The sequence below is a fragment of the Candoia aspera genome, chromosome 1 (assembly GCF_035149785.1).
Source record: "Candoia aspera isolate rCanAsp1 chromosome 1, rCanAsp1.hap2, whole genome shotgun sequence".
In the NCBI taxonomy this organism is placed as follows: Eukaryota; Metazoa; Chordata; class Lepidosauria; order Squamata; family Boidae; genus Candoia; species Candoia aspera.
Window position 1 is genome coordinate 242,255,468 of NC_086153.1, and position 72,089 is coordinate 242,327,556.

At 41.4% G+C, this 72,089-nt stretch overlaps 1 protein-coding gene across 1 annotated transcript; it reads right to left on the reverse strand.

The window, feature by feature from the left end:
- Positions 1–10,781: 10,781 nt before the first annotated feature.
- Positions 10,782–40,577, reverse strand: TH (tyrosine hydroxylase). The gene is made up of 13 exons (XM_063289343.1): positions 40,474–40,577; positions 28,861–29,076; positions 24,780–24,954; positions 23,741–23,829; positions 22,315–22,382; positions 19,725–19,775; positions 19,019–19,164; positions 16,875–17,010; positions 16,717–16,786; positions 14,908–14,964; positions 14,352–14,447; positions 14,062–14,195; positions 10,782–11,324 (listed from the first exon to the last, which is right to left on the reverse strand). The coding sequence occupies exons 1-13, from the start codon at positions 40,561–40,563 to the stop codon at positions 11,165–11,167; spliced, it is 1,488 nt and encodes a 495-aa protein (XP_063145413.1). The 5' UTR covers positions 40,564–40,577; the 3' UTR covers positions 10,782–11,164.
- Positions 40,578–72,089: the final 31,512 nt, after the last annotated feature.

Consider the following 72,089-nt stretch of genomic DNA (forward strand, 5'->3'; position numbering starts at 1 on the left):
GGGAGCAGAACACTGATGATGGATAAATCCATTGAGGCGCTCACACCTTTTTTCTCTCTCTCTCTCCAGCTTGTAACTCCCTCTGACTGATGCACATTCAACCTTTAGGAGGCCCTGAATAGCCCTGCAGCTTTAGGGGTTTGTTCTACAAAAGTTAAACATGATCTCTACGGGGCTGTGCTGTTGGGTCGCATAATTGCATGCAGGTTTCAAAATATCCCTCAGAGGCATTCTGCTGAGCCGATTGTAACACATGCAGATGTTTATTGCTTACAGCTTTGACTCTGCAGTCCCTTAAACTCGAGCCTTGCCATCTGAGCTCTCTAATCCCCTTTTAAGCAATAAGACGGGGCTGCAAAATCTCTTCACCTATGAATCTAAGTGTGTGTGCTTAATCTTTCCTGTTTTCTTGATCTCTTATAAAAATAGCAATTTCCCAACAACTGACACTTCTACTTCTTGCACCCAGAGAAACTGATTTAACAGCTGGCCCATTTAAAGAAAAGATTAGGAAGTACAATGCTAATTCAACCCCTCCTCCCAGAAACCCAATCAACCTCTCCCCCCAAAAAACCAATCAACCCAAAACCAATCAATCCCTCCCCCCTCAAAAACCAAAAAACCAATCATGGGGAATCTGTGTTAATTTATTTTCAAAGATAAACTTGGTTGGGAATAAGTTCTGGATGAAGGTTTGGGTCAATTCACAAAAGTCTATGTACTGCACACGTGTATTGTATGTGACAAGAGGGAGCAGGAGGGGAAACTCCTTTCTCTGGGTGGTTTTTTCCCACCTGACTGGACTGAAAGATCTATCTGGAACACATATTACAACAGAAAATCATACGTTTGAACCCTTCTTTAACCAACATTTGCCTGCATGCTAAAGTACTGTATATTTGAATGCCTGTGATCCAGCAATACCTGTATTCTCCTTCATGCCTCCTGTCCCAGGCACTAAGCCTACTGCAGGCTCGTTACACTTCCTTTAGAGCTGCTAGTGAAGCCCAAATAAGTTTTGGGGTACACTAATAGCTCTAAATGAAATGTAATGAAAACACGCTGGAAAACAAGGGCCACCAATCTTCCTGGGTCTTATTTAGTTCTAGGCTGAATATTTTTACTGCCTGTTTTCAACTATTCACCATTCACTTGACCATTTTCCTACTCGTTACTAAAGATTCATCCTTACGTTCTCCCTAACCAGAGCATGTACATGCATCATTTTTCATGCTATTGTAATTGTCTCATTTCCAGCCCACATCTAAGACAGCTTAAAGTCATCTAGCTGTTCCTATTTTAAAACAGTGTTTTCCATCTTCTCCTGATACAGTTTTGGCCATGGGTATGATCTAGTGTGCTTCTTTAGCAATATGATTACTAAAATGGAAGATCAGGGAAGGGATCTTATTGGCATCTTTAGGCTTCTATAGACATATCCTTTCTCCTCTGGCATTTGATCTACATAATGCCCATATAATGCCTTTCTGGTACTTTCTGCAGTTTTTTTCAAGCATTACGTAGGCATTCCAGATAGACATATTTAATGCTCTTTTGAAAGAACACCAAATCTATGTTTAAAAATGGGTTTAAACACAGATCAATGTAGCACTGAAGGTTGATTTAAACTAGGAAAGAGAGTCAGATTCTGCCAGCCATGCATTCCTGGTTCTATCATCAGTGAATTACAAATTTTCTGCCTCCTGTGCCAACAAAGGGTTTTTAACCCTATTTTTAAACCATTTTACTACTTTGATGGGGTGGTGGTACTGTTTTGACTATTTCATGGGCTACTCCGAGGTACTGCCAGCCGTAATCACTCACTGAGAGCACAATTATTCCTTCGCAGCCCTGTGGAGCTTGCTTGTTACCAGCTGCTCTCTCCTGCTTCATCCTATATCCTTCTTCCACACCTGTATCATGCTGGCAAGGCCATTTTGGGACACAGGGTGAATACTCTTACAGAAGAGCGCTAGACCTGTGTTCAGAAATAGGCTGACAAGTCACAGGTACAGAGCACATCTGTAAACCAGGCAGTTTGACAGGTAGCTAAACATACTGGTACAAGCACCCACTTACATTTACCATCCCACCCCATGTTAGGGAGGTTGATTGGTGGTTGTTTTCACACTAACAAATGATGCTTGTGCTGGGGAGTGGGGACAAAGCCAGACGAATCCAACAAGTCCCACATTAGAACAGAAGGGGAACACTAGTTATCAGCCTTGTTAGGTAAAGGTAAAGGTTTCCCTTGACATAAAGTCCAGTCGTGTCCGACTCTAGGGGGCGGTGCTCATCTCCGTTTCTAAGCCTTGGAGCCGGCGTTGTCCATAAGGACCCGTCCGTGGTCATGTGGCCGGCATGACTGCACGGAACGCCGTTACCTTCCCGCCGAAGCGGTACCAATTAATCTACTCACATTTGCATGTTTTCGAACTGCTTGGTGTGCAGGAGCTGGGACTAGCAACGGGAGCTCACCCCGCTGCGCGGATTCGAACCACCAACCTTTCGATCGGCAAGCTCAGCAGCTCAGCGGTTTAACCCGCAGCGCCACCGCGTCCCTTGTATCAGCCTTGTTACTGGGGCAGAATTAGGCTTGCATTTGGGCAACACATTTCATGCTTGCATTCTTTTCTGACAGCTCAAAAATTAGTGTCTGTGTGAGGGGGGCACTTTAATGCAGCCATAGGGCTGTTCCCATATGTCCTGTGGCATCATCCATCCATTTCGTGGCAATATAACTAGTGTTCCCCTTCCTGTTCTAACAGTAATGAGAACAGGCTTTTTATTGCTTCAGCCATAGTTGGGTGATGCTTGAATTTGCCCTGAGTCCAGATTTTTTCAAAAAAAAAATTAACCTGAAATAGTCCTGCCTCTTTCACAAAAAATAGGGTAGTACTACAGAGTGTGTCACATGTTGCCATCTTTCACTTAGAAAAAGTCCACTAAGAAGGAAATATTTTCATTGATTCCAGCAGGGCTGAAGCGTGAGAACATTTTCATAACAGTGATTGATTAGAGTTAACAGTGATTGATAGAGTCATCCAGCCGTTGTAGTGGTGGTATACCATCTATCTCATTAGTGCTATATGGCCATGGCTGGATGATGCTATTAACTGTTAATGCAAAAATGCTCTAACATAGGCAGGATCCCCACTAGTAACTTATGGACATCTTTTAGAGCTGTCCAACCACTCTTGTGCTGACATTATAGTAATAAGAACAAGTTTCATATTGCCTCAATGATGGCCAGATGACATTAGAAATTGCTATAATTGGGGAACTAGGAAAAAAAATGTCCATTAAATTCCCATACAGTGAAGGGTATTATTCTAGCAGATTTTGTTTTTGCTTTTTTGTTTTTTGTTTTCAGTTAGTTATAAGGTAGTCAAGAAGTATATTTACATGTCCTTTATTATCGTTTCCACTGCCATCCTCCTGGTTTCTCATGCCATAGTCACATCTTCAAGGGAAAGTAACATCAGAGAATTCCTGTCATAGAGGTTTTTCAGATTGTAAATTACAAACCTCCAGGGACACTGCAGAATGATGACACTTCCTTGCTATGCTCTATTTTACTCCCCAATTCTTCAGAAGCCATTTAAATAGTTATAGTTATCTTCATTGTTGCTAATCTTGAATGCTAATTAAAGCAGACCCAACCTGTGACCCAACCACTGCCCTGATCAACTGGAGCTGGTCAGTTGGAGAATATAAAAATAGCATTTCATCAGTGCCCATCCCTTTCACTCCACATTTTTATTTCATATTGAGTTGCTAGAAAGAGGGCTGGGAAGCAGCGAAGGCACTATCCTATGGATGCATTTCAAACTCACGTGAAATAATACTTGGGAAAATGCTCTGATGGCTGAGCCTACACAGGGAAGGCTGGGTTGAGTCCAGGAATGAAGAAATAAGGTGATAGGAGAGTTCCTGCCAGTGCGAACTCAGCCAACCCACAGGCTCTCCAGAGCTTCAATGTTGTGAAAAGGAAATGGCTTCAGCCATGGTTTATGATGCACTACGGCTGAGCTCCCCATAAATCCCCAAGGGATGAGCAGAGATTATAGCAGGGGATCACAAAGGGTGGTACCAGGTGGGGAGTGGTGCAAAAACTATGCATTGAAGTACCCAGTGCCACAACAGCAACAGCAAATTACCAGTGCACTCTACCACCTTGCAATGAAAACTCAAAAATGCCACCCAAAGAACGTCTCAAATACTCTGAGAATGTGATAGAAAAACAAAAGCTGCTTTCCCTGAGGGCAAAATTAGAAGGCAGATGTTGGCAAATCATATTTTCCTAATTTGCTTAGTATTTCTAATATCTCTTTTCTGTACTTCTTTGTAACAATGCTTCTCAGTACTAGCAAATTACAGTGGTGATGAACCCTTGGCACAGTATCACCCCTATTCTCAAAGATGTGTGCACAGAATTGCTGCCTGACACACTGATAGAGCAGAGATCTGTGATCAGAATGACTACATCTTCTAATGTCTCTTCAAAGCAGCCACTGAAGATGGGGTGGAAAAGTTGAACCGGTTCAGATGCCAGGGAAACAAGGGCTGACTCTTTCCCCGGTGCTATTGTCTGGTATAGCATCCCTGCAAAGCTATTGTATGTGCAAGCAGGGAAAATATCCAGATTTTACTTTTGATTTGGAATGTTTGGAAACTTAATCACAGCTAAACTTTCTAGGACTCTTCCATGCCACCTCTTTCCTTACACTCTGCATTGGTTTCACTGCACAAGGGTCCTCACTGCTGCTTCCTGGGGCTGCAGAGGATGAGAAAAAGAACGGATATAAAAGCCATCTAGCTGGCCAATTGGGGAAGCATAAAAATTGAAGGCCATTTCAACTGCTCCCCACCTGATCCAGATCTGTGCAAGCCTTGCATGTAGGCAGGCTCCAGAGTCACAGTTCCTTTGCCTCCCACCTGTTCTGCCTTTCCTTACCCCAGCTCAGGCCACATGCTCCAGGAGCTGATGATGTCAGCATGTACAGGGTTGAGTGTGCGTTATGCTGCTCATTCCATGTACACCTGATAGGCACTTCCAGGAGACTTACGGAAGCAGCCTGAACTCTACGGCTTTTGCAAATATCTGTAACACCAAGACCTTGTGTTCACAAACAGCTCACAGGAAGTGTGTTAAAATGCCAAGAGTGACCAACGCTGAGGCACTTAAACAGCTGAAAAGCTTTTAGACAGATCAGCCATATGGTAAGGCTCATCAGTACAACTATCATTATCATTACTTTTGTTACTATTTGGTGAATCCTTGGTTATTGTTACGCAAGAGGAGTAGCTTGTACAGCTGATAATTAATGAATTCATGAAAATAATCTTTTGCTCAGGAAACCTCTGAACTCTACCTCTGAGGCCTGATCTTCTGAATCAGGGTCTCAGGGTTGTCTAGTACCATGTAGCCTCCACCTAGCCCAGCAACTTAAGTAGGTTTTATTTTGCAGAGTGAGAGATGGAAAAAACAATCTCAGCATCTTCACAGATGACCACTTAGAGGAAGAGTCAGAAAAGGCCAAGAGCCCTCAACTGCTGAAGGCTGAGGTTATGTACAGGCCAAAGGAAATAGAAACATGCACAGACCAGGATAAAGTTATTGGTTTGTAGTCTTTTTTTTCCTCTCTTTCTCTCACCTTGCTTGTGTTTTATCAACTTTGTGGGATATTCCTGTTACAGGTTGATATGGATAAATGGTAATCAGCTCCTGTACATCCCTCCTTTGATTAATCACTGTTTTCGTACCATTGCTAATGTTAATGGACGGGATTTTGGTTATGTGGTGCCCAACTAGTTAGTAATTCAGTTTTGAAGTTCTCCAGCTTTGGACCAACTTTTTTTCCCCACCCACACAGGGAATGAACTTGTCTTTGCTCAAAAAAACTTCTGCTTCACTCAATCCACCAAGCACTGTCACATCTTGTAGAACAGGGAATTGAGACATGAATCAAAGTGCCACATGACCATTCAGACTTTTTGGCACTTTCCCATGAAATAGCAAGCATAGATCAATATCCTTTGTGAGACTCTCTTTTACCATTTAGCCCTACTGCTGAGGAAGTAATACAACTGATGATTCATCCAGTTGTGATAATAGTGGGAATACAAGTAATTGTACTAGGAGTTACTGTTTGGAGTGTGTTGGGGGAATAGACCTTGGCCAATAAAACAATCCAGAAGAATGTATTGCTGCTGTTACTATGAATATGCAGGAAAGAGAGAAATGCTGGTCTCATAATAGTGATGTGGGGAGTGTTTGACTAGACTACAATATTGTACGCAACATGTAAAGTATATAGGTCACTAATCAGCACTTATGTTCCAGGTTTCACTGGAACATAAATTAGTGTGCAATATCACAGTTGTGTTTGACAACTGGGTACCCAGAGGGGAGGGGGTGGGGGGACTGTTGGAAGGCAGCTTTGCATATACACAAACCAAGGGCTAGCTGAACTGGATAGGCTCCATCTTTGAATTGAATGGAATGTAACTTCTCTGAAAGTTGCCCAGCAAATGAACTTTTTTAGGGATCACGTTGGATATGGAGCTTAATAAGCTGTATGACGAATGTAGTCTACTGCAGTCTATACAGTCGATCTGAATGCACAGGTCCATGGTCCCCTTCAAACAGTGGATAGTTGTCCAAAGTAATGAGCTAATGGCTACTGCTCAAGAGAAACTGAAGTCAGGCTACTGTGATGCATGAAACTTTAAGCAGTCATAAACTGCTTGGTTTTATGAGATACTTTGTTGTTTGGGTGCTTCTCTGCATACAGCTGTAACAGAAACAGCCCTTCTGAAATCAGAACGTTAAAAAGAAGGCAGTCAGGGCAGGTGAGATCAGGAAGATAGACTGAAGGTGCAAGCTCAGAAATATTATTTTATTCATTGCAAATCAGCAGCAGCTGCATGAGAAACAAGTATATCCATTATGGAGCAAGAGAGACAGATTCACTTTACACAGCAGCAGCGGCAGCAGCAATAGTATTGGCTTCTGTTCTTTCAAGCTGGATGGCAGACACATATAAACGTACCAATCGAAGCAAATATTTGTAGCTCAGGGTTGAACTATGGAGTCCTTGGTGCTCTCTGAGCCTTGTTGTTTTCTGGCAGACATTTCATTGCCAGACTAGGCAACATCTTCAGTGTGAAGAGGGAGTAGGCTTTGCTCTCTGTTTATAGACTGTGGTTTGTCCAGCTTGTGTTGGTAGGGGTGTTGTTCTCTTCTTGGGAGTTCTTTGATTGGGCTGCTGTTTGCTGCTTGGTTGATTGACTGAGTTAATAGTTCCTTGATTAGGATGTATTGTGCTGTTTGATTTTTCATCTGGTGTTAATCCTAGTGCTGATTTTCGCATCTCTGGGTGTTGATTGCTAGCAAGGGAGTGTACTGGTCTTTTGGCTTTTCAATTGTCTCTTTTGAATGGTATGTAAATGTTGTTCACCTCTAGGTATCTGTTGATGGCTGCTTTGTCTGAGTGCCAGGCTTCCAGGAATTCTCTAGCATTTCTGGATTTGGCTTGGTTTTGGATGCTCAGTTTCCCAGTTGAAACTATGGTTAAGTCTGTCCATGTTTGTGAGATTAAGGAGTTCTCATCATGTCTCCTGACTGCCAGTTGGTGTTCATGGATGCTCTCTGCTAGTCTTCTGCCTGACTGTCCTACATAGTGGCTGCTACAGTCCTTACACTGTATGTTGTAGATAACTCCTGTTTTTTCTTCTTGGGCTACTGGGTCTTTTGGGTTACTTAGGATGTTTTGAAGAGTTTTAGTTGGTTTGTGTGCTACAGTGATGCTGTGTAGTTGTAACAGTCTGTTGGTAGTTTCTGAGATGTTTCTGATGTATGGCAGAGTTATCCTTTTCATAGCTTCTGTTGGTTGGGTTGTAGTGGGTTGAGAAAAGGAAGCTTCTCTTTATTGTCCTTTTGAGTCTCACTCTCAACAGGAAGAATTTCAACCAGTGACCTTCCTCAGCAGGAAGAACATTAACTACTTTTGCCATCTCGTCAGGACATTTCAAGACATCCTTGTTCCACATAGCTCCATAGAATATAGAGACAATATTCAGACATGATGCTAGTCAAGGGGGCTTGGCAATATCATCCCTCCTTGTTTCTATTTCATCTGACATATGCACACGCATCAAAGTTTTTCCATGAAGGATACCTTCTTCCATTATAGAAGGATGCCTAATTCAAAAGACCTGTAATCCTCTAAAAAGCTCAGAAAAGGTGACAATCCACTTAACACATCTATCTGAGATAAGATGGATCAGTTTTCAATAACCTGGGGCTCCTGAAATTTGTGGACACTTCCTATCATTATCAGTCACTATTGCAATTGTTAGCTTGAGATGATGGGAATTATCCAAAAATCTGGAGTGCTTGAGTTGGAAAAAACTGGAATAGGTAGCAAGACCTTTGTCACATACACATTACTAGCTGTTATCATAAGCAAATAACAACATCATTCTAGGATTTATTGAAATCGTAACATGCATTCAATCAATACAGCACTGCAAATGCCATAGAACATTTATGAGACCTGAACTATCATGGAAGTACCATGATACATTCAAGTTCTTTGCAGGTTATGAAGACTTCAACTGACCTGGATAGTTAGTCACTGAGAATTTTTTAAACGAAGTGTATGCATCTCTAATAAGGTTGCTAGAAATGCATTCCCTGATCCTGTTGAAGGGACATGTTCATAAATTTTCGTGTCTGCAAAATGAAAACAAAAAACCTACAAGCTACATGGTCAAACTTCCTTTCCTTTTCAAAAATATAAAGTCTATTTAGTTTCTCAAGTGAGCCATCTTCCTTTTTCTTCCACTCTAATGGACAGAACTTTAGAATAGGAAGTGTCTTAGAATGAAGACTTTTATGTCCTGATGGTGCTAAGACATATCCAGGCATTTGTTGCTCCCGGAGCAGAGTGCTATCAGGAGACCTCAGCACTGTTGAAGTCTGTGTAGGATGACAGAGACTGATAAAGTACTGAAACAATATAGTAGGTACAGTAATGCTGAGATGCCCTTTCAGGCCCAAGGCTGGAAACTGGCCAGCCATGCTGCAGTACTCACAATTGAGCAATAGTTTCAATGAAGCATGTGCAAGTTTTTGAATTTTTCAGGTTCTTTTTGTTGATGTTGTTGTTCAGGCAAGAGGGCACAAAAGGCAAGTGGAAGAAGTGGAAATGTCCTAAAATTAGGCTAGGCATTATAGCCCTGTAGTCAGTGGTCTAAGAGTCAAGCAGAACAGGGGAACTGCAAACTGAATATGTTAGTCATCACACCATCATGGTGATCTTTGGTTCTTCTCTCACTTTAGGTAGGCCTGCTGAGGTCAGAACTAGGAGCCATTTGGGACCTCTAAACCATTCAAGCAAACAAGTGCTGTTCTTTAGACAGAAGCGTCTGAGGCAAGCCATATTGGCAGAAAGAATGACAAAATGTGCATCATGACATCTCAATCCAACCTCCTGATGCAAGTACATAAGTCAAAGTCCTTGTGCCAAGACATCATGCCACACATTTCATCACTTACCCCCATCCCCAGAGGAGGCAAAGATATTACAAATATTAAGCCTCACTAATTAAAGATGCTTCAGCAGAGCAAGATCAACACTTTTAACATGAAGAGTTATTAGCCATTAGCCATTTCCTGCTACTCATTCTACCCAGCACTCTAGGTTGGTGGACAGATAGTTGCTGCCAAGGGTCTAGCTGCTCAGAAGATTTCATCCTTGATCCTGTGGATTCTTCTGCCTTTAGCAGCAATCATTCATCTCAAATAGGCTTCCCAAGGGGGTCCTTCTTACTGGAGGTGGCACTAGTAGTGCTTTGAATGGGAGTAGGCCTGAACCTGGGCTTGTGGATCCTGAGCACACTGCCTATCTGCCAAGCTTTGGGTAGTACCTGTCCGGTAATACAACACAATGGGCAGGTGGGTGAAAGGTGTTGCTGAGACATGGTAGCATCAGCAGCACTGCAGATGTGGCTCTGCTTCTACCATGATCTGGGTCAGCTCAGTTTGTTGATAGGTGTGGAGCCTCATTTTGATCTGAGAAGCTAGTGCTTCCCTTTATAACACACTTGGCAAGAGATTCCACTGAGTTTCATGGGGCCACCAAACAAGCCTACGGAGGACTGCAGCCAATGTGCATTAGTTAAAAGTTTGCTCATCCTGGAAGAATTTTTCCCAGATGGAAAGATTAGAGTTGATGAAAAAGATGTTCCAGTCAGATGAGAAAAGCTCATTGGGCCTTTTTCTGAGTCATCCCTTGGAATTCTTTGGAGCTCCTCTTACCAGTAGAATCTTAGTGTGGGGCTTAGTACAAGCCTCCTGAGGCTTGTACCTGTCTGAAATCATTTAAGCAAAAGGGCTGGGAGGATTCTGGCCATAACAGAGAGTTACTAAAGGAATGTTTGGTCTTTCTGGGAAAAAAAAAGTCATAGAAGATATTGCAAAATTATAGGAGGGAAAAAAAGAAAAAGAAAAAAATATGGAGAACATAATAAACAGTAAATTGTCCAACATATTTAATGGAAGCCTTCCTCAGAGACACAAAAATTCAAACCTCTCCCTCTTTTTCTCTTTTGATCTGGGTGTTGTTCTTCTAGTTTCCAGGGGGGCAGAACTGAGCAAGATTCAGGAGTGGGGAGTTAAACTGGTTTGAACCTGGTAGTGTAAAAACTTACTTGGATTGTTCTGTGCTTATCTCTAATATTTTAAATAATTTAAAAAATAGAACTTTGGGGGAATACCTGATGTTTTGGGAACACATGGCGTTTCTTTTTCTTTAAAGGGGCATTTATAGTGTATTGTGCAATTATTTGTTATAGTATTTTCCCTTGCTACTAGTAAAAAACACTTAAGGGACTCAGGATTAAGCTCTTAAACTTCATTTCCTTCCCTTTCTTCAACCAAGCTTGTCACTAAAATGCCTCCACACCATGGCATGTGGGGCACAATTCAAACCATAGTTATTGTTGTGGCAAGAGGCAGCAACACAAAGCCCTAAAGGAAATCATAGTGAAGTTGTTGGTCCAACAGTGCAGTGAAGAGTAGCCATGGCAGGAAACCAATTTTGCAGTTACAGAAAAAGACACTGGCTTGGAGAAACAGGGTCATCTAAATCTTGTGTTAGCTGATAATACTGAGTGCATCAATTAATGAGTGGAGCTCGTCACGCACATTTGCCAGGGAGTGACAGATCTTCTGTGGGTTGTCCAAGAGCTCAATACTGTATGTGTAAGGATCATATTTCACAGAAAAAGGTCGCTTGATATGTGCTGCATAAACCCTGAAAGGGAGACGACAAGCATCAAAGACGGTAACATAGGTGGGCTACTGCAGTATTAAGAGATAAGGAAGCAGTGAAAGGCATATGGTGTAAACCAGCTTTCCTTAGACCGTGGAGAATATGGCTATTGACTGTCTAGGATTATGGCAGCTCTGTATAATGCTGGCAAGGATTATGGGAATTAATCTGGGAACAAAGGGTAAATATTGTCCGAAAGATATATAAGGTTCAACTAAATTCAATTTTTAGTCTAAAAATATACAAGATTCAACTAAACCCATCCCTGTGCTTTGCCTAAATATAAATACATTCTAAGCAAGCTGATATCTCCTCCATACTGTATATAAAATAGAAACTGTCCATTTTTCTTTCAATAAATTGCATTACACGTGTTTTTATTCCTGTCTACCTCTTTTGATTATAGCACAGTTGTTGTTTTTTTAATCCACATTATGCTTTGGTAATTTAAACAGGCAACAGGTCCCTTGTTTGCTGAAGGTCAACCAGTATCATCTCTGACTGTAATATATTTGAATAGAGCCAAAAGCTACAGTCAAAAGTAGCTGGCCGTTATGTGACCAGGGATGGAAGCCACTGAACTGATGAAGGGTATGAAACTAAGTGTAAATAGCAAAAAGGCTATGAGCTGGAAGCTAAGCAGGTGCAGACTTTTAAATCACACACACCCAAGTTAAAAATTAAGTGACCATGCTAAGCTGGAAAACTTTCTCTGCCAATTGCCCACATACATATAGTTGCAATCGCCCTTATTGTGAAAAAACATGTTTTAGTTGAGATGATATGATATACCCTTTCCCCCTTCCCCCTTATCAGGTGGAGCTTTATCTATCACTGTTAAGAGTTGTAGCCCACAGAACCTAATGAGGCAAGAAGGAATCTCTAGAGGAATCTAGTCATTCCATATTATTTATGTTATGGCTCCATCTAGTGGCCTTTACTGGGAAATCACATTAAGTTGCCCAAAATGCCCAGGCGAATGCTAATCCCTTCTCTTCTGTTACTACAGCATGTGAATGCCTTTGAGCACTAGTTCCTACTGATATTTAGATTTATCTTTGGATGCTATGTGCAAATATTCCCTTGAGAAGAAACAATGGGAATAGTTTGTGAAAATCTGGCTCCAGTTATGGTGACCCTTCACCAGTTAAAATTAAGGAAGAGAGAGGCTATAAGGCACATACTACATCTTACAGGCTAGCGTGTGCAATTATAGCCCATTTGAGTTCCCTCATGCCCATATATTTCACTTATATACACTTCTCACCCCCAACTTTTAAAAATATGGGTGGAAATGAGAATATATGGAATATCACTTTCCACATATCACTTTCCACACTCCACATATCACATTTCTTCCCTAACATAAACTTCCTTGGACCTTTAATGAGATTCAATGTATAATTTGCAATAGCAACCTACTTAACAGCAAGTTCCACTGAACCTTTTGAGAAAAGTGTTTTATTTGGACAGATGCAATCCCATAGAAACCCTGGTCAGTGGGGATACCAGAATGAGGATTGAAGAAGAAGAAAAAAGATGTTAACTAGATGGCAACGAAGAGTTTTCTGTAACTCTTTGCTGTAATCCAGTGATCATTCACATTATTGCAGTCCAGTTCTGTGACCGCATTATAATGTAACCAGCAACCATCCCTGATGAATGACCATTTGCTGATAGTGATAACTGTATTGTAAAAGTTTGAATATCTAGAAGATCATATCATTACAGTGATCCATAATACAGTTGCCTAATTTCAATGATTTCTTAAACACCTATTTTGCCATCAGGGCCATTCAAGTCTTCACTCACTGGTCAGATATTTCTAGGGTCCTCTCATCAGCTGTCTCTACTGTAAGTGGACCCAGAAGTTATTTCAGCCCAATTGGAAAGAACATTTCTCTTTGGGGAAGTGATTAATTACAATCTTATGCAAGCATACCTGTAAGTGCTACTGAATGGAACAAACATGTGATGGATACCATTGTTGCAAATATTTTAAGGTCTTTTTAATGTTTATGCATATACAGTATTTACTTTATGTTTTAAGGTTCTAGTTCAGGGTTTCTCAGCCAGGGTTCCATGGAAACCTAGGGTTTCACAAGAGGTCACTAGGGGTTCCCTGGGAGATCATGTTTTATTTAAAAAAAATATTTCAAATTCAGGCAACTTCACATTAAACAGGTAAGTTTCATTCTTTATTTTCAGTTTAAGAACACTGTTAATGCAAATATACAGGCCTAGCCATGAAACAAATAGAATAACTTTGTAACCTCTGGCCTATATTTGAGCCTGAATGTGCAGGGGTTCCCCGAGGCCTGACAAATATTTCAAGGGTTCCTCCAGGGTCAAAAAGTTGAGAAAGGTGTTCTAGTTCATTTATATTTGTTTGATTGTATTGTTCGATGGAAAAGTGAGTGGCAGTAAAAATAAATTAACAAGGAACTAAACTAACCAATCATTCCTAAATGCATGTATATGTGGCAGATTAAATTCTATTTACTCCATGTTTAGTGATGCTGTAATTTAGATTTCATTTTAACAAGCAACACTAAAAACATCCTTTTAAAGATTTTTGTCGGGAGGAAAGTCTTCATCTAATTATTTGGTTAAGAAGGAAATCATTCATAAATTATCTGCAGCAACCAGAACTCAACACTGGTGAAACTAGACAGATGGATCCCCACTCTCTAGTGATATGGCCAATCACGAACCTTACCTGAGTTTAGCCTTGGCATCATTAAAGCTCTCTGATATGAAATACACAGGCTGATAGGTCTGATCCTGATAGGGCTGCACAGCGGTAGCATCTGGGTCAAAGTCCCGTAGTTCAGGTTCATCTGACAAAGAGTGCTAAATGAAAGAGGGAAGGAAGAGAAAGCAGGAGAACCCTGGAATGTGATTACTGCAGCCAGAGTAACTGATCAGCAGAATAGGATCACCCAAGCTCAGAAGAGGCACTGTACTCTTTAATTTAGCTGGACAGAGGTGGATGAGGGCCTCACTTACTATTAGCTCTCCATAGGAAGAGAGGAGGCCAGCTCCATAGGCTTTAATGGTTCCATTTTGCTTGCAGAGCCCAAACTCCACCGTGAACCAATAAAGCTGCAGAGAAAAGTGAGATTGAAAAGAAAACCAGTGATTCAAAATGGTTAGGATATTCTCATCTAAATTAGACAGATACGTTTGGAATTTTTATGGCATCTGTTCTTTTTTGCATTGCATTTGGGAAGTTAACTAGAGGCTTTTCTGGGGAAAATGCATTTTTCTTTGTTCCTAGAAGTCAGTCTTTGTTTTCTATTTGTCATGTTTATGTTGGAGTTTTAGAATGTTCTACTAATAATACTAACTTCTGGTATCTGCCAGTCCTTATAATGAAAACCTATATCAGATTTTTCTTTTCCAATCTGGGCCCTCCCAGCTGTATTGGCTACAATGACCAGAATTCCTGACTAGCGTAGCCAAAGGCATTTAATATCAGCACTTAAAATCAAGACATATATGTTGAGCAGAATCTAACAAGCAATTATATCTCTATCTGTGTATTCTAGAACTAAGGACTTACTGTTGCAAGTTTTTCAATCTCCTCATCAGTTGCCCCCAAAGATGCAAGTCCAATGTCCTAGGAGCAAAAGGAAAACTATCATGAGTTATTATGTGTTTTTTCCCCTGACCATTATATGTTTTGTGGGCCCAGCTCAAATTTTATGGATCACACAATGGGTACCAGAAGATCAGGTCAAAACTCTGCATATTATAACTTTCCAACCTCATCCTCTCCAAAGATATAGTAAAAGTCCCATAAATCACAGCCAGACTGGCAAATGGCTTCTAATTATAGGGAGGCAGTCTTCCTGTACCCTGGCTAGGAAATTATGACCATGGCTGGTCAGGAAACAGCTGGCTGTGCTACAACCTAATTGATGAGTTCTTGTTTAAACCATATTTGTAAAAGCCCATCATCTATTGATATTAACTCATGGAAAGTCTATAAATTGATGTAATCTAAATGCAGACAGGATTCCATACCTGATTGGCCTGCTTCCAAACTTGAAATAGGTTATTTAGAGGTATTCTACTGCATATATGCCAAACTGTATTCATTTTTACAATTCCTGTAATTGTTATCTCTATTTTGACATTTAGGAATCTCTTTGGAGTGCTAAGATTCTATTTGGGTTGCTCTGGTTGCATTCATGTGGCTTTAATATGGGCACCACATTTTTTAAAAATACAAATTGGAGTCCATCCAATGAAGGGAACACTTGCAGCAGATAGAGCAGATTCATTTTCTGTTGTTGGATGAAAACAAATGGGTAGAAATGGTAAGAAAGGAGATTTTGACTAAGCATGAAGAAAAAAACCTACTCAGGGGATGTTTAGGAAAGAAGTAGGTAACATTTGAGGGCACAGCTCTGCCTTCCGAGCTTCCAGAAATCCCATGAGGCCATTGGTGATGTAGTGATATCCCCTACAACAGGAGGGGGGGACTATTAGCACTCTTCTCTGGGGTAGAGTGGGTGCTTAGTAGAAATGGGAATGGAGTGCCATCTCCACTCTCAATCTTGTCCATGCCCCAAATCATTATTTTCAAAGTTGATGTTGCACCATTTTTTGGCACAGGAGTTATGGAGGTGGATGGGAGCAGCTTACTTCCTAGAGACGTTTTATCCCCTCCCCCATCCTTAAAATCCCGAAAAACAGCTCCCTTTCACCTGAAATCAGCTGGAAAATCAGCTATTTGGAACCATTTGAGTGGCTATAATACTAAAATTCTGGTGGGGGAAGAACTTGAAAACCATAACAAAATTTGCTCATTTTGACACTGACATTCAACAATAAGTTGGCAGGCATGAGGGGGGGCACACATTAGGTGCCAGGAGATACATGTGGCCTATGGGTTGCCCAGTCTTGCCACAGGAGGCGATAGCTTATCCATTTGGGTAGGCATTTAAATGAACAACCATTTCTCAAGAATACTGTCATTGAAAAGGAGTTGATGGGCAATCAGAGGCCCAAAGTGCCTTTTTTAAAAATAGCCTTTCAGTATGAGAAATGAAAGGTAGTAGGTGCATTAAACCTCACCTAGGCTTAACCCACTAGTTAAGAGTAAAAAACAAAATCCCCTGAAACCAACCTCACCATGGAAAAAACAATCTGAAAATCCTTCTTTGACAATGCTGTGTCCCTTATGTATTTTGGCTGCTGAAAAAGTCATTTTATAGAAGGGCGCTCCTTTGGTCTGGGAGTGCTTCTGGTTGAGTTGTTTTTCAACTTCCATCACCCCAGCCAGCATGACCAATGGCTGCTGTAGTGGTTTTCCAGCAAAGAAGAGGGTGTACCTTCAGTACAAGGTGATCCACCTTTTGCTCACCTGAGAGAACTGTGCAAATGTCTTGTCGGCCAACATTGGTACATGTCCCAGAAGTTCATGGCAGCAGTCCCTTTGGAAAGAAAAACAGCCAGTTCTCCTCTGACTCTGAAGCAGCAAGCCAGGCACTAAAGAAGCCAGTTCTATGAGGCAGTACTCACGGCTCTGGAGAGTGCATGGGAGAAGAAGCATGGCGGATGTACTGCGTGCACTGAAACACCCTGAAGGCTAAACTGGCTAAGAAGTCCCGGGCTGAGAGAAGGCCAGCTACTGGTCGGAGTTGGAACCCAGTTCTTTCTGAAACAATCCAAACCATCTTTCATTTTCGGCTGTATCATTTAAGAAAGGATGAATATTAAGAGCTGTACTGGGTCTTATCAAAACAGAGCTGTTCATGCTTCAGACATGATTTGGGAGAAGTGCTCTGGATCTTGCGCAAGGTCTAAAAAAAAGTTGTGGCTGCTTTAAAGGTCGCATTAACTTTAATGATTTGATTCTTTAAAAAAGCCACAATTTTTTTCAAGGGGGGCGGGCAGGCTCTCAAAGAAGCCTGAAAATAGTCAAGCTGCTTTAGGGGATACCAGAGGGTAATGGGTGTTGAAACATTTCTTCTTAATCATTTTCAAAGCATGAAGGGCCCTACTATTTAGTACTGTGCTCTGTGTGTCACGCTGTGGCTGCTCAGGTACATCCAGAGCTGAGTTTTATGAAGCTGTGCAACTGGCCCCAGCTTTAAAACAAAACAACCAACTATTCATAAGTACTTTCAGGATGAACTTATTGAATATCTCAACCTACACAGAAATGAACAAGCATAAGCCCTGGCTTGTCCATTTTTTAAAATATGGAACAGATCATACAATTTGATATCATGTCTGTAATCAATGCACTTATGAATACATTCTCATGTATTTTATATAATTCTCTTTTTTTAATGTAGAATTATTATTGTTTCATTTTACAAAAGAATACTTGCATCTACCATGCAAATTTCCTGTGAGTCTGTTTTTAAGTTATTTCTGTAAAATGGTCTGAATATTTGCTGTCTTTGCAAGTGATCCAAGTTATGTTGTTAAGTGCAGGTTTCTGATTTTTGAACAATCGTTTCTAGGAAAATGTAGACCTTTCTGTAATAATCTCTTCAGCCCAGCAAGCTCTTGAAATCTTTAGGATCTGCAGGAGCCACTGATCTCCTGCAGGTATCATCTTTGAAATGAGATCGGTTTGGTTACTATCTAGAAGATCTCTTGACTGGGGATGGCCAGATTAGTCTTTTTCTAGTCTACATTAATCTTGCACATATTATTTTAGAAGTCTATTCATTCCATATCTATATTATTATTGGAAAGTGTATTTCTAAGAATGGAATCCTGTAATGTCTGCTTGGACTTATGGTGATTTGGGTCACCACAAAAGTATTAAGGATTATAGCCTTAATGTTTATCTTTTAAAGAACAGATTTCTACATTTCCTTCTAAAGTACAGTTTTAATCACCTATTTAGGTAGGACTTCTTGAGCAAAATCTGCATTACAAAAATTTGCAGAAATGCTAAATTCCAGTGTATAATTGTTTTGATCCATACATTAGTCCAGAAGAGGCAGAGTAGATTAATTCTTCTCAGAATGTACAAATAATGGATTCCTCAAGCATCCTTTTCCTTTGCATGGACAATAGCCTCATGGATGCTCTCCTCTATTCAGCATCTTCTGCAGAGCACCTTGGAGGCTTCCTATTGAACTCCCTCTTGCAGAGACCATAATTATCTTTTGATGTTTTTATAAACAGTGAACTTTGCCAAACCTTGGCAAACTGTTTTCTCTACCTGGCCAAGGAGGTGATGTAGAACATTCTAGGGCAATTTATTCTGAGTGCAAGACTTAAATTTAATGCTTATTTTGTGTAACGAATAAAATATAAAGAATGTGATGATGATTTAAAGAACAGTGTTTTATATTGTCTTATAGATTTTGTCCTGATAAAAAGTTGAAGTCAAAATGTATATAGATATTTTTATCTGCAAAAATTTCCCAGGTTTTGCCATGTTGTTCTCCAGTCACCCCTCTCTGGATCCAGGGGACAGGGCTTCTGAGTTTTAAATGTGGTCCTATATGTCTAGATCAGGGATCGGCCCTTTCTGACTTGCAGACAACAAGGCCCCTTCAACCTTTTGGAAGCCCCCTAGAGGCCCTAGAAGTACTGTTGACATTGGGCAGCAAATCTTCTAAACCACAGAGATGCAAAGCTTCAATCAGGGTTAACATCATAAAAATGCACTAGTTCTCTGAATGTGACCACATACTTACCTTTCAGGAAGTGGGAGACATCCTCCAGTTGTGGGATGTTGTTTTCACTGTAGCCGCTATACCTTTCCAGTAAAAGGAATGCATCCAGGTGTTCTTTGCAGGCATGAGTAGGATAAAGACTCTTCAGTGTACTATATACTTCCCTCCTTCAAAAGAATAGGTAACATTGATACCGTTTCAGAGTATTTGCATGGAGAAAGATAGTTACCTTAGAATCCTAGCAATTTCTTTAGGATTAAGTTGGTCAGAACATTTGTGTGTGTGTGTGTGTGTGTGTGTGTGTGCCTTTGAGTCAGTCTTGACTCCTGGAGACTGCCTGGACACACCCCTGTGATTTTCTTGGTGAGATTTCAGAAGTAGTTTGCCATTGCCTCTTTCCTAGGGCTGAGATAGAGTGTCTGGCCCAAGGTCACCCATCTGGCTTTGTGCCTAAGGTGGGACTAGAACTCACAGTCTCCCAGTTTCTAGCCTGGTGCCTTAACCACTACACCAAACTAGAACAATATGTGATGTTTAAAAACATGTGTAAAATACAAGTGCAGATGCCTGGGGGAAAAGTCTTATTCTGACCCAGAGTGACTATGAGTCAACTGATACCTTAAGAATTCAGATGGAAATGGTGGGGCAGATACCCTACTAGAAAATGTAATTTGACTTTTCTGGAAGGATCTAAGAAAAGGTCTAGGAAATGTTCCTTCACACTTACCAAGTGGTAATCTCCTCTGCTGTGTATTCAACTCGAGGAATTGGGTCTCCACTATTAAAGGAATACAAGGAGCAGCTAAACAAAAACAACAATATAGCAAATAGAACAGACCAACCTTGCAATGTTTAACTAAGTCTGATCCTTACCCAGTCATGCCTGAAATGTGGCACAGAGTTACCATAATCTAAATGACAAAACTTGATTTAAACATAAGAGATATATGATAGCTAGAAACACAAAACTAATCAATGAATAAAAAATACTTAGCTCAGATCTAATATGAGTGACCATACATCCTTTATTATAAAGGACAGTCCTTTATTTCAGAAAGCTGCCCTTTAGATTTATTTAACTATTTGTTTTCTTGGTTTTCCTCTTGAATTTTCCTTTGTAAAGCGAAGTTATAAACATAAACTTTTTTTATCATTATGAACCTCTTTCAGATTTGCCCTTTTTTCAGATTTGTCCTTTATTTTTTCTGAGAAAATATGGTTACTGTAAATATGAGTACTCATTTACATGGTAGACCAAGCTTTATCTGTTCAATCCTCAGTGTTTTGGGCCAATGGACCCACTTGGGATTTTGAGATCATGGCAATCATTGTGGACATGGCTGTTTCCAAGCCACTCACAATTCAGAAGGAAAACACCAGGCTGCAGTTACCTATTTTTTTCTTTTTCTAAGAATGCCCCTAGGGTGAAGGTATTCAGTATTTGGATCCAAATGAAAGAGCTACTTCAGAACCAGCATGGGTGTGCCTGCTGTATCTGTCAATAGTTCATTAAAGAAGCTGCACCTTTTCTTGTGCTTTCTTGGTAGATGTATTGTCCCAAAAAATACACATTTGACACCCCCACCCCAAATATTGTGGATCACAATATTTTGTGATCCAAATCTCTGTTAAAGTTCCTCAAATATGCACTTTCTTGGCACTGCAAAGCTGCAACAAATATACAGCTTTTCCGAAGCACCCACTAAGGGCTATCACAAGTGCACCCATAGCAGATCCAAAGCATCTTTCTCACTTTGGATCTGAATGCTGCACACCTCTTTAAGTGGAGCCCAGAGGCACTGATGAAACACAAGGTTTGCTTGAGGCTGGTGCTTTATTTTACAATCTGCTAGCTACCCCTTCTTCTTTTTTAATTAAAAGAACATTAAAAATAAAATAAAATAAAACTAGGTAGAATAGGGAGGTTGGCAGCCACCAAAAGAGGTATTGGCAGGCAAATCCTAGGAGCTGCGCTGGGAACCCAGGTCTTAGACAGATGGGACACCCTTTGAAACTTATTTTTAAAAGGATGGTTTGAATCATCATGACTGTGAACGTAAGTTTAGAAGCATAAACATTGTGTGTATGAATATATAAAAATAAAAACTAATAACAGTGCAAAAAACATACAGGATTTTTAAACCCACATCAAACAGACTAACCTACATCATTCAGATAGTAGGAACATCTAGGTTAACCAAATATAACTGTACTAAGCCTTGATGCATTCAGACCAAAGTGCTGGTTGATTTATTATCACTAAGATTCTAAATCAATGATATTGACTTTAGCAGAATCTTATGCTTATCATGATTTCAAATGTAATGCTGAAGATACAGACTATGTTCCAAAGAACCATGCAATGAAATCTATTACATGTTATGGGTCTTTTGATTCATTCTGGGTTATACCTGAATCATTGTTCATGAATCTACAACACTACAGAACTTCAAACATGGCGTGCAGTGAAGAATGAAGAGATGCTCCCAGAAGAATTGCCGGGGAGGGGGATGATAAGGTACAGAACTGACTTATGTGTGCCTATAAGAACTCTTTGGAATATGGCCTATCTTATTACCAGTTGCCCAGTTCTAAAACTCATCTACCTACACCATTGCACATAATTAAACCAAATCACATCACTGAAGAACCTTAGTCCCCTGCTTAGACTCTAATGTGATCTCTGGATTTGTTGCAATAAATCCAGCTTTTATAAAGATTTCCCCAATGTGATGCTTTTGTGAAATGTGTTCCCCAACAACTCCTATTACCATAACTGCTGTTGGTAATGCTGACTAAGAATTACGGAAGACTTACAGAAGGCTCATGGTTTGGAAAGGTTGGTAGATCAGTAGATGACTGGATAAATACTCAATTAAAACGCTGGGAAAATAATTGTTCAGAAGACATATTGAACAAAAAGCAAAAGTGAATGTAAAAAACACATCTCAGTTTAAAATTACAAATGCAATCTATGACCAGATTATTCTTACACATTTATTGAATTTTCAGAAAGAAGTTGATTTATTTCATTCCAGGTAAATTTAGCTACAAATCTGAATTTTTTTCAGCTGGGAAGAAAGTAACTAACACTCTTAATTCAAATTTGCAGGATTAGTTGCAGTAATTTGATTCAAGTTTGAATGTGTGAATTGATTGACAGAAATAGTGTCACAGAGCTGGGAAACATGGAACACTGGAAGCAGGATGGAAGAGTGTAAAAGAGAAGAAGTGATGTAGCTGGAGAGGGGGGGGGGAAAGTAAAACTATGTTTAGAGGTGTCCATAGGTAAGAGTAGGCAATGTGGCAAATCTTACTGCTTATAGTGGAAAGCAATTTCAGCAATCATTTTCCTTCGCTCACGATATGCTTGGTCAGAGAATCCCTTGGAGAAAAGAAAAAGATTATCTCAGTTTTGCACTGAACAGTATTACTGATGACAATGCCCACTTCTTATTAAAGGTTGTTCAAGATGAAGAACCAAGAGTTCAGCCCTGTGGGGTTTGTGTTCTTGTCTGTTCTTGCAAGAGTGTATTTCACGTGCTTTGTATTAAAGCACATTTATTTTTAGAACTGATCCAGTGTCCTTCGTGAGAAATACTTTAATGTATGGCACATACAATACATTAATGCATGGGCCCTGAAAGAATGAATATGGATTATTCATCTAGGCTTTCAATCTGTTGTCTTGAGTTCAAGACCACAGCCATTAAAAGAAGGTAAGCAGTATGTTAAACAAAAAGAAATAAAATCAATATTTTAGCTAGAAATACGATAAACATAAAAATATAAAAATAAACCTGCTGATCAAGCCAATGCCCATTTTAGCCCAAAATTTTGTTTCTCATTGTGGCCAACCAGGTACCTCTGAAGTGCTTGCAAGCAGGAAAATGAAACAGATCCCTCTTTCACCACTGTTCCCCTGCATTTAGAGTCATTATGTTCCTAAGTTGGAGATAACACTAAATCTTTAGGAACAAGAGACTATGATGTCGTCCATGAATTTGTCGAACTACCTTTTAAAGCCACCCAAGTTAGTGGCTATCATCATGTCTTGTGATATTGAATTCCATGGGCTAATTATGCACTGCTTGCTTTTGTCTGTTATAAATCTCCTTCCAATCAAGTACACTAAGTTCCCCCAATAACTTGAAAACCCCTTGTTTTGAAAAAGGGGGAAAAACACCTATCTAATTTCTCCATCTCATGCATGATTTTATGTATCTCAATTATGTTCTGCTTAGTTGCCAGTTTTCAAAGCAAAATGTCCAAAATATTCTAGACTTTTCTCATAGGGAAGGTGTCAAAGTTTACCGATCACTTTGGTTTACCTCTTTTGTACTTTTTCAACTGTGCCTACTAGAATTGACACAAGGGAATCCAGGGACGAGGTGCCATCTATGTAAAGACATTACAATACTGGCAGTTTTATTTTCAGTCCCTTTGCTATTGCTCCCTAGCATAGAATTTGCCTTTTTACATTTGTCACAAACATGTCATGACCTCAAGGGAGACAGTTCAGATCCCATCAGTGTATATGTGAAATTAGGATTTTTCCCCAATTTGAATCACTTTACACTTACTTAAACTGGATTGTTGAGATCAATAAGAATGACAATTTCTTATCTCATAAAATAGAACATTTAGATTATCCTCCCAAAGAAATAATTAAAATAGGCTCAGACAGTGAACTAAAGCATGTTTCAAGGAAGAAGATGCATGAAAGCAAAGTTGTTTACTTACTGGGTGATCCAGATCCAAATCAGGGTCAAATTTGGTGACTAAATGGTGACATAGATCTAACTCCGAAATTTTTCTTGGAAACCAATGAACTGAAATTCAAAGAGGAAGTAAGGTGAAATTTCAGAAGAGACTGGTTAATGCAAAGGCCACAGAATGATCTTAGCAGGATAAGATGGGACTGGTGGTGGGGGAGTTTTGAATGTTATCTAAGAAGAGCAAGAGCAGAAACACAAAATAGTTGCTTCTGTTAATATCAGTATTCCATTTTACTGGATTTATCTGCTATTAGTGGTAATATCTCCTTTAGCATAACATAATAACTATATGTAATTCTATAATCCTCTTTTATCCCCATTCCTTTACTGGAATGTAGATCAGAGACAGATCTCTAGGTGAAAGGACCAAAGTTTTTATTGATTAAAATGAAGAAACTCCAGTGGAATAAGCCTAGGATAAGTATGGGCACCCTTAGACACAATAGAACTGGGAAATCAGATCACACAGAAGCTCTGATTTGGGCTTTTGTCATCTGCCAACCAGAAAGCAGACTGGAAATGGTGGGCTTTGACCACTCCAATCCATCAGCACAGGTCAGTATTGGATGATCTAGTTTTATTGTAAACCGCCCAGAGTGAGACGGGCAGTGATGAAATCTGAAATATAAAGAAATAAATAAAAATAGCCCTCCCCAACTTGGGGCTATCCATATGCCTTTGACTTCAAATCTCATAATCCCAGCCAGCACAGCCATGGCCATGCAGTTTTGGGAGTTAACAGAGTTACCATCATTCAGGATGTTCTGTGAGATCAGGGATGCAGTCCTTTGAATCTCCGTGGAATTAACAAGATTTACCAGTTAAATTCACATGCCCAGAAATGTATGTGGAAAATTAGGCAACCCTTGAAGAAAATAGATGTATATATTTCTTAAAGTTTTGCTAAATAATCAGAAGATTACAATAAGGCAAACACCTGAAAAGTGATCTATGAAACATCCCCTGCTCCCAATGCACTATCTAAGCTACAAAGTCCTTCTTACACTTAGCTTCTTTTGTGCTCTTTACATCTTCTGACACCCTTTTAAGGGAACTGATGAGAGTGCTCAGCGCAGAGCAATGGAGTTCACATCTCACGAAGTATTCCAGGTCAGAAGAACCCTCTTGCACTTTCTTACAGGGCCTTGTTTCCAAATGATGAATTTTGGCTTCAAAGGTCTTTAGAGACAGAGAGAAGGAAAACAGTAACTGAGAAGAAAATAAGGGGATTTCCTCCCAGATAAAACAAGGAATGAACATTGCATTAAAAACAAAAGCAAAAAAACTTTCAGTAAACTGGCTATTTCCATAGATGGATGGATGGATGGATGGATGGATGGATGGATGGATGGATTCCCCTTTATTATCCACTGATCATTAAGGCATGCAGACATTTGCCCAGTGCTTCCTTATAATGGCCATAAACATAATGGGCCATAACATTTAACAAAACTCCAAAAGCTCAAAGAGGCCTGCATGGAAATCTCCCTTGATTTTATCCTGTAGCAGCAACATTTTGAGGTAGGCTGGCTGAAAGAGATTGGCCCAAAGCCACCCAGTGATTTTGCATGAGTCCCCCAAATCCTTTCAGCTTAGTTTGGAGAAGAAAAGATCGAAGAGAGACAGAGCAACTGCCTTCAAAAAGTCACTGGGAGACTTGCTGGGAGTTGAGTGGCTTATTATTATTCTGAAATCTGTCCCATAGAAGATGAAGCAGACACACCTGTTCTTAATCTATAAAACAGGGCTACATCCAATGGGTGGGAATATCAAAGAAGTGTATTTTGGCTAAATATTTAGAGAAATTTCAAAATGATAGAGCTGCTGTACAGTGGAGCAGACAATTGTAGGAAGTGGTGGCTCTCCTTCATTACAGGTAGTCCTTGCTTACCAACTGCTCGTTCAGTGACAATTCCAAGTTACAATGGCACTGGAAAAGGAGATTTATGACCGATCCTTGAAGTTATGGCTGTTGCAGCATCCCTGCAGTCATGTGATCATGATTTGGGCTCTTGGCAACTGGTGCACATTTATGACAGTCACGGCCTCCCAGGTCACGTGATCGCCATTTGAGAGCTTCACAGCCAGCTTCTGACAAGCAAAGTCAATGGGGAAGCCGGCAGGAACCACAAGTCATGGTCACATGACATCGTGCTTAACGATTGCATGGGATTGAACTACAACTGCAGCTGGAACTGATATCATAAATTGGGCACGGTCATGTGACATTTCACTTTACAACCGCATCACATAGCAATGGAGTTGTCTGTCACAACTGCAGTCAGTAAGCAAGGACTACCTGTACACACACATAAATAAATCCTGGCCAGTCATCTGCCTGAAATACTGTACTTAGACTCAATCAGACCACTTTTGAGGAATGTTCCAATTCTTAATATACTATGGTTCTATCACACTCTTCTGCAGAAGGAGAAAATAGCAGGAAAGTGCTTTCAGTCAACAGATTCATCATTTGTGCAACCTATTGTTTCATGACAACTAGAAGCTATATGCTAGAAAGGTCCAGTTTAAAGTGCAGTTCTGCCATGAAACACCCTCAGTAGCTTTAGCCCACCACTACCCTAGTTGTGCTATAAGACAATACAGACGTGCTAGGCAAAGGATTCTTGTAACGTTGGTGACGGAGCTTGAGAATAGCCAAAGCTATTGAATGGTTATGAATGATACTTACTGTTACATCACATAGTGCAATGATACTAGTTTTATTAATACACTATTAATTCAATTATATCACATCATTACAAACATGTCAAGATGAATTAAAGTCTGGATATTTTCAAGACAGCTGCAACATTTTCCCTACAGTTTTTGAATAGCCTCAGCACTATGCTCTGGCCAAGGTGCTGAATGCAAAATGTCAAGAGAAGTGCTTTGACTTCAGAGACAAATTTCTTCTGGAACTTCTGATTTGAACCCCTCAGCTGTGTAAGTATCACTCCTGTATAAGCATCATTTTCCAGGAGAAGCACACTGGAAGGAAGGAAAAAGGTTAAATAGCCCCACAACCAGATCTACAATCTTCTCATCCAAAAATCTTCATTAAGACTAAGATTAACCTCTGGGTAAAATGGATAAGGAAATAAGTAAGCTTTCTTATTTCCTGTTTTTCACTCCTGAAAGTCTATAGATCAGAATAGACAGAGCATGATTTATTGATAGTTCTTTGGTTAGAATGGTAATTCTAACTTCCAATTATCTAACATTCACACACACACACCCCCGCAAAGTAATCCCCAGGCTGTTGACAAAAGATACCTAGGGTGAAATCAGGCTTGACTTGTGTGAAAAGATTTATGAACTTGGTTCTCTTTATTGATTACAAATGCCTGGATTGAGTATAGCTCACCAAATTCCTTAATTCTTAACATATCCCTTCCTACATGAGCCTCTGTCCTGAATTCAGCTCTAACTGGTGTATCAGAATATGAAGTCTGCCTGCTTCTGCCACAGATATTACATTTCAGTGATGCCAAATGTTCTCATTCATGCAAAATTCCTGCTTGTACTCCCATATCTAATAACAGGGCTTTTGCTTCTTCAAGACTTAAATTATCTCCTCCTTGGAGATTCAGTAGGGGAAAGGCTGCCATTTTTACTTAATCAGAGATAGACCAAGGGAACAGAAAGCAATGTCACGAATTAATTCAATTTAGCTCCATGTTTTGTAGATACATCGTTTGAACATGGGATGTAGAACGATCAATACCTCAGCATTAATCTGACAGATCTGATTGCATTACCGTTGCTCTAGCTGTATGTAATGTAAAACAGCAGAGGGAAACCAGCCTGCCCACTGCCTTTTTCATCAACAGGCAAATGTCATTACACCCGTCTGTTTTCATATCTTGTACCTGCAGTGCCAGAGGGATCGGAGAAATGAATCTTTCACTGTGGAAGTCTGGTGTGCATTGGTTTTTACTTTCCTTATGCACCTCTTCATGATCAACCAAGAGAGCTTTTCAGCTCTGAAAACCTCTCTTGAAGGATCTCAATGCCCTTTAGAGAAATGTTCTTTAGTCTCACAAACTGTTACAAAATCAAATCTCTTTTGGAGGGTTATTATTAATCTTAGTCAAGTGACTCTGAAATAATCTTCATGCACATCTGTGTATGCACACACACACACAGATACACAAACACAGTTCAATTATACAAATACATACTGAGAGACAGGAATCTTCCATAACAAATTACCTTTTGGCCATATCAAATGTACTTTCTGCAACATTTCTGATCTTTTCATAGGAATTATGGAAACAGCAACTATATTCTCTCCGTTTCTGGATTAGTTATGTTTTCCTTAAAGATATTGAGCTCACATTTTAGTACTTCAATTTTCTTTTCAGTTTGGTTAAACAGTTTCCCACTTAAACCTGTGCTCTATAATTATTTTTGCATTTGGAATGCCTGTTACAAAAAAAATAGACAATGGTAATTTCTGAGCTACTGGCATTATTATTATTATTATTATTATTATTATTATTATTATTCATGATCTTCCTATAATGGAAGTGATTATTTGTTGGCTTCTGACCTGACCAATATTAGAAAGAATCTGTTCGGAAACCCAGTGCTGGCTGAACAGGAAAGCATGTGAATACTGCAAAACGCAACCAACAAATCCTGTTAAGGAATTAGTACCCCTGAATATTTCCAGTCAGAAGTCTAATCAAAGAAATGTTGACAAATTCTACCAGAGCTGTGGCAGGCTACTTAAAATAGGATGTGCAGTTTAGGAACTGGATGCTCCATAAATTGTTTCTGATTTTAAATCTTATCTTAAAAGTCATTCTCAGAATCTTAAGCTGGAATAACATCTCTCTCTCTCTCTCTCTCTCTCTCTCACACACACACACACACACACACACACACACACACACAAAAGCATTATTGCTTTAGTTGCCAGCACTTGGTGGGGGAAATGTCTTTGTCCATCAAGTTATAGCCATACCTCTCCCCACTTCTGTATCTTCAAAGTGTTCCGTATGGACGCTTGTTCCTCCCAACTCATCACAAACAGTTGTCTGCCCCAATTGAGCACAAAAGTCAAAATCACCTCCTCACCTCAAAGACTTTGAGTGCACGAGATGGGAGTGAAGTCTTCCCTCCTTTGAGTGTGAACAGAAGATTCAACAAGGCTATCCCATCCTTTTCATCAAAGACAATAGTCTCAGTCAATTCAGCAGCTTCTGATGCAGCAGCTGCAGCAGCTGCAGCAGCTTCTCTCTCCTTTCTGGCATCTTCAATAAGACTCTGTCGTCTACCAATGAATTGTGGAGACTGGGCAAAGAACACAAGAGAAGGAAATTCAACACAACCATGGAAAATGGTTCTCATCTCTACCCACAATAAGAATAATCAACCAAGTCCTGCTTCATCTAGCCCAAATATAATTATTTAATTAGCCTTCTGATATCCCTCTGGATAATATGCTAGGTCGGGAGTTGGGCACTGTGTTTCAGCAATTTCATTCCTATATACATGATGTTTCAGTCACTGATGTGGGGTAGAAGATATGAACCCTTGTCAGTCATACCCTCATCCCTACTTTTTAATATCTACATGAAGCCACTGGGCAATGTCATGAGACAGCTTGAGGTAGAGAATTATCAACATGCTGATGATACGCAGGTAAGCATCACTACCTGCAGTTGGCCCAGAGAGGCTGTTGATGTCTTGACTCAGTGTCTGGAGACAGTAAGAGACTGGGGATGGGGGAACAAGTTGAAATTAAATCCTGGCAAGACAGAGATGCTGTTTATCAGGAAGCCATCAGATTCTTGATTGACTGCAGTTATCACTCTGGATGGGATAGTATTCCCTCTGAAGGAGCAATTTCATATCTTAGGGGTCATTCTAGGCTCCTAAGATGGACAAGTGGAGGCCACTGCTGGGGAGGGATTGTTGTCCAGCTTTGGTTAGTGTGCCAGTTGCCACCCTATCTGGAGCAGGAGGCCCTGGAAACTATCCCCAGACTTTCATCACCCCCAGCCAAAACCACTGTTCTATGTAGGTCTGCCTTTGGAGACTACCAAGAAGTTGCAGTTGACTCAGAGTCCAGAATCCCACATTCTAGCTGATTCATAACATTGGTGTTGCAGGTACTTTCTTGGTAGCCAATGGGCTTCCAAGTACAATTCAAATACTGGTCATCACCTATAAAGTCCAATATGTATATAAATATACATTGGCACCTAGGAACCTACAGGACTGTCTGCTTTGAGTTATGCCAACCCACCTAGTGTGTGCCTCCTCATGAAGGATACTGAGGGTCCCCCCCCCCCCACATATGATATTCAGGGATGGGGAGCAAAAAACTGTTTTCAATATATGCTCCATTACAGTGGAGAAGACCACTTTTTTTATTTGGATGGCACCTTCTCTCCTGCTTTCTAGGAAGGCAGTGAAGACTGAATTGTTTTAAAGAGGATTTAGTTCTTAATATTGCTGAGTTAGATGCTGGGGGGAGGTTATATAATTTTTATCACAGCTTTAATATATTTGTGAGAGCCAGTCTGATGTAGTGGTTAAGGCATCAGCTAGAAATTGGGAGACCATGAGTTCTAGTCCTGCCTTAGGCACAAAGCTAGCTGGAGGACCTTGGGCCAGTCACTTTTTCTCAGCCCTAGCAAGGAGGCAAGGGCAAAACACTTCTGAAAACCCTTACCAAGAAACCTGCAGGGACTTGTCCAGGCAGTCTCTGAGAATCAGACATGATTGAACAGAGTATGTATGTATGTATGTGGGTATATGTATGTATGTATATGTGTGTATCAATATTTTTTATGTTTTTTAAATTATTGTGAATTTATGTGAACTGCCAAAAGCCTATATTGAGTTGGCAGGATACAAATGTTATAATAGATAAATAATCCCTGTAATAAACCATGCATTGGAAACATTTCTGAAATATACAGAACATTAAATTTTTTCAGGTTGTAAAATCTACATTGGCAATCAAATTCTTTAACATGTTGCTGTCGAAAGCAGTAAACAGCTTAGGATTAATGAATCTCTAACAATAGCAGTTAGAAAAGGGGAAAACTTTTTGGTGGTGGTGGCGGTGTTTACTTTGTAATGCACACTCCCATAATTTGCACTTCTCAGACCAAGGGACAAGTGTTGTCCTGCACTTTTCCATATTTTTAAGCACTCCATTTTCAAAATGTATTAAAATGCTTTATATTAGGTGGAATTACTTGCGCCACCGCCACCAAAAAGTTTCCCCCTTTCCTAACTGCTACTATTTGAGATTCATGTAGAAAGAAAAGTATATCTTGATGCAATGAAAAAATGAAACTAATATGTAAAATGCTTTATATTAGGTGGAACTACTTGCAATAAATGATTGACTGCCTACATATATTAGGAAGAATAAGCATGAAAATGTATATGAAGCTAAACTAAGCAGAACAGAAATGATCAAATTAGCCCATCTCCGTTTATCTAAATCTACCTGATGCTGATTGCTGAGGACTTAACAGTACTCTGGATTTTCTTGCTGTTAAATATACAGCGTAGGAAATAGGCTTCTTTTCTTCTGTGTCACATAGATTTGAAATACTATCTTTTAAGATGCTCACCTAGCCACACCTCTGTTTAGTTTTTTTGCTTTATACATAAACAACGTACGCAAGGCATTTGCAGATTCTGAGGTCGTCTTTTGCATCCTCAGACAAGGAAAGTTCTGGATGGTGCCGCTTGGATTAGGAAGAAAATAATGTATTCCCTTAGAAACAGAAGGTAATTATTTTTTTCATTAAGCAGAGTACGGGTCAGTACATCCAACCTTTAATAGGAGATACTGCCTTAAATACACTTTTTAAAACAATATATTACTCTGTGTTTCTTAGAAATACCCTGGGTGTTGTGTTTTAGATGGAGATTTCACACATATTTACTAGAAAGTTTTAAAAAATGTAAAAAGGGGTATGTACGCAGTTGTTTGTATTTTTCTTTTAAAACAGGAGTGGAAGTACAGCTGAAAGAGTTTTGCCCGGATTACTCCCATTGGCAGTATAAGGGGAAGGCTTTAAAAAAAAAAAAAAAAAAAGCTGAACGCCCCCTCTTTTCTCGGCTCCCAATACTTCTGCTTGGATTGGGGTATCGGAGAAATAATTGTTCGTTCACCCCAGCTTTTTACATACGTAGCTCCAGTCTCCTTTTGTACGTTTCTATCCGCCGTTATTTTCCTAAGCGCATTCAACGTTTTTGCTAAGCGTTAACAAGTTTGTGGCAGCAGCTTTGTAAGAGTTTGCCCCAAATGGCGAGGTGGGCATCAATAAAAGGAACGTTTTCTTCTGACACAGCAGCTCCTTTCGTAGTCCCTGGATTGCACTGATTCAGGGAGGCACAAGGAGCAAAAACCTCCATCTCAAACACAATCAGCCGCCGCCGCCAGCAAGCAGCTTGCCGAGAAAGAGCCGCTTGTTGCAAGAAAGGGCTACCCATCAATGCCGCCCAGAAGGCTGCCTTTGGAAAGAGGCGCTTTGTCTTGGTCTTTTCACGGTGGACAATGGCCCGTAAGGCTCCCACTGGTAAGTTGAGACTTTCTTGGTTTATGTCTTCGCTTTTGGGAGTTGCGTGGAAGAAAGGACAGAGCGGGATTTGGAGATAGTTGCCTCTACGCTTGCTCAGTTGTTTTCTCCCCCGTCTCTCAACATCATCCAAAATTTTAAAGCACTAGAAAGAATTTCTGCACATCAGGGAGCAGCAATGATATTGGAAGGAGAGCATAAATGCATAAAGAGCAGCTTTACCTGTTCAAAACCACATTCAATCCATGGCTGTTGGTTTTCCAGCAAAACACCTTTGCCAGGCTTACTGCTAATATGATGTTATTTACTTGTCATCTATTCATTGTGTTAACTTTCAGAATGGAAAAGCACATTTTGTGCAAGTTCAATGTTCTGTAAAGAAGCAAATAAACAGCTAACCCTAACATCCACTTTCAAGCTAGGTTTTGTACTTGGCTGTGGGGTTCAGTTCAATCCTACCCCCATTTGCATTTGCTACATCGACTTGCAATCATGGTTTCATGCTGCCTCTTTGTAAAGATTTTCTCTAGCATGGAATGTTTTTAAGAACTTCCACACAGTCAGCATTCAGCAGAACAGTACCCAAAGCCAGCTATATTTTTAGCCAGAAGTTTTTGATAGCTCCTTATTCTCAAGCCAGCTGTTTGCAATAGGCATTCTAGGAAGAAACGTAGTGTTACTCAAGAAGCATGGATGAATTGTCTATGCACCATTCCCATTTCCAAAGCCACACATGCAGAAGGGAATTTATGATTTATAAAAGTATACTCTTGTTAGGCTCATCACTGTGTGAGGAATTGTTGTTAACATGCTGGACTCAAAACTGGGGCTGAAAGAAGGAAGGCTGTTAGGTGTGGTTGAATAACAATGCCCAACAGCATGAGCCCACATGGTAATTAGAAAAGACTCCTCTGTTGGCCAAGGGATTTCTGCAGCCAACTCATACTGGGCTATGGACATTATAGTTGGATTGCCATTTCTCCTTTCTTTCCTTCTCTGCAGCCCTATGAAAGGGTTTGTTTGCAGGCTGCATTTAAGCTGCCAGTAGAATCAAACCTATGTCTGAAGTTACCAGGTGTAGGTGTCACTTGCTTCCCTTGTAAATGGTAAAGCACCATGGGCTGTACATGCAAGTGTCCAGCATTCTATGAAGTCATATGATATCCTAGCCTTTGCCATGCCATGATCGATGGCTCCCTTGCAAGGATATTGAGGGGGCATCCCCAGTGTCCAAAAACCATTAGAGCTGATACATCCTAGTGGAGTTGCCAAGAATGGTATGGATGTGACTGTTGAGGCTGATGTGTTCATTTCTGTATTTATTTCAATTTACATGGCTGCCTTCAAAATGATGACTCTGGCCAGCTAATGCCACCATAAAAAGCACCATCAACAACAGCATAATAAATACATAACTAATAGCTGAGATAAAACCTAAAAAACATCAAATCACAATTAATGGACCAATTTCATGGGTTCTGCCATATATTCCAGCCCCCATGCACAGTGGCTGTGATTTTGTCAGTACTGTTTTGCCTTTCACTTAGCTGTTGGGACTCCCATGCAGCATCCATACAGCAGCTGTCCACTTATGCATGTGTGAAGAAGCAGGCATAGGTCCACTAATCATGGATGTGATTCTACTAGCCATATTTTTATTCAGTGTGTGAAGGGGCCATGGATGCATATATACAGTATATTTATCACTACCTTTAGGCCAAGCTTCCTGGTTTTAGACTAATAAAACTAAAACATTTCACATACAATTATTAATACCAATCCTCAGTATTGTGCATTTCTGCTTTCTTTAGCATTTGCAGAAATCAGAATGTAAAGGATGTCACAAAATACTTTTTTTTTCCCTACCCTGATCTGAGCTCTAATCTAGACAAAAAAAAATCTCATGTAAACCTAAGCAGCATCTGTTAGAAGATTCATAAGAAAAATGGCTGGCTTCATATGTACTCTTGATTTGCAAACTGGAGGTGTTAATTAGAAATAATGCCAACTGAGTATGAGTTATATGAAAAAAACAGAGATCAAAATGCAGATATGAAGCATTTGAAGGAATTTCCTTATGATAGTATTAAATAGTGACCTAGAGGCCTATTTATTTATTTATTTGACAATTTTTTATCACCGCCCATCTCCCCACTAAGGAGGGACTCTGGGCGGTTTACAATAGAAAAAAAAAAAAAACTTCAGTACAAACTATAAATTTACTCATTCCCATGCTGATCTGCCTCTTTCCTTTCATATAATATATCATTCCCCAACCTCATGCCTTATATATTTGATGGATTTTAATCCCTATAATCCTCAGACAGCATCACTATGGTTGATGAGCTGACTGGGCTTGACAGTTGATAGCTGTAACTGATAGTTGTAGACCAGCTCAACTAGAAAGCATGAAGTTATCAATGTGACAGAGCTCATAAAATGAGAATGCTCATTATGTAGGCTCCTCACTGCCCTCACACCAACATCTGCAGTTGATGTAGAATACACACAAGGAAACTGGTGAAGCAAGATATGGGAAACAATGTGAACATCGTTATAGAAACCAATATATACTTACTTACCTGGAATAAATACTATTTTATAGGATTTACTGCTGAATAAACATATATAAGCATGGACTGTTAATTGTGGTGCTGTTGTCTAATCTAAATCATATCTATGTTGATTAAAAAACTCCTGTTGATTTCTTTGTATAATACCCCAACTTGGCATGCCTGCCATTCCCAACCCTTGCTAGCTGGGGAATTCTGGGAGTTGAAGTCCATACATCTTGAAGTTGCCAAGGCTGAGAAGCACTGATCTAAGGGGTATTAGGTTGAGAAAACTGCTATATGGACTGCCAATTCTCGGTGGATTTTGTAACAACAGTTTTGTTTCATTTAATTTGATGTGTTATTTAAGTCCAAGGCCTAGGCAGAGTGAAATGTATTAACGTTAATGTTATTAACAATAATGTAGATTATATACAGGTGGGGTTTTTTATTTGTTTTCTTGCTATTGTTATTTTATGAAATAGCCAACATCTCTGTGGAGGAAGGCTTCAGTCAGCAAAGGGAGGGAATGTTAAGAACAACTCGGCAGATCAAGGATGTAGGGTTCTTAAGCAGATGCTCTTACAGAATGACGTATTTCTTTTAAATTTTGTGAGCGCATCTCCTGTGAAAAACCTGCTTTTTTCATCTGTTAGGAATAAGATACACCCACCTTCTACCTCTCTTTGAACAGAAGGTACAGGTTACTACATTTTAAAAAATTTTCACCAGCGCCCCAATGTTTCCCCCATTACGGCAGATTGGTGACCACTTTTGCTAATGCAAACTAATTTCCAGAAGGGGAAAATATCATCCTTTCATACTGCCTATCAGAAGTAGTTTAATCTTGTTTGAAATGCAACTTACTACATTAAATGTAAAGAGAAGATAATGAAAGCTGAAAGTGTTGGGTTTTGTTCCTAATAGTGCTTTTCTCGTCCATGATTTGAAGCTGATCTTTCATTACAGGTCATGTGATAGCCATCTGGGGCCAAAAGACCTTTCCACCTTATTGTATAGCATTATTTGCCTATTCAGTATTCTGGCAAAAGGAATTAAAGATAAATATGCTAACTTTAAGGCCCTCTCCTTTTTTTCTTTTAGTATGAGTTCAAGCAATGCCCTTGCATCTACTCAATGAAAAAGCTATGTTTTACAAAGCAGTGAATCTAAGTGCTTGGATCTAAGAGTTAGCTGGCTAGCTTCACATATGAATAAACCCTGGATTTTGCCTTGTCCTGATGGGTGGGATGGGGCTTTATCTCTTTGCTTGTGCAGGAGAAGTGAAGTCCATTCTTTGCACAGAGGCAACAGTGAACATCACCATTGAGATGGCAGTGTGGTATTTGCCTGGCACTTGACTGATCTTGAAAGGTTTACTTCCTGACTGCAGATAGAGAAAGCAAAACAAAGTCAGGGCCACCCTTGTTCCTAAAGCAGAGAAAGACAGTCTAGGATCCTTCAGAAGTTTTGGACTACAATTTCTATAATTGCCTATGACTGGCTATACTGGCCAAGGTTAATGGAAGCTGAGATCCAAAATACCCTGAGGATTCCAGCTTGCTTATCCTTGCCCTGTGCATTCAGCCAACACTGGTGCAAAGGTAGAATGACCAAACATTTTGCAGGGCTAGAGACATTTTGAGAGCAAGTTTGGCATAGTGGTGAAGGCACCAGGCTAGAAACCAGGAGACCATGAGTTCTAGTCCTGCCTTAGGCACAAAGCCAGCTGGGTGACCTTGGGCCAGTCTCTCTCTCAGCCCTAGGAAGCAGGCAAGGGCAAACCACTTCCAAAAAAACTGCAGGGACTTGTCCAGGCAGTTGCCAGAAGTCAAAAACAGACTTGAAGACACTCCCCAAAAAGAGAGAGACATTTTGAATCTAAGCTGGGTGAAACTGGTTAGTTGTGTCGGTTCAACCGGTACAAGACCTTGCATTCAAGAAGGGGACAGATTTTAAAAACCAAATCCACTTGCCTGACTTACTTCACAAGGTTGTTGTGAGGCTTGCATAGGGATAACCCATGTGCATCAACTGATCTTCTTGGAGGAACATCAGGGATATCATTGATTTCTGTTTCAAATTTTCTGGCAGAAATAGCTAACTGCTTTTCTTAACTCATTTTTCTTTTACCTTTCTATCTTTTTATGCTGTGATAACAAAAAAGAAAAATGATCTTTAAGTGTATGATTTTAAGATAAATAGCATTCATTATAACATAAAAAACATTCAGAGGCTGCATAAAATACAGAGAATTTTTCATTGCCTGAAACTTGAATTAATTAGATATGCAGCTAAAAATCGCTCAGAGTCCTTCTTTTGGGGGAGATGAGTGGTAACAAAATTTGAATAATAAAAAATAATAAAATAAATGTTTGCATTTACATAACATGCTTAGCCTGGTTACTGAGTTAAATCCATTTTGTGGGTTTATACAGCACATATAGCCATAAGCTAACTAAATTGGCTAGATTCATAGAACATGCTATGCCACAAAAAATAAAAACCTACCAATAGAAGAGAATATCTGTAGCTCAGGGTTGAACTGTGGAGTCCTTGATGCTCTCTGAACATGGTAGTTTGCAGACATTTTATTACCCAACCAAGTAACATCATCAGTGCTGGTGAGTGTGGGGTTTGCTCCCTGTTTATATACGGTAACTTGCTCTGCCAGTGTGGGTGGGGGTGTGGTTTTCTCCTTGGTAGTTTCTTGATTCTGCTTGATTGATTGTCTGGTGTTCATCCCTGCTTATCTGAGGGTTGGTTGCTGGAAAGGATGTGTTCTGGGTTGTTTGTTTCCTTCTTAGCTTTTTTATTGTCTCTTTTGAATGTTGTATAAATACGGTTTATTTCTATGTGTCTATTGATTGATGGCTGATTTGTCTGAATGCTAAGCTTCCAGGAATTCCCTAGTATTTTTGGATTTAGCTTGGTCTAGGATACTCACAGTTTCCCTGTCTGTCTGTCCTACATAGTGGCTGTTACAGTCCTTACACTGTATGACTCCTGTTTTCTTGGGCTACTGGTCTTTCAATTTACTTGCAGAAGGCTTTAGTTGGTTTGTGTGCTATGGTGATGCCGTGTGGTTGTAATAGTCTGTTGGTAGTTTCTGAGATGTTTTTGATGTATGACAATGTTATCCTTTTCATAGCTTGTGCTAGTTGTGCTGTAGTGGGTTGAGTGGTCAGGCACTTTTTCATAAAGTTGCATGGGTATCTAGTTGCATTGGTATACCCTAATCAAGGAACTACCAAGGAGAAGACCACACCCACACGGGCAGGGCAAGCTACTGAATATAAACAGGGAACAAACCCCACACTCACCATCGCTGGTGATGTTACCTGATCAGGTAATAAAATGTCTGCAAGTAAGCAACCAAGTTTAGAGAGCACCAAGGACTCCACAATAAAAACCTAACCTAGGCTAACTTTATAAAGCTTAACTTGTTGAACAAATGCATCTGCTAGACCTTCACCGGAACTGTTTAAACTCATGGTAGAAATACAGCCAATATTTTACTGCAACATCCCTGACTCCTGAAACGAATCCTCCCACTTTGGTGTTAACCACTCCCTCATCCCTAACATAGAATAATATTTTATCATGGTTTATCTTTGTATAATGTTTAAAGTAGCATGAAATCAAAACTGGAAGATGCTTTTTAAAGGAAGCAGCAGTAGAGAAACTGTCTGATCTTTGATTGAAATTTAACTAAAATGTTGTCTGCGATTTCTTTCCTACCATTCTCTTGTGAAAGTTCTTTAAAAAGGTATCTAAAGAGCTGCTTCAGGATCACTTCTGCTAACCCAGTTTAGGATATTTTGCAGTGTTGACTCTCTGTCCCACCCACCCCCTCCACTCCCCAAAATAACTTTGCTTTACTGAAAACTGCTTTGAAAATTTCTCTTGGATTTAAAAGCAAGTTTATGGAAAACATTCCATTGTTTTTAAGGAAAACAAATCTAAATATCAATCCTTTTCAGGCACACTAATCTAGTTTCATAGATAATGTTTATTCAAGTCTTTTACTAATTAATTGCAAAAAAAATGTAGGAGAATGTGTGATTTCTGCTGAGTATCATGTGGATGGGAGAGCACTGTTACTTGAAGAACTTAATACATTGATACAGTCAGTGAACTTTTCTTCACTGAAGTGACTTTTCTACTCGAAATCAGTAGTAGAGTGGGTCAAGAGTAAGTGTGAAACTGTTAACCCAAAGAAAAATCCGCTAGGACCTTGTTATGCCCAAGGTCCATAGAACTGAGAGTTAAAACTCATATTCATTTCATTGGGAGCCATTCAGAATATTAGAATAGAATCCTTCAGATTCTAACATCCAGTAGCCAAACTACCTTATACATTGTGATTGTTTCTAAAGAATAACCATGGGAAGTGCTTTGTTTCAGGACCGTGAAGGGTAGAGCCTTAATCCTTTGCTCCTACACAAATAATCCTCACAGTGAAACTTTTATTTGCTGCACAATGCAAGATTCTGTTGGCATCAACCACAGGTTCCTTCCTGTGGTGAAATGTGGTTTCTTGGGCAATGGGGCAATTTTCATTGGGTCTGCAATACAGGAACAAAGTATTCTCTGCTATACACTGAAGCCCTGTGGAAAATTAACCAAGAAAGCAAGAGAAATGTAATCAATAGCATTTTATGCTCACACTGCTCACGATGGAGTTTATCTGACATCTTCACAAATATGCCAAGTTAATCAACCAGAACACTTAGAAGGTTGGTTCACACACAGATATGCAGTACTTGATTCCTATATACCTCATTACAGGCAGCTAAAAATGTGAACTGAATGAGAAATAAGAGATTTACCTCTGATGCTAGAAGTGCAATGGCCACACATCACAGAGACATTGTTTAATACAGCAGTTAATAAGGAACGTGCATGCTTATGTCTAGCTAGCAGTGTCTATAAAACTTTGATGCAGTCTGGTGTAGTTACATCAAGTCTCAGGGGGAGTACTAACCTTCACTCTGTGCATATCTACTAGCTGCAAAATGCAGACTTAACTCTGATGTTACAGTAAGGAAAAATTCAATTCAATATTGAATTCAGATTCAATATTACAAAGAATGTAATAACAGTTTGCTGTAGGGTCAGAATCACCATTCTCTCATGCAGAAAACAAAGAAATAAAGCAAGGCACAGATTTGCACCAAATTTCTACTGAACTAAAGTAGTATAAAACTCTAATGCTAGGCAATAAAAAGACCAGCAAAGCAACTCAGACTAAGGCAATATAGTAGTAAAAGAAAGCCCTTTGTCATCATCCTAGTTTTAGCCTAGCTGTTACTGTGATTCCACATTTTTGCCATTTTATAAGATTTTCGGTACCCCGAATATCTCTTCTTCTATAAATGGCATGTTTCTTCTGGGCAGCTGCATTATTCTTCGGTACTAATGATTAGCCCCAACGTTTCTAAGGACCGATCTGCTTAGTTTGGGGATTCTCCCACAACAGAATGATGCTCATGATACAAAGTTAGGTTTCCCTTCCTTCCCTAAGTTTGTCTGTCTCTGCAAATCAACATCTCCTCCTGGGGAGGGATGAGAGATTCTTTGCTTACCATGATGGCCTCCGCTTGTTTAGAGTCCAGCTCAGACACTGCCCGCCGGAAGCCTTTGCTTGAAGAACTGGAGGCGTTGGGAGTTGGCATCCTTGCTGATGAACTGGCTGAGCTTCCAGCACTGCTTCCCCTTCTTATTCTGGATTTTTATAGGACAAGTCTGACGTCAAAGACCCTCTCTGATCCCCCTCTATCCCCCTCCCTCCCTTCAGCCTCAGGGAGAGAAAAGGGGAGGAGGGAAGAGATGCAGAGGGGAAAAAAACCACTTGTGTCCCATTCAATGTACTATCCACAAAGATGACAGGCACCCAGCTCCTGCAAGCCTGCTGTTGGCTCCCTGGCACCCCAGAGTGTTCGCTCAGCTCAGTTTTTTACCCTGGGTTTGACTATACCTTCCTCTAGCCATATGCAGGCTGAACAGTCCCAGTGAATTGACTACAGTCTGCCTTTTGGTAAATGTGGCTGTATCAGCCCTGCCAAACAATATGTAACAAGGAGAAAATAAATGAGAACAACATTTTGGATGAGTTGAGTCTGTGGTTAAAGAAAGGGGATATAATAAGGATTTGGGACCTGTGTCTGAAATCATTATTAAGAGTTGGTGGAGACCTTTGGGGAATTTTTGCAGGTCAGAAGAATGGAACATTGGTCTAAAACAGTATTTCTCAACCTTGGCAGCTTGAAGATGTGTGGACTTCAACTCCCAGAATTCCCCAGCCAGATGCTGGCTGGGGAATTCTGGGAGTTGAAGTCCACACATCTTCAAGCTGCCAAGGTTGAGAAACACTGGTCTAAAACACATGGAGCAGACAGTTTCGGATCTTCCACAGCTATGTAGGAAACGGAGGAGGGCAAATGTTAGCCCACGAAAGGCAAACTTTCAAGCCTTTGGGAATACACACTTGGGACTTACCTACATTCAGTATATCCACAAACACTGAAATAGTAGCTTTATTCTGTGACTGTTCTCCTGCTCTCCCACCCATATGATACTCAAGCAGCATCTAAATACAGAGGCTGGACTTAAATTTCAAGGTTGACAAGCATTAATAAAACTACACTCCACACCTCAACATCCTCAATAGGGTTGATTGGGAGGTATATTTATTTTCTTTTATAGAAACTGAATTCTTCTTCTAGATCCCAGAAAGCCTACCTGTTTTTATATTTTATATTCATTGCCTGATCAGGCTTAAAATGCTCCAGATTAAATGAATAAAACATTCACCCTCTGCTTAGTCTGCTAATTTTTATTATCAAGTATTCAGATATTTCCATGAGGCTGGAAGCCCAGGCATTTTTGATGGATCTGGGAGTGCAGCCTAGTGCAAAATGATCTATGTGCTTTAGATCAAGAGGAGGAGATCAACACCCAACAACTACTATGAGCATGGCCAACAGCCATGAATGCTAAGTGTTCCCACTCCCTGAAATAAACTGTACGCACACGCACACACATACACACCTTGCTTGTTTGTTGGACTGATGACCCCATCCACTGGCAATTATTCTAAAGAAGCCAAACAGATATAGATAAATAGATAGGGATAGATAGAGATATTTCCACTTTTAAAAGGCACGTACATGGGGCAGTGGGGAGAGAATTCTAGAATTCAGGAGCAGATCATCATAAGCTGTATATTGAGTTGTGTTTAGAACTGCTGTGTTAAATCTCTGGTTCATCTGCTGCCAGCTAATCCTATAGAAAGCAAGTCTACATACATTCCATAAACAGGCCAAATAAATATATGAGGACCCATTTGGTGCACATTGCTGGCTTTTTATTTTGTCACTGGATCGAGAATAACGGTACCATTATGCACATCCTTTCATAAAGTGCAGATTCCTAAAAGAAGGTAGGTAATGGCTAAAAATCATATTAATAACATAGCAGATGGTTAAATTTGTCAAGTTTGATTCTATGTTTTCACATTTTTCCAATATTATGTTGGTACTGTTACCTTTCTGAATGAGCTTGAATTTCTTCATGTAAGACCTACCTAAACCTTCTTATAAAAACCTAAACTCATTTTAGCAGGTACTTCTTCTAACCAATTGTTTTACGCACTTCTGATATACCTAATTTTGCAAGCCACTGTCCCTAATGTACATTGTGCACTGTTTTCCCTTACATGTTTCTGTGTACATTTCTATTCTAATATACCCATTTTCTTAGGCATTTTCAAGTGGTAGGTTATATTGCAAAAATTTGAAAAGCTGCAGATATCACTGTTTAATTATGTTGTAGTTTGTGCAAAGCTTTGGGAGGTGAAAATTAAATAAACTCACATTAAAATGTGAACTAAATGAATTTTCTCTGAAGGTTAACAGTCCTTTCCAATGTTTGAGACTGAAAAAAAAAATCCTACATAGGCCCCTCAGCAATAGCCAGATGGTTTCCACCTTTGCTGGCAATATAATAGAGATAAAATGGGTGGCTGTCACTGTGGCCCAATGTGCTGGTCTTTCTGTCATCTCAGTTCAGAGAACAAGAAGGGCCAGAGGCAGAGCAACCTGAGTGAGAAGGAGCCTTATGTCAAGTCCAAGTCAAGAGAGGGCGAATTGGCACTGGACCTAGACGCTTTAAAGTGTAATATCATAACAGAGAAATTGACATGAAGATCCTCCCAGTTAGTTTACACCTAGCACTAGGTGTTGTAAGTCCTGGAAAATCCAGCATGCCTCATTAGCATGTGAATTAGCATGTAAATTGAGTTGTCCCACAATGCAACTCTGAGGAAGCTGTTTGTTGCCAGTCCCACTTCCTCTTTCTCTCTTCTTTCTTCTTCCACCCAGGGAGAAGCAAGCATGCTGCTCTGTTCTCCATTCATCAGGGCCATGTGCTCGGGCCTTGATGAAGGATTCTGCCACTTTCTTCCACACAGCTCTTGGCAGCAAAGAGGGCTGAGGGTTTAGGGCAAACTAAGTATTTAGAAAGAAAAGAAGAACAAAGGAACTTCATCTTTTTCACCAAGATGGATGTAACAGAACAACCAAGAATAAAGTCAGTAAGATTATTTTTACTTCTTAACCTAATATGTCTAAGCGTGTGATTCTTTATGCTTGGGAGGGCTGAATGTGTAAGACCAATAACCTGTGTTTCTCTGACATGGTCACTGAAGCTATTTTAAGATTATATTCTTTTTCTGTGCCAGCTTCTCAACTGTGTTATAAGCTCTGCTCCATTTCAGTGGTTCTAGCAGGCCACTAAATTGGCTTCACTAGGATGATAGCTTAGTGATCTGAGGCAGAAGATGGCTAATCCCTCTGACTCACCGATTGGTCAATGGGTTGGATTAGAATCTATTGGCCAGGTTTGTCAATCTTCTTTTTCTTCCTTTGTTCTTCCTCTTTCTCATTGACTCTTCATGGGTAGAGAGAGGGGGATGTTTTGCAGAGTGAAACTTGCTTGTTTTGTCCCCCCAAGGAAGAAACCTAACAGATAGAATATGATTGCTAGAGGCTGATCTATATCTTCTTTGGAAGGACAACAGAAATGGACATACAGCAGCAGTTTCTTAGAGGTGAGCATAAAAATTTGTAATGAATAATTCAAGTGAACTACCAAGTGGGCCTCCTCATCTTTCCCATTCCATAATCCTCAGCATTCCAGTTGCAAGGATGGAGAATTGCTGTACTACAACAAGGTAACTTCCTGCTAATATTTGCAACCCTTAGATCCTTCAGTGTAGTTACTAATTTCTTTGCTTTTGTTGCATGTAGCACTAATGCAATTTGGGTATCTAGCCCTATCTTAGCATTTGGGGCTCTGTAGTCCAAGCTGGTAATGGAGAGAGACAAGCTGATAGAATCTGAAGGGATTATGAACGTCACTTTGTTCTCCCAGTAGATTCTATCTGAAAAGATTATTAGAGTACAATGCATCAAGGAAGTTATATGATGTGGTTCCTGTAACAAGCAGAAAAATGAAAACTACCCTGGGGGTTGGCTTAGTGGAACCGATCAAATGGAAGAGAGAGAGTTCAGGCTGTGCTTAAATGCAAATCCAAAGGAGATGAAAGAAATGGCATGATCAAGGGCAACAATGTGAATCCTTGGGATGCTTGCTTTGACTTCTGAGTGTTGTTTTGGAGATATAAAGAAGGGAAAATATACCTTCCAGGCATATGAACGGAGACTTTATAACCTTAAAATTCTGTATGAAATGTGCCCATCACTCAAGTACTTTCATATGGGTTTTGTGTCCTGAAAAGTTCTAAATGATTACATTCCAGGAATGTACTAAGAGCTGTCTGCCTAGTTCTGGCACTGACATCTCTTTTTGCTAGCGTTCTCCTGAGGAGCTGAGGCACAAGTGTAGGACTGTTGTGGAAGACAAGTGTAATGGCAAAGAGGCATAGATGGTCTCCTCCATTTTTCCCTGTGCTTTCTTGTATAAAATGGCTTCTTCTTTCTCAATTCAAATCCTGAAGACCCTTTCACAGCCTGATACCTTCAATGTGGAATGAAGCCCATGCTGTAGCTAGAAGCCTTCAGCCTTCTGTAATCTCTTCATAGGCCTATTGTTTTTGAGGCACAGCAAACCAATAAATGTGGCACTTGGGGCAGTTTGCTGTTAGAGAGTTTGGCTTCCTTACTTGGGTGATCAGGACTTACATTTATTCCTTGGCTGTAGCTTTCTCTCTGGAGCCCATACCCAGTTTGGGCTTCTGGTATTATCATCAAGCAATAACATTATGAGCTCACCAATGCCACTTTTCTGGATCTGGCAGGCCTGAGGAGGGCCAGCAAATGGCCTGCTTGCTCCCTTTTCCTTAGGTATCCATTCTTTAGTCACACCATGGATGAAGCAGGAACTGCAGAAGCAGCAGTTGGAGGCTTGGAATGAGCTCAGCTTTGTAGGAGCTAGCAGCACAACATTTTGTTCCAGACTTGGTCCAAGGCACCTGCAATGGGCTGACAAGTAAATATGGCAGTTGAATCACTTCTGAGGTAATTAGCTTTTGCTACTAGGAGCTTCTGCAAGGAATGGTAGAGCTAAAGCTAGCCAAACCAAGATGGCCAATAGTACTGGAAGCTGATGGCAGCCTAGATAATAACAAATCTTGAAAATACATGCAATAGTTGCTCAATTGGGTGAAAAGACATTTTCCGAAGTTCTACCCCTACCTGTGCAGATTGTCAGGGCTGGGAATGTGCTTTACAAAGCTAAGAAGAATCTAGAATCAAGATGGCTGTATGACTTGTGAAAAGGACAATACAGTAGATAATACAGAGGAACTTGAGGGTAGGGAAAAGGAGACACCTCAAGCACAAGGAAAATGCCAGAAGCAGCAAGGATAAGGGATAATGAGGAGGAGTATTGTGAGAAAACTTCATCATTTTTATGTATCATAAAATCAGGTTACAGAAATGACATCACAAAGTACATTGCAATGTTTATAGTCACATCTTGTGGTAGCAAATTCCAAATGTTAATTATGCATTGTGTAAAAAAATATTTGTCCTGATTTTTACAAAATTCAATTTCATTGGGTGCTCTCTGGTTGTAGCATTTTGGGAATGGGGAAATAGCTTCTTCTTGTCCACTTTATTCTCACCATGCATAATTCTGTACACCTCAATCATGACCCCTCTCATTTGCCTCCTTTCTAGACTAAGAAGCCCCAAATGTTGCAACCTTTCCTCACAGGGAAGCCATTCCAGCCCCTTCATCATCTTATTGCCCTCCTCTGAAACTTCTCCAGCTCCACTATATCCTTTTTGAGGTGCAGAGACCAAAACTGCACACAATATTCCAGATGCAGTCACACCACTGATTTATATAAGGGCATTTCCCCATCCATCACTGCTAGCTCTGATTCCATTAGAGTCCTTTATTGAAGAGAGGGTCCATTCCTTATGCAGCCATGAATGCATAAGATCGTATCTCATTCCAGTGCCAACATCTGGACAGGGTTGGTCTTATGCATTGGCCCAAGGACTAAGCTTGCCATTTAGTGGAACAAAACAGTTGCCTTGGTATTTGATGCTGGGTGACATCAGCAAGGTGTTGCGAAATATGGTGTACATTGGGTGATATATCCTTCACCATCAAGTGCAATACAGAAAACTGCCTATTGCAAGCTCTTTTTTTGGTGGGGGGTACTGCTGATGGCCAGCAGCTTTGGTCCAAGCAGCAAAATATTTCCAGCCAAAGCTGCTTGACACATAGCAGAGAGGCTAGATTGCACTCTCCATTTTGAGAGTGAGGTAGTATAATATGAAGAGCCAGTATTGTCCCATCTTGTGCATATATACATTCTTTAAAAATGTTTAATATACCTTCTGCCAAAAAAAAAAAAGCATACAGGACAATTACTTGCAGATGATGGGGAGAGGATAAAACCAACAGAAATGTTCACACAGGTTTATTTGTGAAGCCCAATCTCCATGTAGTTTCTCCTTACTCCCTCTCTCCTATAATCTTGAATAATTACAGTCTGTCACTTGAGGCAATTACAGCGCAGTTTGGCATTCACTGAAAACTGTGCCATTCTCCCTTTACAGCTCCAATCAAGAAAAGCAAAAGCAATAGAGTTTAATAACCCATAATGATTCTTCACAGCTTAACACCACCAGCAACCTTTCTCGGACTTGAGCGACAACAGGAAAAATAGAATTAAAATCCTGCATGGTTACGTGAATTTCAGACCCTCTCATTATATAGCAACTCATCTGCTGATTGCAGTCTGCAAATGGCAAATTCTTGTGTCATCCCAATGAAGTGAATGGTCCCACTCCAGAGAGAGGGCTTTAAAAACAGGCCCCTTCAGGGCCTGTTTTCTCCTGCAAGTAAACATAGGCTGCTTTGGTTAAACAACAAAAAAAAACTTTTCAGAACCAAAAGCAGACTCAGGAGGCTGCTGGTTGAAATGAACGGAGGAATAATCAGACTCTGCTTAGCGGTTTCCCCTTCAAGAAGGTTCTACTCACATCTCTCCTATCACACACCCACAGAGTTGTTTTTCCTCCACTTGTTAGACGAAACTTACAGATGCATTCAGTGGCAGAGTAGACACACCTGCCCTTTGCAGTGCTCTCCTTTGTAAGAACTGGCACCATTAGTCTCAAATACAAATACAACCTGACTCATACACCATTGAAAAATGCAGAATTCAGATTTATTGAGAACAAGTGTACAGAACAGGGGAAAAAACTGAGATTAAAGGAAGCATGCCAAAAGCAGCTCATTAACACATTCCAGTGTCCAGTGCCCAGCACTCCCCCCTCATTGATCTTCACCTCCTCCTTCCAACGGTCGGCCGTGCCAGCTGCAGACATCTCTGGTGGTGTGAACTTGGCTTTGCCTCCTTACTCCAAACAACTCCGATTCACACTCTTTGCAATTCCCCCTTCCCTTCAGCTGCTTGACATGCGTTGACTCTATCAGGGCAGATGAACACGATCAGACAATTTAGCGATCTTTTGATCGTGGACTCTGACAGTCCAATTGGCCCCAACCCTGCTAGCCTTTAGCAAGGCTCTGAAAACCTGCTTTTCTCAAGTGTTGAGGCCAAGTTGACTGGAGTTCCCACCCGGAGGATTCCAATTTATTTATTTATTATTCACATTTCTATTGCCACCCATCTCCCCCCAAAATTGGAGATTGCCTATTAATTAATCATGGTTGTTTTTAACTGCATTTTTTTTTCCTTGTTGTATGCTGATTGTAGCCCACCCAGAGTAACAATTGCTTGAGTTGGGCAGCCATATACATTTCTTACAAACATTTCTTACAAACAAACACGTTGTAAAGTCAGCAGTTCAGCAATTCCTGTGAGGGGAAAAAACAAGAGGAAGCAAAGCTCTTTTATTGGGGGGATTTTTTTTCTGAGAGCAAAATGAAAGAAAGACAAGGGGCTTCATCCACTTCAAGGTAAAGTGACCCTGCTGTGACTTATGGAAGGAATCCATACCCTCAGCATTAATCAGGACAAACCCTGTTAAGACAGAGAAAGAGCCCCTTTGATCTGATAAAATCATCTTCATGCTTGGCCTTCTACTGTCCTGCTAGAAGAAAAACATCAGTGGTTTATGTGATATGGAGTGGCAGAAAAGCAGGGGTTAAGCAGCATACTGGTCCCAACAGACAAGCACAGTTCTTCTGAGAGAATCAAAAACAAAGCAGAGAAGAGAAATGTTATTTCTCCAACCCAGTTTTCTGCCTTTAGTCCTTCCAGTGAAGAAGAGTTCTAGCTGAGTGGAAAACTAGCAGGTGACGCTATATGAACCCATCTTAAAATCATGAGGGTCATGATTTAAGCTTACCAGCAAGCCCATTTCCTAAATATCCTACACTCGGCTATAAACATAGAAAAGAGCATTTAGTGGTAAAGGCAACTCTTCATTAAGATTTCTATATTTTACTCATTAAAATCCACATTGTACAACGCGGCACTTTTTATCCTCATAACAATCCTGCAGAGTAGTTTATGTCCAGAGGTAATTTATATGTATAGTTGAAAATTAGAAACTGCTTAGAAAAGGAATGCAACACACAACACCATGAGTAAAACTATCATCAAGCAGCATGTGTATCTGCTCAGTCTGCTTTCCATTGCTGATAAGCAACTACAAGGATCCTCCCTCTGTTCTAAAGGTCCTTTGTTCTTAATTTCACCTGGAATGGACCAGCACCTTTTACACAGACATAGAAAATGTCTTCACTAAGGACAATCTTCTGTCTCTTTTTCAAACAGAGAACTGTCTTTTATAAAGGTAAATAGGTTGTGGTGATACTTCAGGCAGGTAACTAGTATTAACATAAAACTGAATGAGAAATACAAACATTCTGACCAGAGGCCTGAATGCTGTTCCCCCTCCTCCCCCCCCCCCCAAAAGATGTACAATTAAATGTTATTAAAAGTTTAGGATCCCATACTACTCTTAGTTTCCTGAAAATTTGATGTCCACTGATGGGAAGTGTTGGAAGCACTGGGTGACATTTCTTTCTTTTTAAAAAATTCAAACAATATTTTGGCACTGTTAGATTATTGGGAAGTGAATTTCTGTTACTTAGTTCCAAAATGAGAAAGAAAGCATATCTTACTTGGAAATGCTGTTGTAACAATTAAAATTGACAAGGACCAGAAAAAGGGCAGGAAGTAAACAAGTCATTGAAAAAAGCATATTAATGAGTCAACAATAGAGCTAAATACAGCAGTTGTCTCCCATCAATATGGAAACAGTTACATATAAAGCAGCCATTTAAAACACTGACAGCAAGAAAGCAGGACAGTAGTTAGAAAAAAGTAATGACAGGAGAACTCCTCTTAGCTATATTTGGAACTAACACTATGCATTTTCAAAAGGAACGGATAATTAATCATTGTATAAACTTAGCTGATTCCAAAGTTGAATCAGCTAAGCCCCCAGACTGCTCACTAGGATGCGATGACCATCTTTCCATGACCCACACTTAGCCAGTAGTGGCTATGAAGTCCTATATGCCTTGGCCTCAAACCGAACTTTGTCAGACTTCGTCAGCCCAACAAGGTAGACCAGGCTAAGAAACCAATGCCTTACAGGTCAGGACTATTTTTATTGTAACAGCTATAGTAACAGAAAGAGAGCCAGTCTGGTGTAGTGGTTAAGGCATCACGCTAGAAACCGGGAAGCAGTGAGTCCTAGTCCTGCCTTAGGCACAAAGCCAGCTGGGTGACCTTGGGCCAGTCCCTCTCTCTCAGCCCTAGGAAGGAGGCAAGGGCAAACCACTTCTGAAAATCCTTGCCAAGAAAACTGCAGGGACTTGTCCAGGCAGAATCAGACATGATTGAACAGATTAAAAAAAAAAATAGTAACAGAATCTTGTAAGTCTGAATGCACTTCCCCCTTCCTAAGTTTGTTTTCATATGAACTAGGGAAAATGTTCATGTGAACATTTTCTCGCATTATTTTCTTGGCCTGGACTTAAGTCTCTCTTATCTGACCATTGCCTTGGTAGAGCTCTTCCTCCTGTCTTTCAATTCCATTCCCTCTTCCCTCTACAGACTTTCTATAATACAATTCACTGTCTAATTAAGGTAATATTTCTGTTTTCTCCACTGAAACCCAGAGGATTAATTCTCTGCTGTTGTCCTACAAATCTATTCCTGTATCCTCAAATCTTGTATCCATTTGACGATGCTTTCAAGAGTAATGTGTCATGAGTAAGGATGGCGAGCAGGGGGCTCCCATCCAGACTGTCAAGCGCATGCGTAGCACTGATGAATTGTTCAGCCATTCAAAGAGACACAGATCGGGACCGCCTTAACCCTTGGGGTTTATATGTCTGGGTTTTCCCCACGCTTCTTCAGTTTGTTAGGATTCCTGTTAAGTACTAGCAATAAATATTAGAGACCAGTTCCTTGTCTCAGTGTGTTTCCTGGTTGTTAGGACATAATGTGCTTGTAATCCTAGATTAACTCCTTGGTTTTGGTAGCACCTAAGGACATTCCCTTGTCATTTACAACAAAGAACTTGAATGGAAACAAATTTCCATTAGCACCAATAAGACTTTTCCTCTCATATAGACATGACCCACAAAAATGTGTATGACTTGTTTTCAGGACTACAGCAGGGAAAGGAGAGATCAAATCTCTTCCTATATATTGTAATCCCAATTCAGACTGGAGAGTCCCATTACCTTAAGACCCTTTTAAAAGAGCAGCATCCAATTTTTAGCATTAGATGCAGTGTTTCTTCAAGATGTACATCCTGTTCTATCAGAATCACCATTACTAACTGGCTGCAGTGGCCAAAACAGACATAGGAAAAGTCTGAACCTGAACTGGAATAAAGGCAGCAACTCTACAAGTGAGATAGAAGGAAAAAAATGTCTCAACGCTGGTCTGAACAATGATCAGAACTTTGTAGTCTAATCTGGAAAGCCAAGATTAAAATGCTACCTTTTAAAGTCCATTCCTTTCCCCTTGAAGCAGCTTGTGACTGCTCCAAAGCAGTAAGATATGGGGTGATGCTCTCTGGAACCTCCTCAGGTTCTCCAAAAAGTTCAAGGTTAATTCATTAGAATAGCAGATGTCTGTTCTGGGCATAGTCAGGATTCTGATGCTAATATCGAGTATGGACTCAAGAAGGACCAGAGAATGTGTCCCACTTGGACTTACTATTAACTGAGGACCCCTTGTCTCAAGCCTTTACAATGTATGCACATGCACATTCAAAAATTACATCCACAAACCAAACAGCTGAATTACAGCTGGCATTTTGCAACCTAGACGTTGTTCTATTGCTTACATATGATTGATTATGTAACTTTTTGGAAATAAGATATTTCAAAAATCTGAGTAGTCATTTTGCAGAGGACTTACACAAATTTTTCAGACAGAATTCTATATAGAATTCATTTTCTCTATTCCAGTGTACACACAAAATGACCACTTCTGAACAAATTACCAGTGTGTTAGACAATAAATAATGTTCCAATTTTGTTAGAGACTAATTCATCAAACAAGCCTATCAACAGCTGTATTGTGACAAGGAAGCATGGGTGATTATAGTTGGCATGTTCATTCACTCTTTTCTCTTTGTTATTCCATCCTATTTCCTCTTTTAACTGCTTTTGCTGCCTTCTAATTTTTGACTGAGCAAACTGAACTGAAAAACATTTGCATTTTTTAAATTTGTAGTTTCCAGGGTTCTTCTAAATAATACTCTAGGTTTCAGCAGAAGCCATGTTAAGCAGTATAGGTGATTATCTGATTTCTAGTTATATAATAAGCACAGGTCCATAGGATCTTCTATATTCATTAATTCATTCCATAAAGGGCTTACCGGGCTCAATATGCTTCCCTCTTGCTAGCTGTTTCAATGACTTTTGCTATATGGAAGCTGGGGCAAGTCAGTTGCCCTCAACTGACCCAAGGATTCAATAGTTTGAATAAGTTTGAAGAATTCCTGTCATATCCCAAGATCCTATAACAAGGGACCCTGACACCACCTATAAACAGAGCTTTTCAATAACCTATTTCTTATGACTGAATGAATTGCAAGGGGGAAAGAACAGTTTTGAAGGTTCTTAGCTTGTATGCACCCCACAAGACCTTTCCTGGACTGCCTATTTTGGGAGTATGGCCTCTAGGAGGTCTAGATACACAGGTGTCTATATACATACAAATATGCCACATGCACACATTTGCAGGGAAGAAAACTCCAGGGTTGGTTGCAGTAGAGTTGGCAACTCTTAATTGATAAAGTAGACAGTCTAGGCATTCGGTGGGATTTCTGTCTGTCTGTTTGTGTCTCTGTGTTTGTTTCTACTGTTCTTTTTGTGGAGGGGGAAGTGATCATTTAAACTTAGTCTCACCTTCCTTCCAGTATGAATTAGAATATCCAAACACCTTCTCATCGTTCAGACTTTAATATATGCTACCAGATGTGAGGATGTCTTATGTCCTTGATGCTGGTTTTATTTTTGACAGCTATTTAGGCTATGGTTTGGAATAACAGTTTTTTCAGAAAAAAGGAGAATTGTAATAGTTAAATTAGTTGCCAAATAAGAGGTCTAGAAAAAAAAATCAGGCTAATATAATTCTGAGTAGGTGAATTGAGTACTTTCCAGAAGTTTTAGACTGTATCTCCTATAAGCCCTGAATAATATCCATGCTGCCTGGAACATATGGGAGAAGTCAACCAAACATCTGAAGAACACAAGATTTTCTACCCTAATGTGGTCCCAACCTCCATGAGAAATGACCAACTAGGCAGGAGTAATTCTTTAAAACATCTGGAAAGGCCCAGATTGGGAAAGACTGAAATAGGGAATCCAAATTGTTTCAGGAACTCAGATTTTGTACAAGTGAAGACAGTGTGCAGGACTCACAGCAGTCTCATCTTACTTTCTTTGAGAAAGTTATTTGAGAAGCTGGGACCAGTCGTCCTAGGGCAGCTGGTTTTGCTTCAACCATTCTTTTATTAGCATTCCATCACTGGTGTCCCCGTATTATCATTACAAGCAGAGGATGGTGAGAAGTGTAGCCCAACACCTCTAGGGATACTAGATGAGATGGGGAAGATAGTTTAATTTAAAGTTAGCAAAAATGTAATTACTACATGTTGTAAAGTATAATTCCGGATCCAGTGTTCATTCTTGACATATGAGGACTTATTTTCCAGTCCATACGCAAACAGCATCATTATAATTCTTATTACAGCCTCACCAATATCATTCCATCCAGATTTGTTGGATTACAATTTCCATCAGCCCCAGCCTGCATTTCTAAACATGTGTAGTACTTGGGATTTTTCTTATCCTCTTGAATTCCCCATGACAATCTCATACTTTCCCGAGGGTGACTAGATTCTGTTCTGTTGCAGTTCCCCTTTGCCTGAAGGGAATTACCATTTTGTCTTTTGGACAGCTCCTATATGACTTCTTTTACCTGCCATTCCATTTTCTTTCACTTGCCTTTGCTTTCTCTCTCTCACCAAGGGATGCATGTTCTGGGGCAAAGAAGGTCAAAAGGGTCCATACAAATGACTTAACAGTAATTGCAGACTCGCAGTCTCTCATAGAATTTAAATTCCTCCCTGACATTTCCAGTCTCAGGCTCCCACTGACTCAGCTGCTGATTTTGATATTTAAAGAAGGATTACATTGTTTGTTATCTTTTTTCTTTAGATAAGAAAGGATACTAAGGGAAAGTTCTTTTAACACTTTCCTATGCTCTTGCCTTTGATATTGGACACAAATCTGACCAGGTCTCTGCCAAGTCTCTAGTTACTGAGCATCAAGTGGCCAAAGCCTTCCCAGTTCAAAGACTGATTCACACTGCTGCCCAGAGTCATTTGTTGAGATGGGCGGCTATAGAAATCAAATTAATGAATTGATGAATTAATGAATTAATGAATGAAGCAAGCCACCAGCAGTTGGCTTCTTTTAGAGCATTTGGTGCAGTGAGTCAACATGGTCAGATGATGCTTGCCTCAAATGAGTGCATTCACAACCATCTAATATCACATGAATTGCTGCCATCTAATCTTAACCTTCCAAATTACAGCAAGATACAGAATGTGAACACAGATTTATATCCTACCTGGAATTCATGCTAAATAAACATTGCACATCAGTGTATTTACCTTTAAGTAGATAACCTGTCTTTATATGCAGAGATCTACCTCAAGTTAAACATATTTACTCCATTTCCTACTTTTAAGTGAGGCTGCTAAATAGAGGCCCTTCTGTAAAGGCAAAAAAAATAAGTTTATTTGTCTTCTTATCATTTTAGTTAATTCCTGTGGATTATTATTTATTTTATTATTTTATTTTATTCATTTTATTTTTTAATTAATGAGTTTAGATTCACCACAGTCTATTTCTGAGGAGCAGGTAATTGCTGTTTTCCAGCACAAATTTCTATTACAGTTGGAAGTACAGTTGGCAGATATACCAAATGTGTTCTTGGGATCCAGATTATGGAATTTATCCTCAGAAGCTCATTTCATCATCTGTCTGGTGCATTTTAGCATTAGGTAAAACCTTGAGCTATTTTCAATCATTCATTTGGAAAGTATGAGAGGTCTGCAGAAATATGCAGAGTTGCCCCTCATCTCTTGACAAGACCCTGTGTTCTGGCAACATTCTTGAGCCAATGCATGACAGACTTAATGCAAAAGAGGGCTGACTTCATCTGATAAAAGGTTTGTAATAAAGGATTGATTATCTTAATGATCAGGAGGATTTCTGGGGAAGCTGGTTCTGAACCCTCCCTCACTCCCATCTTACATTCTAAAATACATGTTTGAAGAGAGATTGCCCCTAAAATCTTGCACTTCTAGACTGGTAGCCTCCAATAATCAACATGCATAGTTCTTAGAGAAAGAACTAGCTTGGAGTACAGCTGATGATAATCCTGTGTCTCAGACACTGTGGGATTACTGTTTGGGAACAATGGTAAATCCGGTAATTGAGAAGACAATTTTAAAACATAGTGTAATTTTAAAATATTGTTGTAATGCTATTATATGTTATAATATGGTACTATTTTTCAAACACTGGAATTCCAGAATCAGGTATCCAGACTTTTTATGGAACTCACCCTTTTGTGAATAATTTCCACCCTTTCTCAGGAGGGAAATGGCACTCTGAGCCTTTATGAAGTTTCCTTCATAACCTTTCTGTTATGGAAAAGTTAAAGGATGTACCATGCAGGAACTCAGATGAGAATGTATTGTCTTGCTCCAACAAGATCATAATGGCAACAGAATGAACAACAAACAAAGCGAATAACTAAGTCATCAATCCTGACCACTTAAATCCAGAGCCACCTGGGGGGAGATGGGCAACCTAGGTCCCTTGGGCCAATTTGGTCCTTGCATTTTTTTAAAAGCAGATTTATAGCCCCACTTAAATTGAACAGATGATGTTCAACAGCAAACTCTTGATTAAGAGAACCATGATTTTCTTCCTGTTTTCAGCAAGAAAAAACACCCCAAAATATGCAAAATCTTAAGGCTTCACACAACTAAGAAATGAAACAATGACACTCCCCCCATCAACTTGGAAAATCTGTCATTACTTTATTACTATTTTATTTTATTTTAATGATTTATATGGCCACCCATCTCGCAGGAGTGACTTTGTGAGTCACTCTTTCCATCGTCAGCTTACACCCAAATTAATAATCATAGTAGCAGTAATAGTAGCAATTAAAGTTGTAACAATAATATTAATACTACAGCTACTCTAAATACAGTCTCTCCAGTTTGCCAAAAGTCTTCCGGCCTTTACCTAGTGACCAACCCAGATATAGATACTGCAGGTGTCATCTTGTAACTACACAAGATAATAATACACTCCAGATGCTTATTAATTTCCTTAAAAATTGTCTAGATTATTTTTAAAAATCTAGATTGCTTTATGCCTTTCAACATCTGTTTCCAGGATGGTTTAGAAAAAAAAATGCAAATAATAATTAAAATGCAATAGTACCAAGTGTTACAATGAAAAGCAGTCTAAAACATCTTTGACCATTTAGAGATCTTGAAAAAATAATTTAAAAATCCTCTTTGCTTAGAACTGAAAAAACAATGGCATCAGAGAGCAAACATATTCACAACTCCATAGAGGGAATATGTCCTTACCTGGTGCAATGAGATGCATGAGATCTTTAAATGTTTGTCTAATCTAGATGAGAAACTGGACTGAGTGACTGTAGGTTTGACTCTTACCTTTTTATAAAAAGAACAATGGGCTTACCTTAAACATAAAATGGATTTTTTAATCCTTGAGAGAACTAGCAAGGCATGAGGATTAGATGAGGCTAGCAAAAGGTTTAGTAGAATATTATTGTTTCACACTTTCTCTAGAAACACGGCAAATGTCACTTCAGCCAGATCCTAAATATCACTAAAAACTAATATAATTTGAAAGTGGAAAAAAGGAAACACACACACACACACACACGACCTGAGAAAGAACTGAGTGACTCATGAGCTTAAGCCTCAGTGGTGAATTTGAATTCTCTGGCAGAACAAAGATATGTGGTAGGATCTTCCATTAGTTCTCTAGAAGTATTTATGTAATCATATATTAAATAATGACATGATTTCAATATGTTTTGGAACATCTTTCTTTATTCGTGTCAGAATATCACAATTAAAATAAGGCATACTGTAAAACATAGAATTTAAAATATAAAATGTAAAGGTTAAAATACAGTATATAAAAGTTAAATAGATCTTGCCCAGAAACTGGCAACATTAATTGCATCCTGTCGCACTGTCATGAGGTCCTCAAATGTGCATTGATCAGGGCACAAAGGACAAGTGTACATATGTATTGTTGTCTGCATGTCTCCACAGCCACGAAGGGCAGAGGCCACCGGATACCCCATTTGCTCAGAGTATCTCTTAAACTTGTTACGCCCACGCACAGTCTGTTCGATGATTTCCATACTTCCCAACTTTCGCCAGACCCAGGTGCCAGCTCCTCTGCTGGTTCCATCCAGTGTTGGTTCTTTGTAGCTTTCCATAGGTCCACTCTACTTTTGGAACATATATAAGATATACATAGGATATAACATATATAAGATATAATAATATATCTTTTTGGTATCAGGTGTTTAAGAACATAAGAAGAACCTAGTTGGATCAGAGCAGAGGACTGTACAGTCCAGCAACCTGTCTCCTTCAGTGGCCAAACAAATACCTCTTTGGGAGGTCACCAATCAGATATGAGAAAAATTACCCCTGTCCACTGATATTTCCCGACAGCCAGTGTCCAGAGACAAGCTGCTTTTGTTTATGCTGATAAGGATTCATTTTGGCCTCTTTACTGCAGAATTTCTCTCTGCTGTCATGTAGAGTTCCAGCAGTTTATCTTTGTGATAATTCTCTACTGTCAATGGCTTAATTATACATTTATTTATAAACCTGGTTCCTAATATGGTGTATTTTTATATAGTGGAATATTGTTTTATTATTATTTTATTGGTTTAAATATATGTGAACCATGTTTAGATGCTATGGCCTGAATGGTAGGATTAATATTCGTTTAGTCATCATCACTGTACATCTATCCCTTATCATAATGTGGCTAAATACCAAGACATCTCAGGAGGTGGGGTTGGATCAAAATAGGCAAGATGGCAGTCCAAGCGGCGCTTCTTTGTATCTGCAACAATGTACAAACTGAGGGGTCTGGATCATAAGGCCACATATACCATCTGGCCTGTTTTGACCCCCTCCCTTACAGACAGTGCTGGCCAAATACATGACCTAACATATGACCCATAATAATCTGAATATCTGAAGCATGGATATTTAAGTCTATCTGTTATCTCATGTTGATTTGGAACAGATTTAGGGAAATAGGATTTCTTTTCTTGTAATGAACAGCGCTATGATCAGATTGTATAAACAACTGAACTAATGAAATTTGCAAGGAAGATAAATACTGTAGACCAAAATGCTTGCAAATGTTCCTTAATACTCTGTAACAAAGTGACTAAACAGATATTCTGATAAGGAAATTATAGTAAATGACAGAGGAGAGGACTGGGTAAGATGACTCATCCTTACTACCACCAACAACAACTTTCAGTCAGAGAAATGGGGCATATTAAATATTAATTAAATTAAAAAAACAAGCAGAGAATTTGATAAGATGGAATAAAGTTCTAGAAGAAAAACAAAGCTTTGAGTTCCAGAAGCTAACAGCTTTTGAGGGGGGGGGGCTGCTCCCTCTTTGGCAATTAGTTGGCTATTTCTTGTATTTAAGCTGGGCCTTTACTGTAATCAACCAGCATATTTGCAAATAAGTATGAATATTACAAAAAGACAGCATCTTCCAAACCAGATTTGGGTTATAGCTCTAGAGTTTCTTATTACTTGGAGATGTGGGATGGCTATCATAGCTAGATAAAAGCTGTATTATTTTAGAATGTTCTTTGAGCAATTGCCGCTTTGTAGAAAAATAAGATTTTTGTAAGGTCTTCCCTAAAACCGTGGTCAATATACTGATGACTTCTCAGTTAGACCAGCTGAACAGTCGAACCTCTTAGTCCTTCTTCTCATTATAAACAAACTATACATCTTTTCAAGTTTCCCATAGGCTCTTTATCATGCACTATCAACAACCAGAAGTACCTAAGTACCAACAACTACCTTTAGACTCTTTTAAGCCTGTACCTTTGACTGTATCACCCTAACCTATTCCTTACTCCTCCCAATTCAACAAAAGTACCATACATTTATAGTTGTCCCTCTGCTATATCCAGGTTTCTGCTATTTTTTCTAACTAGAACGGCTTTTCTCATTCTATTAAAGGGATAAGTCAAAACTGCTCAAGATAATGTAGTGTAGGCCTTGTAGCTGGTAAGTGGCTAGAACACATGGAGACCAATACAGTTATTTGCATTAACATGAAGCACAAAGTTTTGAAGGCGGAAGTAATGATGTTAAAGCAGCCATTTGTGCCTCGTAACACAAAAGCATAATGTGCTTAATACAGTGCTTCTTCCCATGCATAGAAAACAGAGAAGTGGTCGCTCATTAAAGATCTATTTATTTCTGAAATGATTGGAGAAACAATTTTGCAGCACTTGCTGAGAGGTAAAATCCTGGTATGCATTCAATGTAATTGTTCCAGTATAAGTATCTCCAATTTTGATTTCCAAAGAAAATTAAGAGATAGGTATGCATGAAGGAAATTCTCCAGTGTCTGTGACAGACATTAACAGCCAGGGATGACTAAGTCCATGCAAATAAAGAAAAAGCATATCAATAATGGTACCACGAAGCGGGGAGAAAACACCAAGAGGTAGGGAGGATAGAGGAGGTGAAATGGATTGTAAGTATTAGATAAGTTTTGCCCATATGTTAGATTTCTAAAAAAAATAAATTGTAGTATATTTTTCATGAACATTCAAGTCCTAAAAATATTTTCTTTGAGCTAAATCTTTTTAAAATATATTGTTTTACTATATCAAACCAATAAAAGATAATGTACTGTATATACTTACAATGGTTTTAAGAATACAATGAAACATCAAAATTGAGAATCATGGCATTTTTTTAAAGTTACCTTTTAAAACAGAACTTTCCAAAAAGGCCTATCCTTCTTATTCCCTGCTTAATGTTGAATCATTCACTAAGCATTCAGTTTATTCTTATGCATGCTCTACCACCATCATATAATATTTTTATCACATTCGGCAACCAACCTTGGATTCAATATTGACACAAAACTTGCATAATTCAAATCCATTCACATTAACATACTTTCTCTAACTCGACTGCCATACAGTAATCCTCTTTTATTTATTTATTTATTTATTTTCCAAATTTCTATTACCACCCATCTCCCCCCAAAAGGGGGACTCTGGGTGGTTTTCCCATCTTCCTACATTTCACAGTGATCCACTGTAGAGCAAAATCAAGTCTATACATCCCCTCCCCAGCATAAAAACTATACTGCACTTCCCAAATTTTATTCATTGTCATTTCCTGTATGTTTTAGTCACAATTATGCCAAACACTTTCTGAGACAAACTTCAGATAATCCCCCTGTAGACTTACATTCATTCTTGCTACCTTTTCTTCCATGGGAGCAATAACAGAATAAATGCACACTTCACATATATGTTAAGCAAATCACGAAGCCACTTTTAAACAAACCACAACCCATAATATACTACTTCTCCAATTATACCATCTACATCTGCAGCCTCACCATTTTTCCAATGTTCTCACAGGATATATGATTTCCTTTCCATCATTTTTCTCCTAGACTCCAACATTTAAAGCATTCACTTTGTCTCTTCAACAGATCACTATCATTCTTATACACATCTCTAAAATACTCCTCCTAGCATTCCCTCACTTCAGTTTTATCCCAAATCATGTCATCATTTTCATTTTAATTCCAATCACTCTACTAAAAGCTTCTGGGTCCATTGTTCAAAAATATCCTTCAGTATGTCCAGTGTTAAAATATTTCGCTTCATTTTGTATTTGTAAGTCATGTTTGAATGTTCTTCTTTAACTGTAATCTTTAGTTCCTTCTAGTTCTTTCCAGTGTCCAATTTTTAAAGTCTTCTTTTTTTCCTTAAAGAATTCAAAACAAAAGCATTTTCCCAAGGGAAAGATTCTTTATAGTTAATTCCAAAATCTAATTTTAAATTCATCTGGATCTTTAGTCCATTTGTAACTTTCTAAAATAAAAGTATTAACCACCCTTTTGGTGTTTATTCAAAAAAATGTGTTTTAAGTCCTTAAACTTGTATTTAAAACTTATTTCGGTAATAATTGAAGGAAACTCACCCAGTGCTGTAATACTTGTCAACCCAAAGGTTCCTAATAGCTGAATAGCAGTTAACAAGCAATTTCCTAAACTGTTTAGAAAAGGAAGTATGCAAACTTAGTGTCCCTTTCAAAGGCGTCAACTATGGTTTGAGCAAGATGGCTATTCCCTCGTCTCCCAGAGCTCTAAACCTGCTGGAGACCACTGTCTTGCAGTCTTCTCATGAGAAGCAGCTATCTGGAACACTTGTGGGTGATCTCAAGTCCTCTCCTTGTCCAGAGGAATTATTGAAGAACTGGTCTACTCGCCGGCTCTTCATTCCACTGTGGTCATTGGCTTCGCTTTTAGCGGAGTCATCTTCAGTCTGCCATTTCTTCTCTGGAAGTCCCAGAAGTTTAAATCTATTTTCTAATACTTCCTTACAGGATCCATAATTTCTGTTCCTATAGTCATGCTATTTTTACCCTAGTTAGTTTCACTTCCTTCCTTTTGTTCCATGTCCATTGTCTAGTTGTTTACTGACAGACAAAACTCTGTCTTGGTAGGGTTTAATCTGAGCTTGTTTTGCTCCTTCCAGATCCTCCATGGCAACAGTTCAGGAATTCCATGGCATCTCCAGTTTGGGCTTGAGTATGAGATACAGATTCATCAATGAGTGACCTCTCTCAATGGTTGCGTAAAGATGGTAAACATGAGGGGGAAGTAATAAGCCTGCAAAAAGGATATGGTTGTGTTAAGTAAGGGAAGTGAGAGTTGTCCTAATTCTGTCAACATTTTAGAGGCAAGCTAAAGTTGAATTCTTCCAGAGGGCTTTTTTAGATATTTATTCTCTATTTATATTGGTTGTTTTTATTGTAATTTATACTTTTTATGTTTTTAATTGCTGATTAAAGAGTCCCCCTTTTGGGGGGAGATGGGCAGTGATAAAAATTTGAAAAATAAATAAAGGAATAAGGTGAAATGCTTTTTTGTTGTTTATTTATTTTTTATTTATTTCATTATTGTATATGTGTTTATCATTCATCTTTTGTATACCACTGAAAGTTGTAACAGTTGTAGTGTTATACAAGTCTAATAAGCAAAGAAAAACTCTAAGGAAGAGCACCAAACTCTGTGGGACCTTAGCTTACAGTACCAACTGAGCACTTCTCCCCCATAAGCACCACCTGGAACCACCCACTCAGGTAGAACTAAAACCAATGTCCCCAACTCCCAACTCTTGCATAATCCAGAAGGATACTATAGCTGATGGTACTGAATGCTACCTAGAATTCTAACAGAATCAAGATGGGCATACTCCCCCCATCTAGATCCTGAAGAAACTCACCTACCAGAGTGACCAATCCTGTTTCTGTCCCATGACAGAAATTGTCATAATTTTTTATCTAAGTAAATTAAACAAAGTTTATACACATCCCTAGACTTTAGTGTCAATGGCCCTGGTAGCTGCTACTGGCCACATAATTTTCCCTAAGCCTTCATGAAGTGATAAATGCTAATCATACTGAAATTCAAGGAGGGGACTCGCCCATCTAAAATAACTACACCATGTGGATCCTTTATGTTCCTTGGACTGTCCCACAAAGTGAGAAACATAGTTGTAGATCCACAGAGATGGTTTCTCAGAAGGTTTCTCAGTCCATTTCTAAACCACAAGATAAAAATCTGAAGAATGAAACTAAAGGAGAAGCAGAAACTCAGAAACAAAAACAGCCTGAAGATTGCAGCCTTAATGCAATATACTTAATGAAAAATAAATTTCAATAGAAATGGAAATTCAGGCTGGTGGAGGCTGTTAAGCCAAATACATTGAATAAATAAATAAAATAATGAGTACTAGACTGCCTAAGCACCCACGTCATGTCATATATAAAAGGAAGTGGAAGAAAGCCTAACACATCTCATCTCGTCATAGCTCCTATCACATTGCCACATTCAGTCTAAGCAAACATCACCTTCAATGAAAAAAACTTGAGCTGACATATTGATAAACAGGATCAGGCAAATGCAAAGATGTCTTCCTGCTGATTCCTCCCCCAGTGACGCAACTCCTGCTTACAGCAAGCACATCAAGCCCCTATCTCTATTAAGACCCTGTTTATTCAGTACTAATTTGGACTGCATCGTTGACAGAAATAAAATACTCACCACAGAAAGGCTCCAATATTTCACAAGTATGGTGGAACCAATTGACCCTCTGTTTTTCTGCTCCTTTTTCATGATTTCATTAAGGAATGTGAGGTATTGTTTTCCCCTTTGGGGCGTGTCTGATTTCTTAGCAGTTAGGGAATAGGCAAAAGGAGTTGTCATGGCTCCTTAGGGAAGCTCTCTAGCCAATAAGGGGAACAACAGCAGCATGACCTAAAACAGCTAGCTGCTGAAAAATCTCAGTATCAGTGGGGATGAAAGGGCAAGAGTATATCTCCACAGATGTGGATATGTAAATAAAATGAAAAGGGCTCATTTTATGATGGGATAGTTTATTTGTTCCTGATTTCTTACAGTCAGCCACATAACATCTAGAACATTACCCAAATCAATCTGGGGTTGGATTTGAGCTGTACAAGTCCTATGGAATTGACTGAGGCTTAGTCTTGCTTGGTTATCTGGGGAGAGTTTGAACCTGTTAGTCTGGAGGAAGTGGAAAGGGTCCTTGGCATGCTGAATCCTTCCACCTGTGTTGTACAGCCATACTCCTCCTGATTGGTGAAGGTGTCCTGGGATATGACATCTAACTGGATCCAAGTAGTGGTGAATGCTTCTTTGCAATTCTGCTAGCCTTGAAGGAGGTGGTGGACCACCCACTCCTCAAGAAGCCATTGCTGGATCCAGCAGTACTAGATAATTTTAACCCAGTCTCCAACTTTTCCTTTCTGGGAAATGTTGTTGAGAAGGTGATAGGCTGGAAGCTCCAAAGGGTTCTGGAGGAAACAGATTATTTAGACTCATTTCAGGCCAAGTTATAGCACTGAGATGGCATTCATCATACTTCTAGATGACTATTGGCAGGCTCATTTTGGGGATGTATCCATCCTAGCCCTCTTTGATCTTTCAGTGGTCTTCAATACTAGCAATCATTATATCCTTCTGGAATGGCTAAAACAGTTGGGAGAGGCACAATTCTTTAGTAGTTTTCCTTTCTCCTTGGCTGGTACCAGGCAGTTGGTAAGGGGGAGAGGTATAGCCCTAGGCCTCTGTTCTGTGGGTTGCCACAGGGCTCAACTGTCTTCCTGTTCTTATCTCATCCTGTTCTTATCTTATCTTACATCTTATCATATCTCATCTATATGAACTTCTAGGAGAGATTGTCATGAGTGCCGTTGAGCTAAAGTAATCAGCGCAATGGCACTCATGACAATGACAAGGAAATAGGTGAAGGGGTACAAGTTAAGTAGCCATCAACCCACAACGACTAACGGCTAACAAACAATAGATAAACGGATCACGGAGCCACCCAAGCCATCAGCGGCAATACAACGGGGATCGCCCAGCTGAAAGCAATCAGCAGAAGAATGAAAACCTGAGGATGGGCGATCCTGGAAACCCTCAACCAATGGCAGGGCAACGCATGGGACAAAGGGGGGTGACGTGACCGAGAGCGAGGGGGCGCTGACCGGCGCGGGGTATTTAAACCCCGCACCGGCGCGCTCCTGTCACTCTCAGCTTTTTTCTAACAACGTCGTACCTATCCTGAAATAAACCAGAGCCTGCTTTGCAAACCAGTGTCTGAACGTTATTCAGAGGTAGGCAGCGCATGACATAAAGCTGAGAGTCATAAACTCAGCCTCGCCGAGCCCCACCGGACGACAACGAGCCGCGGGAGGAGTAGACGGCGAGAAGACCAGCAAGATGAGGCCGGAACGGCGCGGGCAAGGAGGGCGAGCCGCGCGGCAAGAGACAGAGGAGGACCGACCGAGGCCAGAGGCACCGCGGACTCCCGGAGCCATGGACGCCCACCCCACCCGACCCGAGCCTCAGCTCCAACCCCAAGGGGAGATGGCGACGGAGGCAACCCGACCGCGGGAGGGAGCAGCACGACTTCCGAAACCAGCGGAGGACCCCGCGCCCCACATCGCACCCCAGCAACGGGCGTGGAGCGACAGCCCCACGGTGCTCGACACGGAGGAGGACGACGGAGACACCCATCAGACGGAGGAGGAAGCGGACCCGCGGCGGAGGGACGATGAACCCCCCACCCCCGAGGACGCGCCAACGGAACCGGCCCCAGCGGCGGCGCGGGCTGTGGACGAGGAGGCACGAGCTGAACTCGCGGCCATGCGGGCTCAGCTGACGGAACTCCGGACCATGCTCCAGGCGCTTATGCCCCCCGCGCCACCCAATGACGTCCCCGCACAAGCCCACACCCCGAGCGAAGCACCGAACCCACACGGGCCAGCGGAGAGCCAGCAGACGGCACAGGCGGCCGACACCACATCCCGGGAAGCGAGAGGCGGGGCCGCGCAAAACGCCCGGGCCCCAAAGGACTTCCCCATCTTCTTCGATGGGACCCCCTCAAAACTCTCGTTTTTCGTCACCAACGCTAGGGAGTTCATGGGGAGGCACGGACACTCCTATGACTCCGAGGCCGACAAGATCGCCGCCGTGGCGATCAAACTCCAAGACAGGGCGGCGGACTGGTACGTCCAACTGTACGAGTCCAGCTCCCCCGCCCTCGCCACCTTCCCTGCTTTCATCAACGAGATGAAAAACTATTTCGAAGACCCCCTAGCTAAAGTACGGGCGAAAAGCGCACTCCAGAGACTTAAACAGGGCGCACGCACGGTCCCTGACTACGCCCTGGAGTTCAAAGCCCTCGCGGGAAAGGTCTGCGACTGGTCTGAGACCACCCTGCTGGAAATCTTCAAAAAGGGGCTCAACCGCGACGTTCTCCAATGGGCCCTCTACCGCGACGACCCAGAAACGTTACACGGGTGGATCCACCTCGCGGGGAAAGCCGAACACGCGCACCGCACCTTCCTTATGACAACCACGGAAGACACAAACTACGGCGGGAAAAAGGTACCCGCACCACACGGGGGGATGGCCGGCCCCATATACCCAAAAAAGAAGTTCAACCGGGAGCCCTGCGGGAGGTGTGGCAAATTAGGGCACAAGACGGCGGACTGCTTCGCCAACCGACCGCCGACCAGCGCGCCCAAGCCCGCCCCGAAAATTAGCCCCAAACCACCCAACCCGGGGCCGCCCCCTCACCGCCGAATGACCGTGGCCACAGCGACACCGGAAGAGGGCTGGGACGCTTACTGGGGAGAAGAGGACAATACCGACCCCGACCAGCCGGCGGGAAATGCTCCCCGCTTGCCCTGAAACGCGTGGCGAGGCAGGCGGCGGGACAGCAACGCGAACCACCTCAACGAAACGACAAAAGCTCCGTAATATTGGCAGCAATTCAACTCTCTGCCGGCAACGGAGCCACCACGGCCGCGGCACTAGTGGACTCGGGGTGCTCAAAAAACCTTATCCACCCCGACCTAGTCGCCAAACTCGAACTCCGCTGCTTCCCCCTCCCCACGCCGCTGGCATTCCACCAGCTGGACGGCTCCACAGCGGGGGGGAAACCAGCCACGCTACAAACCGAGCCGGTCACCCTGCAAATGGGCACTCACACCGAGCGCACATCGTTCGTAGTCACGCCCATCGGACGGCCCATTGCAGTCCTGGGGATGCCATGGCTCGCGAAAAACAACCCGCGGATCAACTGGGCGACCCGCACCTTCACATTCGGCGACGGCGAGTATCGAGCACCAGTACCAGCTGGCAAAAGCAACCCCACGGTAGGACGAGCGGAGGCGACCACACAAGACAACGCCGCTACCACTGCAGACCTACCGGAACAATACGCCGACTTCTCCGAGGTCTTCGGAGAAGCAGAGGCAGACCAACTACCCCCCCACCGCAAGACGGATTGCCGAATCGACCTACTGCCCGACGTCCCCCTACCTAGACCAAAGATCTATTCGATGACCCCGAAGGAGATGGCAACCCTCCGGGAGTTCATCGATAAAAACCTAGACAGGGGATTTATAGAGCCAGCATGCTCACCGGTCGGAGCCCCCGTCTTATTCCGGGAGAAGAAAGACGGGACCCTACGGCTCTGTACCGACTACCGGGGCCTAAACGCGGCTTCCCTGTCCAACAAATACCCCTTACCCCTGGTGAAGGACATGCTCGCCCACCTGTCCACGGGCAAAGTCTTTTCCAAATTGGACCTGCGCGAGGCGTACTATCGCATCCGAATCAGGGAGGGGGACGAATGGAAGACGGCGTTCAACTGCCCCCTAGGCGCTTTCCAGTACAAGGTACTGCCCTTCGGACTCGCGGGGGCCCCTGGGGTGTTCATGCAGCTCATCAATGAGGTACTGCATGAACATCTGTTTAAAGGGGTCCTGGTCTACATCGACGACGTCCTTATTTACACAAAAACATACGAGGAACACGTAACCTTAGTCAGGCAAGTCCTCGACAAGCTCAGAAGGGCGCAGCTCTATGCAAAGCCCACAAAGTGCGAGTTTCACAAAGAGCGCCTAGACTATTTGGGGTATCGAATCTCCGGGGACGGCATCGAAATGGACCCCGCAAAAGTCGAAGCGGTACTAAACTGGGAGCGGCCCCGCAACAGACGGCAACTACAGAGCTTCCTGGGATTCGCGAATTTCTACAGGTCCTTCGCCCGGGGGTTCGCTGAGATAGCCCTCCCCTTAACGGACCTCCTCAAAACCAAAGGGGTGGGGGACACCAGACGCGCCAAGAACCCAGGCACAGTGCTGAATTGGACTCCCGCGTGCCAGACCGCATTCGACAAGCTGAAAGCGCTGTTCACGACGGAGCCAATCCTCGCGCACCCGGACCCAGAACGGCCGTTCGTGGTCCAAGCCGACGCCTCAGACTTCTCCCTGGGAGCCATCCTCCTACAAAAAGACTCCACGGGGCTCCTGAAACCATGCGCCTACCTGTCAAGGAAGTTCTCCGAGACAGAGAGGCGATGGCACGTCTGGGAGAAAGAAGCCTTTGCGGTGAAATCGGCACTAGAAACATGGCGTCACCTACTCGAGGGAGCCACCCAACCATTCGAGGTCTGGACGGACCACCGGAACCTCGAGGCCCTACGAACGCCTAGACGCCTTAGCCCAAAACAGGTCCGATGGGCACAATTCTTCAGCCGCTTTGATTTCCAGTTGAAGTTCATGCCGGGCAAGAAGAACTTCCTGGCCGACGCCCTCTCCCGGCTGCCCCAAGACGAAGAGCCCGCCCCAGACACCATTGGGACGGTCCTATCCGCCTCGCAACTGGGGATGGCCGTGACCACCCGAAGCGGCGCACGGAGGCAGCTCGACGCTACGGCGCAGCCGACGGCGGGACAACCGGCGACGGAAAGAAGGCAACCGCAACTACCAGGGGGAATGCGCACGGACCTCGCCGCCGCCCTCAAAACCGACCCCTGGTTCCTGGCAAACCCCGACAAGGTAACGATGGCGCAAGACCTAGCATGGGGGGAAGGCAGAATCTACGTCCCGGACTCGCAACGCCAGGCGATCTTGCATAGGTCACACGACGCCAAGCAAGCGGGACACTTTGGGTTCCTCAAGACCCTACACCTAACACGGCGGCAATTCTGGTGGCCCGCGCTCAGGCGAGACGTAAAAACCTACGTGGCGTCCTGCCCAACGTGCGCTAGGGCCAAACGGGCACCAGGCAAACCCGCGGGGCTATTGCAACGGGTGGCAGAACCCTCCCGCCCATGGGAGGAAATCTCTATGGATTTTATAGTGGACCTCCCACCCAGCCAGAAGAAAACGGCCATTTGGGTGGTGAAGGACTACTTCTCAAAGCAGGCCCACTTCATCCCCTGCACGTCAGTCCCATCCTCACAACAACTAGCCAAACTCTTCCTCATCCACGTGTACAGGCTACACGGATGTCCCGCACGTGTGGTGACCGACAGGGGCACACAGTTCACCTCCAAATTCTGGCGGGCCTTCTTGAAGCTGACGGGGACCCAACAGGCCCTGTCTACGGCTTGGCATCCGCAGACGGACGGAGCCACTGAGGTTCTTAATGCCACCTTAGAGCAATTTATACGATCCTATACGAACTACCACCAGGACGACTGGGCTGAACTGCTCCCGTTCGCCGAAGTCGCATACAACAACGCCGTCCACACGAGCACGGGAAAAACCCCGTTCGAAGTAGTCTCGGGGCGCGACTTCGTCCCCATACCGGAGCTACCTCAACCCCCGGAACCCCAGGTGGACGCCAGCGACTGGGGACGGAAGATCGCGGAAGCATGGCCAGTAATCACGGCGGCGCTGAAGGAGGCACAGGCTGCTTACAAAGAGCAGGCCGACAAGCACCGGCGCCAACAACCGACGTTCCAGGCGGGGGATATGGCCTATCTCTCCACCAAGTTCCTAAAGTCAACCCAACCCTCGAAAAAACTGGGGCCTAAGTACATCGGGCCGTTCCGAGTCACGCAAATAGTGAACCCGGTAGCAATACGCCTGGACCTGCCACACAACCTCCGGAGGCTCCACCCGGTGTTCCACACCAGCCTCCTAAAACCGGCAACCACCTCCCGATGGCACCCAAGCACGCCTCAGCCCGCACCGCTTATGATCGACGGGCAACACCACTTCGAGATAAGGGACATCCTCGACTCCCGCAAGCAACGAGGAACCCTACACTATCTGGTCAGGTGGAAACACTTCCCCCACCCGGAATGGGTGGCGGCGCACAACGTTAACGCGCCTGACCTGACCAGAGCATTTCACCGGGCATACCCCGACAAACCGCAACCAAGGTCAGCAAAACCAAACCCCCCCCCGCAGGCCTCCCCCCGCCTCCCGTGCCCCAAGGGAAGGGCCCCCCCCCAAGCCCGCGACTTGGGTGGACCTTCCCCCCCCCGGGACTCACTCCCCCCGCCCCGGGCCCACGGGGTGGTGACAAACGATCGCCAGCACCCTCCCCCCGCCCCCTGGCCGCGGGGGAGTGGCAAGCAAGTCAACAGGGCAACCTGGGGGCAACGCCCAGGAGACACAACAAAGGCGACGCACTCCAAATAAGCAAAAAAGGGCCCTACCTGGAGCTGAGCAGCACCCGACCAGCCACGCCTCTCGCCTCGCCGAACTGAGCCAAACAAACAGGGTGTGGTTGGAGCATGCGCACGCCAGGTCAGAACCCGAGCATGCGCACCATGGACACACCCTGGGAAGGCACGTGGTAGAGGGAGGAGCAAAGGGAGGGGCGACAACTACTCCGGCGGGAACTTTGAAAAAAAAAAAAAAAAAAAAAAAATGTGGCGTTTTGACAGCTCCATGGGGAAAACCCAGAAACCCGGGGGAGAACACTATTCGGAAAGGGGGCAGTATGTCATGAGTGCCGTTGAGCTAAAGTAATCAGCGCAATGGCACTCATGACAATGACAAGGAAATAGGTGAAGGGGTACAAGTTAAGTAGCCATCAACCCACAACGACTAACGGCTAACAAACAATAGATAAACGGATCACGGAGCCACCCAAGCCATCAGCGGCAATACAACGGGGATCGCCCAGCTGAAAGCAATCAGCAGAAGAATGAAAACCTGAGGATGGGCGATCCTGGAAACCCTCAACCAATGGCAGGGCAACGCATGGGACAAAGGGGGGTGACGTGACCGAGAGCGAGGGGGCGCTGACCGGCGCGGGGTATTTAAACCCCGCACCGGCGCGCTCCTGTCACTCTCAGCTTTTTTCTAACAACGTCGTACCTATCCTGAAATAAACCAGAGCCTGCTTTGCAAACCAGTGTCTGAACGTTATTCAGAGGTAGGCAGCGCATGACAGAGATCATATATCGGCACAGGATGAACGATCACTAGTAAGATGTCTATTGTTGTTTTCACTTATTTCTGTAAAATACAATTGCTTTTAAAAAGTGATGGGGTCAAGAGCAAGATATGACTGTGCAATCTTCAAAAAAAAATCAGAAGAAATGCTTCAGAAGAACTCTCAGTAGCATGAGTACAGCACCTCTCCCTATTAATTAAAGTAGTCCAACTTTTTCCAGGTTTCTGGGTGAGACTGTAAAAAAGAAGTGGTTGCTTTAAGAGTCAAATTAACTTTAACGAGTCAGCTCCTTAAAGCAGGCATATTTTCAAAATTTGCACAGCCCTAAGACACCCACCCCCAAAGAACAATACAATATAAACACAGACACACAAAAACATTAGTCTCCATTTTTGATGCACATTTTCTGCAAAATGCAGATTGAGTTTCTAAGGCTGAATGACAATATTGATGGAAATAATTGAAAATATCAACAGATGAAAACAACATCCATAATTTGCACCCTGTCAATAGATTTTTGCAAAGGTTTTAGTCACTCTTTGATCAAAGACCCAGTACTTGTCTTTCCCCTTCTCTCTTCTCCTTCTGCTCTTTTTTTAATTGGTGTTAGTCACCAGGCCCTTTAATGGCTCAACACCATCATGCCAATTATGGCTTTCCACAAATGTGTTCTTGCTTAGTTGGGCCCCGTAATTTGTAGCCCTGTCACACATCTGCTTCCATGATATAAAATGCTTGCCGAATGCCTGTAGAAATGACTATGCTGACAGCTGGCCAGAAAAGAGCAAGTGAAGAAATGTTAGTTGTAATACATCCCTTTTTACTTTAAATCATATCCATAGTCCTACAGAGTATAAATAATTAAAGCAGGGCTTTCCATTTTGTTTCTGTCAGGGGTTACTTTTTCCTAGGATACCTATATTACCAGGCTGGCTCCCTTTTATCTCTCCTTTTCCTGCCTTTTCTCTTCTCTCTGTTTTTTTCTTTCTTGGATTATAGGGAGCCATGTTGGAATGTAAGCCTAGCCCTGGGA

Excerpts from the sequence above, each read along its gene's own strand:
- TH (XM_063289343.1), bottom strand. The coding sequence starts at position 40,563 with ATGCCAACTCCCAACGCCTCCAGTTCTTCAAGCAAAGGCTTCCGGCGG. Across the intron at positions 14,965-16,716 it reads CATTTGCACAGTTCTCTCAG|GACATTGGACTTGCATCTTT; the intron begins GTGAGCAAAAGG and ends TTTTGCTCCTAG. Across the intron at positions 11,325-14,061 it reads GATGCCAAGGCTAAACTCAG|GGTTTATGCAGCACATATCA; the intron begins GTAAGGTTCGTG and ends TCTCCCTTTCAG.